We start from the raw sequence: 72,089 nt of genomic DNA on the forward strand, positions 1-72,089 counted from the left end.
ATTTTTTCTTTTTTTGATGAATTTATATGAGCTTCTTTCAAATGCAAAGCATATTTAAAAGAACAAACGTACATGTATGATTTCTAAATGGTAAGAAATACCAAATAATAATAAAACTAAATTCTTGTCATAACAGATGGGGATGGCTAAAAATAAATTGAACTAAACTTAAACGTCTATTGTTAAAACTTTTTAAATATTTTATAAATGATGTAAAGATAATAGACGATAAAGCAGAAATGAAAATGGACAGTAATAATTATGCAAGCATCATCAAAGTCAAAAGTTAGTTAATTTTTTGTGATTTATTTGAGTGATTTAATACACTTAAATTCATGTAGGTATTCTATAAGTAGGGAAATATAGAAACAGATGGACATGTAAGTGTCTACAAAATAATTACGGAAATTTTGGTATTGCGGGTTGCAATCATGATTATTAAGAGAATAAAACTAAAACTTTAAGTGTTATATTGCTATAACATTTGTTCGGTTTTATATAAGTGCAATAAATTTTGGAACACTTCATCGTCAAGTTTGATGAATAGAACCTTCAAAATCTACTAAGGAAATAAAAGTCTTAAATTTACATACATATATCCATTTTTTCTCGAAAAAATTAATATATTTTAATTTTTTTGTTTTTCATTTGCCAAATTGAGGAAACATGGAGAAGCATAATACAAATTTTGTGAAAACTAAAAGCATACTAGAAAAATCCTTACCGTTTATTAAAATAATTGATGTCACTATCAATCAGAATATTGTAGGACAGATCAACTGAATTAATTATTCACTAAGTAATAACGTCCTCCCTTTAAGGGAGGAATGGGTTTTGTGCAAGTTGAATGGGTTACATAAAGAAAACGTTTAAAATCGATTAATTCTAAACTTTAAAGAAAGTCTTTATTTAATAAGATAAATTTAATTTAAAGCAAAAACTCTTTTATATTTTTGTATACTTTAATAAATTTTAATTTGATCGTAGATTTGCAAAAACCAGAAATGAAAATAAAATTTTTATTCTTATATGTATACCATAGATAGGTATACCGAAATGTTTGTTGAACTTTGCAATATTGTTGTAACGAGATACCAAACAATGTTAAAAATTTAATGCCATTCGGCGGTTTAGAAAACAACCAAAAGAGCGACCGAAAAGAGAAATTAAGGATCAAAAAATTATAGCAAAAAAAAAAAAAAATGATGACATAAAATTATAAGAAAATTGAAATGACATGGGGGTTGTTAAAATGAAGAATGAAAGTAAAACCAAGAAAAAAAGAAAGTATAGAAAAGAATGAATATAAAAGTTTTCTTTGCTGGTTTTTGTGTTGCATAGAAAGAGACAGATAGAATACAAAACATAAAATTTCTTTTCGCCTTATCGGTTGTTTTTTTTTCTTTCATCCTTTCATTTCGATTGTTGTTCTTTCTTATGTATTTTTTTTCTACTGTGTTTTAATTTTAACTTTTTTTTTGTCTCTTTCTATATCTCTTGCTTTCTTGGTTTCTTTTTATATTTTATTTTTAGAAATGGTAACAATAATAAAAAAGAAATTTAACTTTCATTTCATTTTATTTTTTTTTCTCTATTTCTTTCACTTTTTTTTTTATTTGAATGCGAGTTCCTTTATTTTTTTTTTATTTTTTTTTGTATTGTGCGTCTTTTTTCATATCTCCCAGTCGGATTTTAAGGAAATTATTTGCGATTTCAAAAGTTATTGTATGACCTAGTTTTTAGTAGGTTACTTAACAAAAAAAATTAAAAGAACTAGGTAGAACGAGTATTTAAATAAAGAATAACAAAATATAAAAATAAATATTCAGCGCAATTTAAAGCAAAAGAACTACATTTTACTTTATTAAAGGAAATTTCACTAAAGTAGGTTTAAGCATTATCGTTGTTTTCAGTTATTATAAAAGATGAAATTTTGTGTTTAATTTAGAAAAAAATTATGGCACATTGGATAAACAACGAAACAGTGTGCGAAATGTTTTTATTTGTTTGACTTAATTGTGCTTTCAGATCGCAACGAAGCGTGTACTTGTTCAAAAATAAGTGTGTTAAAAAGTAGGGGGATAGGTACTGGATTACCCACATTTCTTCGAAATTTTGGTATCAAAACAATATTGTCTTGAATGAGGAATATGAAATTTTTAAATTCTATATATAATTTAATTTAAAAATTAGAGAATCAGGTGAAAAAAAAACTATGTCCATATTTCAATTTTCGATTTTTTTAACCCAAATGTTAAATTTATAACAATATTGTCTTGATAACATTATGTCTTCCAAAAACACCATAGTTATATACAAATACAGGAGTATTTTAAAATTGTTTCAACAACATAATTCAATATCACAAATTTAGAGCTAAAAGAATTGTCTAAATAGCATCTTAAATCTCAAAAACATTCTATGTCCGACTAGAGCACCCCTTCGTTTGCAAAAGTTACAAATTTTAACACCGTGCACAAATTTTTACCTTCTTTTGTAATTCGAAAACGGGGCGTGGAAAAGCTTGTAAACGAAAAGCTTTTCGAAATCCTCAACGTTTCATTTTATAAATTTGATCAAAAATTATTATATATGTATGTGTATCTGATAATTAATTCTCATCTTAAAAGTGCCATCAGAAAAACTTTAACACTTATTTTTTTTTTCAAAAACTTATTGTTCATGGAAAAATCTTAAATTAGTATTAAAATTCCGACTGGGAATATTTGTATTAGAGAATACAAAATATTTTAATGATAGTTTTATATAACGGTAGCTATTCTTTGCCTAAACGCCATGTGTTTGACATGTTATGTGATTTTCAAGTTATAGTTGCTTATTTTTATTTCTATTTTTTAATTTTTTGTATGCCTTTGTTTCATATTTTTATGCTTGATCCATCGGCTTTTTTTTTCCGTTCGGAGTCTCTTGTAGGTTTCATGCTTCAATTACTGTCTTTCACTTTTTTGTTTTTGTTTGTTGCCATTTGACGATAAATTTATATGCGTATGTAAAAATATAATTTCTTTTTTCTCATTTTATTTTTTTTTTGTTTTGTTTCTGTGTTTTGTATGTTTTTGCTACTTTTTTATTATATTGTTTGGTGTATATTTGGTTATGTAGGTTGGTTTGTGTCTAAGGAATTACGGATGAAAAAATTTATGATTCGGAAGTGTGGAACTTATGTGCGGTTCGTTATAAAAAGGAGCAATTTTTTTGTATTCTTAAAGGAAATGGAAAAAAATTATAAAAAGTAAAAAAAAAAGGCAAATAAAAACAATAATAAAGAAATTGTTCTGGTTAAATGTATGTGTATATAATGTGTTTCTGTAACTAAATATACACTCATATTTATGGTATAGAACAATTCGTATCTAATATTCAAAAATTTTAATGAAATAGGCGAAAAAAAGGAGGAAAAAACTATTTAAGCGGAATATTTTTATTGTTGTACTTGTTATAGAAAAACAGCTACATATTTCTTATTTTTCCTTTTTTATTTTTGTTATTGTTTTTGGTTTTGTAAATTTTTTTTAAGTGTACAAATGTTATCTAAATTTTTATTAAATTCGAAAAATATTGTGTGAAAGAAAACACATTTAATATGAATAAATAAAAATTTAACAATAAATTTGAAAAGAAATTTAGTATATAAATTTTTAGTCCTTTTTTATATGTACTGTTGATTATTAAAAATATAAAATAGTTGAAAATTTTGAAAGGCTTTGAACCATAATATTCACATAATTCTTGTTTAAACATTAATTTAGTAAAACATCTGCTTCTAAAAATATTGATGACTTCTTAAAAATATTTTTGTTTATTTGGTATAATAGAAAGTGTTATATGTATTTATAATGTAATAAATTTGTACGTACACTTATTTTATTTTACTAAAGCTAGTGTAAAAAGCTTAGACATCGTCATAAAACTCTTAAAATCGTTTTAATATTCTTAACACTAATAATTCGTAACCAAAAATTTGATTTTAGGAAATTGAAAATTCGTTCTATGACCACACACTTGTAGTAAAGGAACATACTTGCAATTGGATATGATGATTTCATGGTTGTGACTTTTTCCATTGAACAGCTTAGACTTTCACAATTTATTGGAATAATTTTGTAAAATGCTAACTAAAATTTCTTAAGGAGTAGTAACATGTTTGTAATTGCATTTTGAATGAAGTTTGATTTGGTAAACATTCCTTTTTAATACATAAAACTTGGTGACTCAAAAAAGAGACTTGCTATGATGATTTGCTAAAGTTTATGGTCAATGTTGCTTTAGACTCTAGTCAATTGCCACATCAGTAGATTTTGTTTAGTAATTTCTGTAGGTTTAATTAAATAATGTTTCCAATACAATTAAGTAATAACTTACAACTTATCTGCGTCCCATATTTCATAAAACTGTATTGTTTTTTAGAAAGAACGTGATAACATTAACTTACTTTAAAAATATAAATGAATTTTCCAAAAATGTCCTTACCTGAAACAAAAAACATAAAAATGTAATTATTAGTTTTGATAACTTTAAAAATATAAGTGATTTTATAAGACTGAGTAAATAATATAAAGGTTATATATAAAATAAGCAATCTACTACGTCTGAATTAAGTTCTATGTACTAAATGAAACGTTTGAATTAAGTTATAAAATTATTAAAAATAGCTAATTACTATAATATTTTTATTGTTTTTAGGTTCTTTTTAGTACGATTCCGGATTGCATAGATACATGGCCGAATTTTCTATAAAAGTTCCAATTTATTACATATTCTTTTCCTTGGGTGAATGAAGTTAAACATAAATTTCACAGAAATTTTTTCAATCAGAGATGTTCTCCTTCTTATAATAGCCTATTAAAAAGAAGCGGAAGCAATTAATAAGGAATATACTAAAGTAGTTGCTAAATACTTAATTCCTTACCAAATTAAACCAGTTGATTTTTTTTTTAAATCGAAAATTTAGAATTAAAATAAAGGGGTATTAGCTTTTCTTTAATAATACTGCAAATTTTTGCACTTGTTCAATTTTTTTTTAGCAATGCCGCAATACTTGCTTGCAAAACAGCTTGTAATGTATTTTAACAACAATATAAATTTTAAAATTTTTTCGTTCAAATCCAAATTAAAGTTGATCTTAAAAAAACAGAAAATTTTTCGAAAACTATTTGTTCTCTATTTTATTAAAAAATAAAATAGAAAAAATATCCAATCTGTTAACAATTGCTTTAATTAAAAATATTTTTTTTTTTTTTTCAGAATATTCCTGAAAAATTTCCGATAAAAAAACTTATTTTTTTTTTTTGATTTTAGTTAAGCTTCATTTCGAATTTTAAATTTACAAAAAAAAATTATTTTGTGGCATGCTTTTTCCATTAATATTATAGTGCATGTTAAAATGCACGTACCTACAGCCGCACATACATATATTATGTACACATATTAAGTTAATTTATTGAAAATATCTGAATTTTATATTATTCACATCTACATTTATAAACTTTTCCTTTTTTTTTAAACTTTTTTTAATTTTTTTTCTAAAAATTTACCCCATAAAAAGATAAACTATTAAAAATACTTAAATGCAGTTGAATACATAACTTTTGTAACACTCACATAGTTGTATACAAGAATATATTATGTGTATGGTGCTCTCGGTATCTATGTTGCTCCTATATGTACACATAAACCCACATAATTTACAGAATTTTCAAACTATCAGATAAGTTTTTTTCAAATCTAAAGATTCTCATAAAACACATTCGACATTATACGAGTTTATACGAAATGAAAAATTCTACAAGGATAAAAAAAGATAAAGTTAACTTATTAAAAAAAATTGAGGGAGAGAAAAAAAAATTGAGGATTCAACTAGATCATGATCGAAATGCGCATTAATATTCGACGAGTGAATTCGAAGACCTTATTAAAGTAAGGTGATGGTGGTAGCCTTGTAGGATGTGAGGACAACAGAAGGAGGAATCTTGCTCAGCATAAAATACTGCGTTGATGATGTGACATGCAAGGCAAAAACCACCAAACTTTCACAAGTTCTTACTTTTCTGCTAAGAATCAATTCTATTGTACATAATTGAACCAATTCGCACAACGGGTTCGGATAGCTGCCATACAATCGAAAGAGATTATTTTAAATAGTATTTCAAAAACTATTAAAAATGTTGATATGAAATTTCGTTCCGAAAATTTAAATGAAACAGCTGCGCTGGTTCGGATACTTGCCATATAACCCTTAAAGCTGATATTAAATAGTTGAAATAATAATAAATGTAACTGCTTAAATTTTTGGCAACGGTGTGTCTGATTCCGTGTTTCTGAGAAATAACTGCTTCGGTAAGTTGCCATACAACTTCAAAAGCTAACTTTAAATATTCGGGAAAATAATAAAATTAGATTCAATTACAGTTCTGACATATCCAGGAAGTTTTTATGGAATGATTTGACAGCTTTGACTTCATGCCATCTAACCATGAAAGTTGATTTTAAATATTTTAAAAACAAAGTTTTATACTCAGATTTTCAAAGTAAAAGGTGTAATTTATGTTTTTGCTTTTTTTTCAATAACGCTAACGCGTGTAAACATATTCAATTTTCAATACAATTTGCGATATTTGTTGAAATAGTAGATATTTTTTTTTATTTTTTGCCAATTCAAGTAGATCCAAATATTCTATTTTCAAAAATCTTTTAACATCACAAGAATAAATACTCGTAAATTTCATTCGAATATCATATAAGAAAAATTTATAGGATGAAAGCGAAAAATAAAAATAAAATGCATATTATGCGGCAACATTCACAAGAAATAAGGGACTTAAAAAAATAGGAAAAAAATGTATTTATTATTTTTATTTTCATACAGAGTCTATTATGATATTATGTACAAAAGAAAATTTCTTTTTCAAGAATAATAATATTATATTATACACTCTTACACACACATACATAAATATTCTTTGTCATCTAGTTTCCTTCCAATATGCTATAATATGAGAAAATTTTAATATTATGTGTGCCGTGCATGTGTTTATATGTTTATATATTTATGTATGTTATGTTTTAATACTGTCAATATAAAATAATATCCTTTTTTCATGAATATAAAATAATATTTGAAACATTTTTGAACGAAATAGAAAATAGAAAAGCATTTTTATTTTTATATGTAGGTGCAGCATTATGCTACATAGCCTTAGAAAATATAATAATATTAAAGTGCTTTTGTGTTTCTGGAATTGGTTTTTCGAAGTATATTTATTTAAAATGAAAAAATCCCGATATTCTTAATTCGAAAATCTTTATAATTTAAATCTCAAAGATGAATTCCGTTATTGTTATTTCAATAATTAAAATAATATTAACAATTATAAGTATAGCACTTAATATGTAAATACAATTTGATTTTTGATATTTTTATTTTGAACTACATATGTATACATACAGAACTTCTACAATTATAAATAATTTTGCGTTGAAATCAAATTTGTATTCGTGCTGTATAATATTTATATTAGTAATGAACTGGAGCATGCAATTTATGTGAAAATCGATATTATTTTTAAGTTATTAAAAATTTATAATGTTTTGTGAACATCTTTAATAATACATATATCGGACGAATTGCAAAATACTTGTTTTATCGAACAGAATTTTGCGTTACTTAAGAAAATATTATTCTTTGTTGCAAATTATACAGCCCATAAAAATACTATCTTGAGCACATCTGATTGTCAGGTCCAAAGCTCCAATCTGTAATGGATAAAGGAGGAATGATTTTAAAAAGCACATTACCAGAAAAATATTTTCATATAAGGTTTTAATTCACACATGATATTTGCGATTTGTAGACACAATGCAATGCACGAAAGGCTTGCAACTATGGGAAAAAGTATTTAGTTTAGAAAAAGAAACATTTGCTAAAATTGAGAATATTTATTCTTCTTAAAAATTTTTCCATTAAGCAATTTTCAAAAATTTTCCACCATACACAATGTAAATATTGATAATTTTTATGATGATCAGTTGATCCAGTCAAATGCTTGACTAGATCTACATACAAGTATAGTATACTAAGAATTGGGGGTAATTTTGAGTATCGAATCACCAAGTGATAGTGATATTTATCGTTGATAATAATTGGTTTATGTTTATAATAATATTGAACATTTTTCGATAATTATAACTACTTGATACTCAGAATAAGCCCCTTGAATTGATCTACAAGCAATTTAACAAGAATAAATAAATTATATAAGGTTAATAAATTTAGAGTTTAATGTAATATAAATTTTTTTTTGAAACTCGGTTGTAACTGTAATACATTGCGATCAATGCTCATAGTGGCCTACTGAATCGTTTTATGAGATTTAAAAAAAAATCGATTTATTCGGGGCACAAATTTACCAAATTAGGTTATTTTTTTTTATTATTCTGCAACAGTTTTTTCATTACGTCATTGCTGAATTTATAATATACCATACATATGAAAATATTTTGTAAAAAATCCTCGTATATTTTCTCTTCCATTACTTCCGTTTGCAAAAAAAAAAAATGTTGACTCTAATCATATTTTTATTTCAAAAGCTACAACATGAAATATTAAAAAACTTATTATTATTTGATCGGAAAATTTACAACTTTTCAATGTGTTTATTATTAAAACACATTGTGCCATATTCTAATTTAAACATGTATGTATGTATTAATATATGCAATACATTTCATGTACAGTAACACATTCTTATAAACATCATTATTATATTATTGTATTTTATTGTATTGGAGCACAAAAACTTTTAAAATTTTTCATCTTTTCAGGAATAATAAAATATCTTCACCTCATATTTTATACATATTGTATTTTGTTGAAAATTTTATTTTTTTTGAATAAAATTTTCAACAAAAAAATGGAAAGTTATTGCAAAAATCCAAAAAATTTTATATTAAAAATAATTTTAAGTGCAGATAAAACAATATTGAGGAATAAACTACATATATGGGTACATAATTTGTGTTTTATGTGAAATAAAAAACTTAAATAGGAAGTGATTTAAAGGATGAAACTTTTAAAAAATTATGTAATTATGCAGAGAATTACTTTAAAAATGATTTTGAGAGAAAAATTCGATGTGTATAGAAAATAAAACTTTACTCTTATATTAAAAATAAAACTATTAAAAAACGAAATTTTTGAAAAAGTATTTTATAAAAAATTTATGAATTTTCGGCAATAATTAGTTGTTTGTCGCTCATTTTTACAGTAATTTGATAGGATTTTGTAAAATTTCATGTGAATTTAGTCTATTTTTCATTATAATCATTTAGGAATTTTTGATTATTGTAAATAAATTCTGATATTCAATATGTTATAGAGATTAAGAATTTCTCGCATTATAGCAAGAGCATTGTTGTACAAAAAAATCGCTTTTGCAAGAGATAGGTTGCAAGTTAAATTGAAAGCAATGGCGACAGAATGTATGAATGAATAGTTTTTAAAAAAAACTATTTATGTATGTACAAAGAAGTTCAATTAAAGTCATTTTTTGCAGTGATATTTTAACAGGTTTTTTAAATTTTTGTTTCTGTAAAATTTTTTTACTTGCTCTATTTGATTATAAGAAAAATAGCTCGTATTTATAATTAAATATTATCCTTTTAATATGATACTCTTTTGACCTCCTAATTGATTTGCTGATCTGGGGTCTTACTATGTAATTCGATTTTCGTGAAACGATTTTCGTATTTGCAAAAAAGGAAAGGTACATGACCATACAAATTGATTGAAGCTCTCCATTTCTCCGAACACGAAAATCGTTTCACTAAAATCGAATGACATAATAAGGACCATGGTGTTGCGATCATGAATGTCATAATTACAGATGATTTGACTTCACTTCTTTGTTTTTTATGTTGTGAATCTCTAACACTTGTGTTAGCGTTTTTAAATCTGTTATTCTTAATATATTGTATTTATGGTATAAATTTTTTAATTGCTTTGTTCTTAATTTTTTGTAGCTCATAAAAAATTCTTGTATTTTTAGCGAATGCATTTCCAGTCACTCCAATACCATACGTAATTGCGCTGCAAAACCGGCTAAAATATACTGCTACAAAAATTTTTTTGAATATAGCGGTTCGTCTGGCTTTATTGACTAGAATCATTAGATCATTTCAAGACAGTTCAACTCAGTAACTATGGTTATTCCCAGGTACATACTTATATTTCTAAACTGAGACTATTCTCTTGCTATTATAACTTCATATTTTTGTTTTGTTGACATTCACTTCAATTATAAATTCATTATATGAAAATGGTTAGTTATTGATTTACAATTAAATTTTAAAATGCTCTTAAAAAGTTTTCCCGTTGATTAAAAATTGTTTGTAATCGAGAATCAATTTCGTTCAGCATTAAAAACTTTTTCCTGTCGCTTGTTATTATTTCTTCATTTTAATTTGTTAGTATTTTTTTGTTATTTTTTTTTATCTTCTCCCCGGTACTTTGTTGATTTTTTTCTTTCAAAATTCGATTCTTTTGTCATTGAATATCAATTTAAAATTATTAAAAAATAAATAACGAAAACAGAAAACAAAATTTATTTGTCGAACTTTTAAATTTTTCTTTTTTTTTTTACAACAATGTAGGTTTCTTATTCCTATTGGGAATTTAATTTTTTTTACAAAGATTTTTCGTTCTGATTCGAATAAAAGCGAATATATAGATAAAAGTTATTGCATAACCTTAAAGAATAAGAAAATACAAAATATCATAAAAACATGAAAAAAGGTAATAAATTTGAAATCTTTTTCACTCACTTTTATTAAAATTGCATTTCTTTGAAAATTTCCTTATAAAAAAAATAAATATTAAAATCAATTTGAAAAAATCGAAGAATTTTCATTCAATTTCCTTTTCTTTCCGATTTTATTTTTTTGTATTTTTATTTTTGTTATCTTTTTGGGAGAAAATTATTTTCTTTAAAAAGAAGTAAAAGAAAATTTTGCTGTAATACGACTTTGTTGGTATACTTTTAGGAAAATGAGATTAAACGAGAGAATGGAGAGAGACAATGGAATAAAGAGAGAGAGAGAGTTTAATATTTTTAATATTCTCTTTGCTTTCTAGAAAGTTAATTTATGTTTTTCGTATCCTTCTATCAGAGACCACTGCTTTCCTTGTATAATTACTATCGTCGAATTTTAAATAAAATACTTTCTCGTTCCTTTTCATATAAAATTAACTATTATCTGAAGAACAATGTCCGTGGATTTTGACAATACTTTGCCATAAAATTGGGCCTCTGAGGCGCATCACATTGATTGGGAAGAGCAGTGTACCTCCGCTGATCTGCAATGATTGTTGAATTGAAAAAAGAGGACTCGCATTCAACTTGTGGAAAAGTACGGACACCAATAATAATGGCAATTTTTGTTTAGTTATGAGTAGCAAATGTAGGCAATAGATCTACTGGGTATCACATGCAGTGATACGATGTGTTCGTCGCTTGTGCTGACCCAAACTTAATAAAACAAATTTTATACCGCAAATACAAAAAAAGGAAAAAAATATTGAAAGAATGTAGCAGTATTTTTAAAATTAGAGAAAAACCGGCATTTTATAAATTTAATTTTTAATTAAAAAACTCCAATTCATTTACTAAGAAGAAAATAATTTCAATGAAAAAAAAAAAAAATTCCTTTCGTCTATATGAAAAAAAATATTTCTTTTTTTTTTTGCTTTTTGTTTAAAATAAAATATTTTAAATCGAAATTTCAATTAAAAATTATGAATTTTACTTCAAATTGGAAAAAAAAGCATTCTTTCATTGGTATTTTAATTTTAAAATTTCAATTGCATTTAATTTTTTAATATTAATAGAAGAAAATATTTGAAGTTCAAAAAAAAATGAACTTAATAAAAAATTTTATATTGAAACCTTAATTAATGAACTTAGACAATAGCTCATTGATATCAAATCAACAGGAAAATTTTATAATTATTTCGATTTTTATTAATTTAAATAAATTTTTCATAAATGTATTATTATTTTATGGTTGCAAGTTAAATACTTTAGAATTGAAAGCACAATTGAATGACTTGTAAAACCCTACAGTTAAGAGAGTCCAAAACTACTATATGCAAGAAAAATCAAAAATTAAATTTAAACTTTAAACAAAATATACTAGAAAGACAGTTTTTTTGGCATAAATCTATAGTTAGAAACATCTTACAACCACAAAACTAAAATAAGAGGTGGGATTCTTAAAATGACATGATTTATATCACTTTATTGTAATAAATTTAAAAACGCTTGCAATAATTATTTAAATATTATGAAATTGATCTTTATTGTGACACCAAAAAACATAAACTCTCACTTCTATTTAAAAATTGAGATAATTTTTCTCATTAAAAAAGAAAAGTTTTCATAGTAATATTCTCAAAACGTGATTCTCCTTTAATCAAAAATAAACGCGTGACTTTCTCCTCTATTGAACGGATTAACTTTTTTTTTTTTTAATTTTCATATTAAATTGAGAAGATTTTTAATTTATTCAAAATATTTATTTCTCTTATTTGTTATTAATTTTAATATTCTATCCTAAATTATAGAAAAAGTTTAATTATAATTCTAATTAAATATTAAGAGTCGCTAAAAGGAAAAAAATGCCTATTTTTCCTCGAACTTATTAATAAATTGCTTAGTAAGATCATTTTTTTTACTTATAAATTCTTTACTTTTATAAGTTGTTGATTGAATATAATAATAATTTTCTAAGAATAAATTAATCCCAATTGTAAGCAATAAAATTACAATTTACGAATAATTTCTGTAAATTTATTAATTATTGAATAAAAATTAGATTTAAAGATAAAAATGAATTTTTTGTTTTTTTTGGGTGTAAATATCATTATTTATGTATGCACATGGATTATAATTAATATAATTTGGAATTAAGAATTTTCTCATTACATTAATTAAAATTTAAATTTAGTTTACAGTTGAATGATTTTTTCTTTGATATTCTTCTAAAAAAGCAGAAGTAAATAAAAGCAAGATTTGTGTTGTTCGGTTTTAAAAAATATTAAGAAAAATAAATAATCTAATAATTTTTTAACTTAACTTTTTTAAGTATTCAAAAAAAATTAAATTAATATTGTAGATTAAATTTTGAAAAATCATGGGGGTGATGAGGTTCTTCGGCATCTCCTGTCTTTATGTGATGATTATTCATCGGGTCCTGATTGTGGTCTTGCGTAGATGTGCTTATAGTTTTGGTTTCTAGTTCACTTTTTTTGTTATTTACTCTTTCGTTCAATACAAGTGTGTTTCCCGGTATTTTGAAAAAGTCGTTTGTCGTGCCTGTTAATAAGAAGAGGTCCCATTGTTCGATTAATAATTATGGCCCCATATTTTAAAATATTTAATTGTTTGAGAAGTTTTTGGTTTCTTTTATTCTTATTGTCAGCCTTTTTCTGTGCAAATCAATATGGTCTCTACGGTCCCTAATTTGGATTGGTTAGATCGACGTTATTTCTCTGATATGTATTAGTGTAAGGCTCTTGATAGGATTTCTTATAGGGTAATTAAATGTAATTCGGTATCCGTGAGTTTTGTCGTACTTGTCGATAGATGTCAGGTGTCTTTTCGAACGATTTTGCTGGCAATTTGATAGCCGAGTTTTGTGTATCTAAATTCTGATTGTTTTGGTTCTTTTGTACAATTTTGGTGTGCATGATAATAGATGCTTGTTCTAAGCGACTCGTTTGATAATAAAATAATTTTGTTTTCTTTCAAAACTTCTTCCTCAATTTTTCTGTACTAAAGTATTAGAATAGTGTAATTTAAAAATTAAAACTTAAATTCTTATTAATAAAAGAACATAAAATTTCTTCTCTTTAAAGCTTGTTTCCATAATTTTCCGTTAGTTTTTCATGTGTGTATTTTCCTTTTATAAATAATTTTAACCTTTTATATTCATGGTTATAAATTTACTCACTCTTATATAAACAATAAGAGTATAGAATCCTCTTGATTTCTTTTTATATTCTAATGTAGTAGTTTTGATCAGAAATTATTATTATTTTTGTGTTGTATATTAAACACATAATATTTTTAAAAAGCCAATTTTTATGTCCTTGATAATAAATATAACCTTGAAATCTTTTACAAAGCATAAAAATTTTATACGAGAAAATATAAAAAATTAGTAACACTATCTACTTATGCTATTAAAATATTTAATGTTGAGATTATAAATATACAAATATAACCTTAAAAATTTCGGAAATTTTTTAGAAAAAAAATAGTATAGTTTTGAAAGTTTTAAAGTTGTTTGGAAATTTTTAAACATTTGCAAAAATTTTATTAAAATTTGTAATAAATTTAATTAAAAAGTTGAAAATTTAAGTAATTACGAGTACAATTGCTTTGCTGATGAAATCATGATATCAATTAATTCGTTGTTGAATAAAATTACTTTGGAAGTAATTGAAGCACAATGTATTTAAGTTTTTAGACTGCAATATAATATTTATAAAATAATATGTAGGATAGGTTATATTAAAACCATAAAAACACACGATTCCGCCTATATTCGATAACGATATTCAAAAAATTAAAGATTTCAAAAACCTTAAAATTCTATAGAACGAATGCTTTTAAATGCAACGCAATCCAGTGTGAAAAGGACAAATGAATTTCCCAAAATTTCTAGAAAAAAATTTTTTGCTGTAGTACGAGTATTCATGTAAAAATTTAATCTTTAATTTGTTATGTTCTTCCATAAGAAAAACCAATACAGCTTATATACCTACGAAGTTCTCTTTTTTCAGCTTTAAAATTTTTTTCAATTATATAGTTCAAACGATAAAATTATAACCGCAATAATATTTTTCAAGCACTTAAAGAAAAAAATGGAAAATTTTAAGGATAATTTATCCTTAAAAATTTTTGTGTTATCTTTGTATATAATATAAGAGAACCTTGAAATGTTTTTAAATTTCTAAATATGTAAATTTGAAAGGTATGCATATTTTATTTTAAAATTTTTTGTACTTAATATAAATGCTCTGGGTTTTTCTTGTAGAATGAGTGAATCAAGAAATTTTTTTTCGAAAAGAAGTTGTAGACTGCGAAAATTGAGTTGGCCAATGTAACGCGACTGATATGGAAGAACTATCTTTCCAATATCTGAGTATTAAATAGTTCAGCTAAAAGCATTATGCCTAGGATGTTCTGATAAACTTGACTTTTTCGCTTTGGATCGACCTACAATTTTTTTGTGGATTATTTTTGATCATAATAAACCAAATCATCCGGATTTTGACCATCTAAACTACCAGAGAATTTGCAACTGCACACCGATGGGCGGTTTACTGAGAATCCTAACTCACTTTTTTGACTTCCTCCTGCAGATAAATGACACAAAGTTCAGTTCTTTGTTTGAAGTAAACGGCTTTTAAATAAGAGCTACTTTTTGGTTCAAATAATCCCCGGACGCACGTATTAGTTTCACGTACTTTCGTCTTGAAAAGTTTCAGATAAAGTCACATCAGCCCAACTTTCGAAAATTATCTTCTAATCATCATTTTTTGGAGTCTTTTATTCTGAGGAAATAATTTAAATAAAGAATATTAATTAAGAATAGCCGGGAAAAGACCAAAATTAGCTTAGTTACTTGGCCTTGCTTTATAATTGTATTATGGTGTTATATTACGCTTACTATACTAAAATATTACTGACAAACAAAAATATGAAAATTTTTTTTACTTCACACTTAACTTTAAAACATACTCTTATCATCATAGCCTTTATTTCAAATGTCGTGTGTAAGTATTGTCGTTAAATAAGTATTTTCCGTTTTAATGAATGCAAATTTGTTCAGTCTCAATATATTCCGCGTTGATTTAAGTGCAAGCTTTGTGATATATTAAAATTTTTTTTTTCTTGTTTTGTATATACCCTCATTATTCTCTTACGTTCTGTGGCAAGAAAATAATGTACTTACTTATAATTATAAATTTGATTACTTACATTTTTATTTGAGCATCTTTATGTAGATACTTTAAAAAAAAATAAAATGCATGTACTTGAGAATGAAAGAGAACATAAGATAAAAATATCAAATTGCTAACTAAATGGAACTGTCTCTACCTTAACTTATACATCACATATAACAGTGCAGAATCGATGTTAAAGTATTATGTTACAGGATATTGCAATTATTATATAAAATTAGTGTTGTTGAATTTTTTTTTAACGAAATGATTTTGAAACCCAAACTTTTTTCATTTTAATATTTAGATAAAAAAAAAATGTCACGAGCACTTTTTATCTTTTTCAATAAAAATGGAAGTTTCACTTGAATATTTTTTTGTTTTCTCTATTTTTTTTTTTTTGCTTTTTTATAACTAATTTGAGAGGTGTTAATTTTAAAGTTTTTATTATAAGTATAGGTACATCTAGAGTATGTAGTTTAGGTTTCCAAAGAAACATAAAGAGATTTTTGAAGGAATTTTTAAGAACTAACCAAAATTTAATGTAATGTACTCGTTATTTTAATGTAATTATAGTAAAAACTCTTAAGATTCATATATGTATACATACAAACACACTAAGTAATATAATTTTAATATAAAAAATGATTTTTGATATTAATTTCAGTGGTTCGCAACTAATTAATTGCATACGATGTGATCTGTAAAAACTTAAATGAGTTGTTAAGACTTCGAGAACTGTTTGGGAATTTGTAATTTGAGTTACACGGAATGTAACGAATGTGCCGTTTCCTGTTTCCGCAATATTATTTAATATGCTCCTAATATGAATTTAGAGGAAAATTTAAATTTTGTAGGAAACAATTATTGTCAAATTCTTGTGATATTAAATAATGGGTAAATTGTATTAGGAATTATTCAATATGAATATTTCACTAAATGACATTACTATAAAAATGTTTTAAGATTAACAGCTTTTAGATTTAAGCTATAAATTTAATGGGAAGATAATAGTCTTTTTAAATAGCATGTAACATAAATAATAAATACCATCGTAAAAATATTATAACACAAAACCTCACAACCCAAACAAATTAGACATAAATATATTATTGAATATGCTTATATTGTAATTATCTATATATGGAAGTCCTTCTTATCCTAATAATTATGAATTCTGCTATAATTTTTATTATAAAAAAAAATTTATAAATTTTTAAGATTTATGATGAATTTTATAGCAGATTCAAAATATCGTTTTCAAAATATTTTGTAGTATATCCTTAAAAAGTATAAAATTAATCATAAATTTACATAATAATCAGTTCTAAGCACTTTAATATTATAAACTTTTCACATTTCTATAAGGATTTTCATGTTGTACATTCCTTTTAAATGTTATTTAAGAAAAATGAGAAAATTCAAATTAAAAAAAGAGTAGCTTTACTGGAAAATGACGTTAAATCTAATTAAAAAATTAGTATTTTTTTTTTTAATGTGACAGGGATGTGAAGGAATTTTCTGTCAGGGAGAGAGGGATTCTTTTTTCTCTTTATTAACATTATAACTAGACTCATTTAAAATAATAACTTTCTAATTTCATGATTAAACAAAATTAAAAAAAAACATATTAATGAACCTTTTTCTTAAACAATTACAGATGCTGCTAACACCATGATCTGTATTAAAATGTGAATAATGTTTCCTTTGTTGCTGACGAAATCTTAATTGACTTATCTAAATTAGAATTTCTGAATCAATAGGAGTAAGCCAGAATTCAGGTATATTCAGGTATAATTTTTAGGAATATGCAAATGAAATGAGAAGGTCAGATGACATTTTCAAGGTGGTACTCATAAATGTAAAACTAAGAGAAATATAACCATATCATGTGAAATGTAGAAGATCACCAAATAAAGAAAGAGTTCGCGTCTTAACTACAGGGTTATCTAATATATTGAAAGAAAGGTTACAGGGCGAACTGGAACTATAAGGAATCTAGAACAGCGTTATCTGGCGCATACGTACAAGGGTGACTTATCTCAGATAGGTGAGAAAATAAAAAGAAAAAAAGAAAAACCTTAGATTTAATAGATCTTGAATAGATTTATAATAAAAAAATTAAAATTAATTGTAACTGAAACCCGATAAAGTAATTTTGCGATATTAAGCCATTGTAAATTATATTATTGTTAATTTTTCAAATATTTCAATCATAGCATTTTAAAAGTACATTTTTATTGTAAAACTTCCAACAATGACATTATTTTAAATTAACTTTAATAATAAAACGACATTCTGTAAAATTTGTAAATTTCAAAAGCTTAAATCTAATATTCTTATATGTATATAAGCATATTATGTAGGTACATAAAATAAAAGTATATAATCATAGAAAACAATTCAAAAATTTCAAAAATTTCCAGACAAAATGTTGGAAATTATTAATCGAAATGTTACATTGCTGTCTTAAAATTATGCAGTTTTAAAGAAAAACTTTTCTCTTTTTATAAAATTTATTACAACAGGAATATTATGTATTTTTAACTACACTTCATAATATTTTCATAGTTTGTATAAAATGAAAATAGAAAAATATTTTTTGAAAGAATGCATTTAGCACGGGAAAAGCATAAATTTTCATTTATCAAAATTTTAAAGTTTTCTGGTTTTTCTTAAGTTTTTTCCTTAAGTTGGCTTTCGATATCTTTTTTTTTTTGTTGAGTAAAGAAAATTTTCATAAGTTTTTTTTATTTTATACTTTAACAACTTTTTCGTAAAAAAAAAAGGGTTTTGATATGGTAAAATATGAAAAATAGTTAAATTGCATGCAATTTTGAACTAAAATAAATTATACATAACTTAATTATGTATGTATATCTGATGTACATTTGCATATCTATATGTATACAGTTACGATAATAATGATAAAATTTGAATGCAAAGAAAAGTTTGAATTTTCAAGTAAGTTTATTCCTATACTACGTTTTTTTTGCTTTTTTGTTTCGTTAAATTAAGCACAGGGAACATTCACTTATGTTACACATACATATAGAAAACGTAACTTGCTAATGCTTTAAGAAACAGGAATAATGCAAAATAATAAAATTAATATGGTGAAGTTACTAACAATAAGAAAAAGAAAATTTTTTTGAAGTTTATTTCAAGTGTCATCTCATACATCATGCTGAGTACGAATTTGCTTTTCACCTTATCCCCCTTTTTTTTCCTTGCTTTTTTATTCTTCTTCTAGAGAGGTCTTCCTATGTAAAATTATTTCAATTTCTCGGCAACATATAAAGAGGAAATCAAATTTCTGTTATCATTTCTGTACGAATTTCTTTGTTTTCTAACATATGGAACAAACATAATATTTCTAAATTTTTTCAAATTTTAGATTTTTGGTAATTGCATACAGGAATAAGTTCATATTGAATTATGACAATCATTTATGAAGAGCTTGGACGAATAAATGAAAAACAAGTAAAGTTTAATTACTGCTGTAATTAAACTTTATTTGGAAGCTCTACCCATGCTTAAGCGCTAACATATTATTAGTAGTTGACATTAAATCAGCTGCTTTCTAAAAATTTGCATTTCATAAGTAAAACAAACAATCTTGGCAAAATATCAATATACTGTCCGAAACTACTTCCAGCTTGGAGGATTTGTGCTAACGGTAGTTATTATAAATTTGATATTCAAAACAATATAAATATAAAATATTCAAAACAATATAAAAATTTTATATTTATTGTTAAATCTTAAAAATTATATTTTTAAAATTTTAGGTAACAGCTTACAACATATTGTTTGGATTAATTGAATTGTATGGACTTCAGTCAATTGCATTTCAAGGCAATCGAGAAAATTACGACATAACATAATGCAAACACATATGCGATGATATTCATATGGCTATATGTACATATACTTGGAAAGTTTCGGCAATATAAAACTACTGAAAATAAATCATTTTTATATATGTACGTTACATTATTATAAATTTACATACAATCATCTTTTGAAACATTATTTAAATTTTACGAGTTGCATATATTTTGGCGGCACTTACATAAAATATATCGCATCTTATATAATGGATACACCTCTACACAAACCAACGATAATACTATTATAGCTGAAGGATAATATTATGCATAAAATATGTATGATAATTGCATGCGACTACTATACTAAAATACATACATATGTATGCATGTACATAAAATACAAGTATGGAATATGCTGAGATGCATAGTACTTTAATGTTATATTGAAATAATTGCCCCTAATTGAATTTATTTTTGTGTAACGTAATTCATGTTGTTATACTAGATGGAGTAAGTGTATGATTACAGCACGCATATAATAATACAAACGTAAATATGTTACAGCAAAAGATGTATAAGCTACAAAATGTGCATATATTACACATGATCCTATTAAAAATGTATTTATATCCAAGTAAAAGTTTCTACATAACTTTGAATTATTATTCAAGATGAGAAAGAGTGGAAGTAAAATGGATATAAAAACAAAAAATTAAATAAAATCTTGAAATAAGTTAATTTGTGCATAACTTTCAACATGTAAGTGAATGTAGCATATAGAAAAATAAAATATATCTATTTATATACAGTTAAGCATTAAAATAAGTAACATTTAAGTTTTAAAAGTAGAGCTAATTATTAACTTTATTTAGTTTAGGTATATCAACTAAATTAATTTTAAAATGAAAGAATATGAGCTTTCATCAAACGTTTGTGTTCTCAAAGTTTCCAAAAACAAATTTATTATATTCCTTAAAATTGAATTGAAATAACTTAAAGTTAAATTATGGCAAAGATGATCCAATTTGTATGTTCCTTTCTTTATTTTCTCACTGAATTATTTTTCTAGAATGAATTATTTATGTATTATCTTTAATTTTAATGAATTCCGATTCTTATTTTTTTCGTTTCTTAAAACAAAACTCGAGATGTTTTCATATTATTTATTGGTATTTAAGAAGATGAAGTCAAGTTAATTTTTTTTCTTTCTTTGGAAACTTTTCCATTTTGGCTTAATTATAATAAGAAAAGAGGTACATGTATAGTAAATTAAAAACTATTTAATTAATCCAACATTTAATTTACTTTCAGCAAATTATTTTTTTTCCGAAAGTTGTAGAATAATATTATTTAAAATTTTTATTTGACTTAAGAAATTCCTACGAACATAATTACTTGGAAGATATTTAAATGAAAATAATGTACGCTTCATTTAAAATCAAAAATTTAAAATAACATAAAATTTTTATTCAAGATGTTGCTGCTTATTTAATTTCTAAGCATTTCACTTAGAGAAAATTTAATTTAGAAAGTATAATGATATTATTAACGTGCATTCGGATAGTAAATTTTAAAGTTGAATTTCTTTACACAACCCAACCCAATGATGTTACAAGGCTATCACATAGTCCAATGGACTACTTAGCAATCGATGGATATACTTGCTATCACGAATAGAGTTCCTTGATACTCTGTAAGCATTGTTCCATAGATCCTTATTAAAGATCCTTTTTAAATTTTTTGTATAAAGTTTTACGTACATATTTTTTAAATTTTAAATCATTATTTTTAACTCAAAAAAAAATCAAATCCTTTTTCCTCTTAAAGTATCTAAATTTTGTATAAAATTATATTTTTCGTAATTATATTATTACAATATGCAATACACACAAATAAACGTAGTATACCCGCGAGTATGGTTTCTGAATTATATTTACAAATTTATTGTATTTCGTATTTTATATTACGTATATAAAATACACCGCAAACCCTAAATGAATTGGATTTTTTTTTATTATTAAATCAGTGCCTTTAATTACTCCGAATTCTATATCATATTAAATTGTTGCATGAAATAATTTTTGTAATTAAATTAAGAAATAAAATGTGTAAAACAAAATAATTGTTTTACCCTTTTTCTTTACAACACACATGCAAACAGAAAATAATGAGCATATTTTTTATCCAGTTTTTTTTTTTTTGTATATTTTTATATTTAAATAATAAATGTTTTTTTAATTATTGTATAATTTTATTTAAATATACAAATGTATCTACATAACACTTTATATTTGTAACAGTACCATTCAAGGGTGTATTTATTTTTAAGACCTTTTAGAATTGAACAATGGTAGACAGTAGGTTCTTTAAGAAATGAACAAATTAAAGAATATTTTTATATACTCTTTTTGTAATTGTAAACCCTTTATAATATTAAAACTAAACTAAAGTCACACTTATAACGTATATATCCCGTACAATTAATTCTTATATTCTCATTTATATTTCATTTTTTTATTCAAATCTAACGTTCTCTTGTGTGGCAAGTAGTAGTATTTCAACAATAAACTCTAAAAAAATGATACTTAGTGGTAAAACTAAAATTAGTAAAAGAAACATGATTATATTTTTAAAAGGGTCTACTGTGAAAAAAAAATTAATTCAATTATTTAAAAAAAGGGATATATTTCTTGCTACATAATTTCCGTTCTTTTATTAATAAAATTATTATAAATTTTTAATTTAAGGAAATAATTTTCCCCTTATTTTATTAACTTACCGCATTTAAAATTAAAATGATATAAAATAATTTGAAAAATGCAGATGTGCTTGAAGTATGAAAATTTAATTAAATTGGTATACAAGATGCAATATTTATATTGCATCTATCTTAATACCATAAAATGGAGAAATTATAATTATATTAAAATAAATGATTACTTTAAATGGCTAATCGAATACCTAGAAATTGCTTGAAATATAATTCATAACAATTTGAAAATATAATTTATGTAATTATGTAAGCCGAAGCTTGATTGTAGTTATCGTCTAATAAATATTACGACTGCTTTTCGTTTAGAAAAGCTTTTAGTCTGTCTGTATACATGATGATCATTAATAAAAGAGAAAAGAACTATTTCCTTATTAAAAGAAAAAAAAATATAAAAATATTATATAAAAGTACATAGATGGAAATATTTAAATTATCACAATATCTTTTATTATACAATGTACATGCAAATTTGTCTTACATATCTATACTTGTAAGCTACTCTATGTTTTATTTATGTATGTATATTAAAAGTATATACGTTAAAATTTTAACATATTTTAATTTTTTTCACTAAGTTCATATAAAAAATATTATTATTATTCCCTTTAGTATGCATAGGACAATATTGTTATCAGGCAGCCTCTTTCAACCTCTCTGCTGTGTTCTTTTTTGTTTTTCATCTTTTATAACAAAACAAGCAGTAAAATATGAAAATAAAAAAAATATAATATATGTATATATAGATATAAATGTATATTATTAAAATCTTATTAATATTATCGTATAACATTACACAAAATATATACAAAATAAGATGGCGTGTACGTGGTTTACATACGATTATTTATGTTTATATTTTCATAAAGTAAAAAAAAATATGCCATAATGCATATTAATTTTATATCATAATTTTTTATGTTATTTTTTTTTACATAAATACATACGTAATAACATTTAGCCCTCACTCCGCTGTCAATACGCATTTTTCTTTATATTTTGCTTGTGTTTCACATTATTTTTTCTTATTATTTATTTATTGAAAATCATATTTTCTCTTTCACTTTGAAGTTTTACAATTTTCATTTGCATAAATTATAATATTTTCAATTTAATTTGTGTTTATATTTATAATAAAAAATAAAATAAAAGAAATATATATATATATATGTAAATATATAGCACAAACGGGAAAAAATGTGGTTTCCGAAATGGAGAAAGCAAGATATATAGAGTAAAGGTAACAATATTTTAACACTAAAAATATTGGCACACACCGACTCCTAGTGTTGCTACCAAATAAAATAACACAACAGTAATAGTAGCGTAGCCTTAAAGAAGATGATAACAAATACTAAATATTTCTCTTTGGAAATTAGTATATTCATAAAAGGGCTTGAGAAATAAAAGCACTATCCTTACTGGAAAGTTTCTAATTCTAGAAAATTTCAATTAAATAATAATTAAATTATTATTATTTTAAATAAAATATCTGCATGATGTATAAGATTTTAAAAAATCGTAATCACAAACCTCTTAAGTATTACGATCATTTTAAAGCTTCTGGTATTTATCATCAAAATTTGCTAAAAAGTACAATTCTTATTTGTCCACAATTTTCATAATTTAAAGCCTTGATAAAGTCTATCGCGATTTTCTATTTTTGACTTAACTTTATCTTTGAAAAATTAAATAAAGTTTTATTAGAATATTCATGAAAACAAGTCCGATCCTAAAATTCTTTTAAAATGCAATAAAATATTTACCTGTATGCATGTACCATAAATTATTGTTTAGGATCAAACTAAATCCATAATTTTTTTTCAAAAAGTACAGTAATTTTTTTTTCACTGTTAAGAGCCCCAAGAGTAAAAAAAATTAAAAAAGGCAAATTTCTTTTTTGAAAATCTACTACAAGGTCATAATTTTCAAAATTACGGTACTATGAATTTGTATAATCCACTGGATAGGAGAGTATAGGAGAAAATAGAAGCTTCATTTTTATTTATTTTTTTGACATCATCATAGCTATTGCAAAATATAAAATAAAAAAAATGTATGTATAACAGTTTTCTTCCCTTTTAAATTAATAAGGAACCGCACAGCATGTCCGCAGTTTTTACAAAAAAATTATTCCCCCCCTCCCCCCTCCCTTTCCAAATTTGCTTTATTTTCCAAAATCAAGGAAAATTTATAGGGAAAAATATATTTTTTCCTTATTTTCTTTTCTCTCTTATTTTTATTAGATTCGTCATGTTGTATAATAAACATACGGTACACATTAGTATTACCCACTTTACCGAATGCTTTAGGAATGAATAACAAATTTTTTGGCGCATTAAAAAAAAAGCCCTCATATCACAACAGAGTACCCATAGAGAATATTCAGTGTATGTGTATGTTTCTTGTTGTTTTTGAAAAAAATAAAATGTGAACTGTAAAAGAAAAATAAACAAAGCTATACCCAAATTTTTTTGCTGGTATATATTACGGTTCAGTAAGGGTCATTGAAATAAGTCAATTTTGATAAAAAAAATAAAATAAAAATGTTATAGAGATTTAGTTTTCTAGATAATTTTTATATTCAAACAAAAACTAAAATGGTGGAGGTTAATGGTTATAATTCTAACGAGATGGTCTGTCAAAATTATTGTATAAAAATTATGATTTACGCTTACAACGGAAATAGTTTGATAAGAAATACTAATATTAAAAATGTGAAAAGTTTACTTTCTAGAGAGGGAGAGAGTGATATTCATTAGAATGCAATTATTTACCCTTTCAAGATTTGCATGTCAAATTGCAATGCAATACATATTCAACTTCACTAATAGGTAGTGTTGTAATATTAAGATTTCTGAATTTCCCACAAAATATAATATTAAATAGAGATTTTCTAAAAAAAACAATTTAAGAATTCCAACAAATATTCCCACATTTACGATACATCAAGAACACCAGTTTGAAGAAAATGTTATGTGACATGGCAAACATAATATGGGAAAAATTCCTCAATAAAGAAAAATTTCAATTAAAAAAAAAACAAAATAGTGAAATATTTTTTTTATATATAAATTGTTATAATTTGAAAAATATTAATTTAATTATAGCAACATTTTAAGACAATGTTAGAATTTAATGTGTTATTAGAATTTGTTAACAATTTCAGTAACAGTGAGTTCCAGGAAAATTTGAGTTTCAGTAACAGTAAGTTTTAGTGTTTGGCAACATGTCCGAATGTCTAAAATCTTATGTTAATAATATTTTGTTAATACGTTCTTGTATCTGATATCACAAACTCCTTCTTTACAATGCTTTGAATCCTATAAATTTATTATCTTGAACGAAACAGTGGGATAAGGATTTGCATTTCAATTCGTTCTGTTGTACAGTTCTTAACGGATTACCCAAAGTTCATTACAAAAAATACATGCGTGATTTATAGTTTTTAATAATAAAGTATTACTAGAACTTTAAAATTTTTAATCAAAAATATAATATTTAACTTGATAATTTGTTGTCCTGTGGTGAAGATGTTCAACTACAATCTCCTTGACGAAAATAATTTTGAATTCACCGTATCCACTACATAGTAAAAAATTATTCAAGGCCTTTCATAATAATTTTGCTTTTTTTTTAGCTTTTATGCTATAGAAACTAAAAGTCATGCTTAGCCATACGATATTGTTGAAGGTAACAATCATAATACGACAAGAACACAAAAATATATATTAAATAAAAAAACATTTACTTTAGAAATTTATGAAAGCCAAAATCATTAGAAAAAAAAATTAAAAGAAAATCAGGACAAAAAGGATAATAAATTTTGCAATAATAATTTTTGAAAAGAACAAAACAAAAAAAAGTTTTTATATATTTTTCTTTTCTTTTTCTTTTTAGTTTGCTACTATGTCCACTAGAATTATGACGACGGCATAACGAATGAACAAACATTAAAAAAAAAAAGAAATACGGTCCTTACATGGATACAATAATACACTCATATTATACAAACACATATGTACACATCAACATACATACATGGATGTTATTAAGAACTTATGGGATTTTCTTCAAACATGCTGCGATAATTTGGGAACTATATATACCAATGAATATGTACAAAAAAAAGGATATTATTTTCTCTTATGGCAGTGATCAACAGTAATAAGGATACTTTAATATTTTAATGTTAAATTAAAGTCACAATAAAGCATTTTTCAGTCCATATTTATGTAAGTATATTTATGTATATAATATTTTTGTATTACGAAGATATTATTTTTGTATATGTGTATGCAATATTTATGCGTCTTATAATTTCTTAATTTTAAAAAATTCCAATTTAATTTCTAATTTCGTCTCAACGTTTGTTATTTTATTTTAGGTATACAAAATATTTGATTTTAGAAATTACAATATAGATTACCTGTATGTTGTGGCGTTAGGTTTTTTTGAAAAGCTTGTAAATATTTCTCGTATTGAAGCTGTTCAGAACATGCATATTTTATGCTTTGAATTGAAGTCACAGTTTTTCAGGACGATTTGTATTGATCAGCCTGTCGCTGTGTAATAATATGTATTCCTTGGAATCACGTTAGTGAAGGTTTTTGCTTAAGAATAAATTAAGAAACTTGAGATCGGAAGAACGCTTTGATGTTTATGACTCTAGATAAGATATGCCCCTGCATCAAAAATATTATTTAAAAGTTTGATTTCGATTCTCAATTCTAATTCGATACTGATATTAATAGAGCAATTCTTAATAGAAAATTGCATAGTAACTTGGATTCCGTTTAAGTTTTTTGCCTATTTTTGGTTTTGTTTTTAAAGTTAAATGTGCTAGAAATTCTTTACATTGACTAATAAAGTATACAATCAGCCTGGCCCTTTTTAAAAATACTTAAATAATAAATTCCGAATTAATTTTAAAAGAAATATTACAAAGTATCTACAACTGTTATTCAAAGTACGTTAGACTTTTTTATCTTATTCACATAATTTTTATTTTGTTAACAAAATACCCACATGTGTAATATGTTAAATCTGTTATATGTACTCTATGTATTATACACATATTATGAACATATAGGTTTTATACTACATTGTATACCAACAGTAATAAAATGACTTATTTCGTGTTAATAATATTTTTTATTCTGCTTTTTGTTTTTCTTCTCTTTTGTTCTAACAAATCCTTTTTAACATTATATACGAATAAAAATTGTTCTTCTTTATTCACAGTTGCTATGTTTCTTCTTATTTTTGATGGCGGAAGTTATTTTCTTCTGTTGTTTCTAATCCTAATCCAACAGAGATGTAAGACAAAAAAAGCATAAAATCATAAACAATATTACAATTTTTACTTCTGATCTGACATCATAAGTTAATAAACTGAAAGTTGTAACCAATGCTACATTTTGAAATACATACCATACAAAATACAAACAATGTTTTTGAGAGTCTGCCTAAAAATGGGTTTGTGGATTATGCCAAAAACTGTAAAATTTTTATATTATGCTCTCTACATTAGTCGTATTAGAGTGTTTTTGGCTCCGAGGTAGGAAAATAGGGTACATTCGCTTCACAATAATTTATTCAATTTTTTTTCTATTTTGTAGTTTGTTGAAATAGTAATCGCTTTCATATTACAGTTTTTAACATTGTTCTACAGCAAAGCCTTTTGTACTTTTAAAGAAAAAGCTTCAAAATTTTTATTTTTTGCAATAATTGCTTTACTATTTTTTAAAAAAATACAAAATGATTTTTCTTCAAATCAAGAAAATATCAAAGATCTTTGTATTTTTTGAGAGTATAATGATTAAAATAATTTCTTTATTTAAGAGTTATTTAAGAAATTTGAGAGTCGCTTGCTTTAGTAGTATTTTTTAATGTATTATAAGATTTCCTCCCTGTTGTAATTCAAGTAATAGAAAGTCAAATAAAGTTTGTGTATATTATGTATATGCAGTAAGTAAATACCTACGGTTTTGATATTTCTCATTTTGTAGTCTTACAAAAGCTATAGAAGACGATAGAATAGCAGGAGGGAAATAAGAGAGAAAACAAAACATATAGTAGATATATTCAGGTTACATCATGTGATGTAAGAATTTCTCTCTTTCTTTTGATATAATTTTCGAATTTTCTTTCTTAATGTTTATTAAATCAGGGGTGTGTTTGACATTTTCAAAATATTATTTTTCTATTATAATCATAATAAAATAACAATAAATACTGTTGTTATACAAATAAAAATTTATCTGCTTTTTGTTAAAGTTATAAAAAAAAGGGAATAAAATCAAAAATAAAAAAAATGTTTTATAAAAATATTGAATTTTTAGAGAAATTTTTACTACTACAACATAACCTTTTACAATGTACATACCTACATATTATGTATTAGAGCAAAAAAAGTGAAAATATTAAAAAATAAGTAACAATAATTTAAAGTAGTTACTCAAAATATTTTGTCTCTTTAAAATTAATAACTTCAATTTTAGCAATAGTGAGTGTTAATAGTGAAAATTTGAGCTTTATTTGTTGTTAAATTTTCGATTTATGGGTCGAAATCGTAATTTTGTTTTGCAGTGTTTAAAGTATTTATTTAAATTTCCAAGTCTCACTAAATTCTATATAGATATGGAATATATATAAATTAAAGATACTATTATTAGGGGTAGATTTTCTAGGTCGCCAGTGTTTGAGATTAGATTTTATTCATTTGCTATTCATGCCGCAAGAGCTTTTTTCTCACTTGTTGTTCTTTGTCAGGATTGCTTCGCTCTGGAATACTTTCTCCCTATTACATTTAGGTGTGAGGTCTATGCTCGGCGGCGTGACCAAATGTGCAAACAATACTTTTTTTTGAGACGAACTGACAGTGTGTTTTGTTGTTGTCTTATGCAATTTCTCATATTTTAATTTGTTTTTTCTTTTTCTTATTTTTGTAAATATTAAATTGTTATTAATCATTTCTCTTTATTATTTTTGATTATAGTTTTTTTAATTTAATTAGTTTTGAAAATTTATAATATAAATTTTAATTTTTTTTGTTTTTTGCAAAATTTCAATTAGCTTTATTCTATTGCTACGTATAATATTAACAAATTTAATGTCTGATTTATACCGTGAGGGTGGGATTAGTTTTAAATATATTAGTCTTGGATTTGATTTTGTAAAAATAGCTTAATTACATTCAATATAGTTATCGTGTTATTCGAATATGCCAACATTATGTTGCGTAACTAGTAATATGTAGTAAATTAATACATAAAATATTTTATAAATTTAATATTGTAAAATAAATTAATGTCAATCTTTTATTTTTAATGTAATTATTAAATTTATATGGAACTCATATAAAATTTTAATTATACAAAATACGAGTATTCAAAGGGAATAAAGGAAAGGAAATTGATCTTGGGAAAAATAAATAATAAATAATTTTTCAAGATAAAAATTTTTACATAACTTCTGTTTCTTTTATAATGATATTGGTTATGTGTATATTACTAAATCTTTTATGTTGTTATATATAGGTATAAAGCAATAATAATTGTTGTAATTCTTTTATAAATTAATTAATTAAAATTATATATGAAAAGTTATGATTTTATACAATTCTTAATATTCTTATGTAATGATTTTATTAATAATTTCATAATAATAATTATACTGTAATAAGTAATTAAGAAAAAAAATTTTTTTTATAAAATGAGAATACATAATATTCCAAAAATGAGTGTTATATGAAGAGAATTGAATTAATGTTATTATGTAATAGTATTAAGATAATTATTACATTAATATACAATAAGTGATTAATGCAAGTTTTAAAATCTATTCAACTGACTTAGATATTCAAATTCATTCAGGTGTATGAACTATATTTTATAGGTACTCTTATGCCAGAATATTATCTCTTAAACTCCCTGAATTCAAAATATGTAATAATAATTAATCTTTTTGTAGACAGTTTGTAAGCATATTTATATGAATTATAATAATGCAGCACTGTCGTGGCGTCTAGAGGAATACACATAGGAAAAATTCGTCAGGGTGAATTAAGCTGTAACGAACAAAATATTTTTAAAATTTATTGTGTTACAATAATAAAAATTTTTCAATACCACAATGACCTGCATAATTTTTTCTATTTAAATTCAAACCAAATATCAAAATAATATTGATTTTAAATGTACAATACCTTAAACTTAAAATTTACCGCAACACAAAATGTTTTTTGAAAAAAGTTTAATAATTTAGATCACATTTTCCATTTTTAATAGATTTGGATTTCATAAATAATAAATTCGAATTAATTTCCCCCTATCCCATGAGTAATATGAACAATTCAACTTGTCATTGTTGCTTCAGTGTAGCACGTATAGTAATAGAACAAATAAAAAGCACATCGTATTGTTACAGTGTAGGCACCATATTATACAAGCTAAATGTAACAAGGTCAAACGAATAAAGTCAATTTTTATTATAGGAAGTTTCGTTTTGTATTATATTTCTTTTTATTTCGAGCATCATTGAGTATATTTTTAGCTTTATATTTAATCATATAAAACTGATCGATATTATTGTGCTAATGAGAATATTAATTATTATTAAAATGTGAAAAATTATATTCTTTTTATCTCTAGACAGTAATTCCTAATTAATTACTGAAATGTATATTGGTTCTTTGTAATTTTTGTCTATTTATTGGCCTTTTAATATATTATTTAATTTTTAATAGGATTGTGTTTTTTGTTTGGGATTCTATTCAGAAATTTATTATTTAAACATGTTATGTACTAACTCAAATATTATAATAAAAAAGCTCGCAGGAATTTGAAATGTAGAGTAAAAATATTAACAATAATTGAAAAATTAAAGTTAAAATTAGAATATTTTTTTATAAAACCTACGATATTTTATCACTTGTATACTCGTAATTGAAATTTTGGTTGTTAAGTAAGGAAATCAATAAAATGTATGAAAATAGAACAAGAAATTGAAAAATGTACATATTACATGCTTCATTTTATTTTTAATAAAGAGACGTAAAGTACTTTATTAAATCTGGACATACAATTTCTAGTATAGGATGTATTTATAAACCATATCATTGTATCTCTTCAAACTCGGAAAAAATAGGTACACACTAAAATAAGATATTAAATTATTTTGTCATTTCCAATAACAACTATGCTTACAATAATTATATTCAAGCCAATCAATTCAATATCAACAGTATTCTATGATCTTCGGCCGAAAATGAAATATAATTTCTGTATTTGAATAGAAAATTTATAATGAAATAATCAAAAATTAGGCCGAATAAGTTTAAATTAATATTCCATTGCACTATATCAAAAATATTTTTATAATATTACAAAAAAAAAAATTGGAGGAACACTTAATTATCATTTGTATTATATATTTTGGAATCCTTAAGAGAGCAAGACATAAACAAAAAAAATTTCGAAAAGTTTTCATTTTTCTTAAATAAGCATATTATACAATTATTACCAATGGCAATTTTTTCGGGTCTTAAGTTTATGATTAAAATTATAATTTTTTAATTTAAAAATATTAACAATTTGTACTATGCCAACTTTATTTAAATGTCCTTGAATAAATGAATTTCATGTTTTTAAGGAAAAATAAAAATAAAAAAAAATTAAAAAATACCTTTAAGCTTTACCACTTTTTGGAAGAGCCGCAAAACAGTATTTGCATACAATATTATTCAAGTTTGTGACCTCTTTTAATTTAAAATTTGGAATAAGAATATGAAGTTGAACAATTAAAATTTTTTTCTTTAAATGCGGCAAAAAAAAGAACATTTTTTAAAATTTGCTAATTACGAAAATTCAAAAAAAAGCTATTTTGTATTTTAATTTTTTTTCCTTTTTATTTTTGCATAAAATTTTAACTTTTATAATATCGTGACTTTTATTTTAATGCTCTATTTAAAATTTTATTCATTCTTTTCCACTTTCCGCTTATATTCAACAAATACAATAGTATTTTAATGAAAACATACTCTTGTTATATTCAGGCTTGCCATTCTGAATAAATTATAAATTCTGTAATGAACCCTAAATAGTTAAGTAATTTTAACCTGGTCACAAACATTTTAAACCCATTCTTGGTCAAAGACGAGGGTTCTCTTCATAATGGAGTCAAATCCTTTAAATATAATTAGAGAAATTGATTCAGACTTTGAAATTTTCGATGAATTGGGTTATTCAGAATCAGATCTAAGTAATCTTTTTGAAAATTGTCGGCTTTGTTGAAACTCCTCGCTACAAGTATAGTAGTCGTGTGTTCTTGCATTTGCTTTGGTATTGTAAAGTGCAAAAGCAAATTTATCTTCTAACTTTAATAAATTTTAAATTTCCTTTCATTTGCTGTTTACCAAACTTTCACATTTTTAAAAATGTTAACAAAATTTAACAAAAATTTGAGAGTTACGTGTTAAGTATTAATTTGTGTTAAGTGCGAGAGTTGTTTAATTAAATTACTCTTTTGAATTGGTTGTTAGTGTTTTCGTACGTAGTGACTTCAATCTACTTCTCCTAGTACCTTCTTGAGAATAGTATTAGAATCAAAAAAAAAATCCTTCGATTTATTTAAAATATCTCCACTTTAGCTTTGTGTATTTAAACAACCGTAATAATTAAACAGTTTTAATATTCAATTTAATTTTAAAAATAAATCATACCCATCATACTGAAAGAGAATATACTGAAAAAATTTTACTCATTCGGTAGCCCCAAAAGAAAATCTGCCTACTCCTTAAAATAGAAATCAAGAATATACAATTTGGCTACAAAACATTTCATAACCTTTTATGTATCCTTATACATTTCTGCATGTTATTTTACTTTGTAGTTTAATTAAAAAAAAAAGAGTAAAAATAAAATGAAAAATCATGACACCGTTGAATGAAAGAGTAAAATGAGCACGATTTCTAACTGTTGCCATTAAGTTGACTGTATTCATACCATTACAATTATATTTTTTCTGCTTTCTTTTTCTTTTTAAAGAATCCTATTAGCATAAACTTTGAGATTGAGAATTTCTATTATATTTAATTTTTAGTAATAATTGTAAAAATTGTTTTCTTGCTTTTTACGCTAAATAACATCATTTGCTATAATTGAGTTTAAAGTGCTATGCTAAACTCAAAATTTGATCCAAAAGAAGTCAAGATATAGGAATAATTACACACTATGATTCTTATTATTAAAAAATAAGAACATTGACTTCTCTAACAAAATTATTCTGAAATCACAATAATCGGCGAATATTTTTTGAGCTTAATATTGTAAGTTAAACGCAGAGTACTAAATTATTCCAGAAATTCTCTAATATAACTTCATCGTTAGAAAACTGCGTACGGAAATATTCGTAATTAAATTTAGAATTCGTTTGAGGGCAATTTTGTTTGCTGAAATTTTTTATAATTAACTCTGATTCTTAAATAATATTAAGATTTTCTCATATTGAACAACTCTATAAGCAAAACGAAAATTTTGTAATATTTTTTTAATCCACACACTATTTCCATACAGGTACGAATGATTGTTTGTAAATAGGTAAAAAAATGTTTACATGTAAAGAATATTACGTGCTTGAGACATTTAAATTAGCTTTTTAAGAAATGCGGAATAGGGAAAAACCCAATGAGTGGCAAAAAATTAAACAAAAGTAATCGCGAGTCACAGTGAAAATGATTTTTTTTTTTCTTAAAAATTGAGCGAAACAACGAGGAAAAACAAATAAAATTAAAAATTTTTAAAAGTAGAAAATTTTGAAAAGAAAATTATTCACATCTCATCGTTTGCAAAAGAAAATAACAAATTTTTTAATCATTTGCATGCTTTTTTTTTCTTATGTTCTTTACAAGATGACAAAGTTTAAAACAAATCAAATGAAAAATTGAATACACCCACGTATACACAAATAAAGGCCATTTATCTAAATAAAGTTATAAGTGAGAGAAGTAAAAAAGGCGATGTAATATGAACAGATGTTAATTTTATCGTATTTGGTAATCTAAGCATTGCTCGTAAAATGTGTTAAAAAAAAATAAAAAATTACCAGAAAACTACGCTAGAATCATTTATATGAAAAATTGCATAAATTTGGGGGTTGATACTTTATTATGCTACTTGATATATTTATAAAGGCGGCACATTTTTGTCTTATTTTGCTTTACATGCTTATTTCAAACATATTACAAAATATTAAATTAATTTATAAATTTTAAATTATTTTAGGCAAAAACTGTGTCAAATCAAATAGAAGTTTAGGGAGACCTTTTTCTTGATGTACTTTATTAGTGTGAAATCATAAACTTGTTACACAGTTTAACCTATAATTAGGTCTACGAAACGGATCTACAAGAAAATCAGGAGAACGAGATCTAACATTAGAATTAACGATGATTTTATTAAAAATATCGGGAGAGATCAAATCAGATTTCATAAGTTGAAAAATGAATATCAAGTTCGCGACATCACGTCCTTTTCATAAAGTAGTTAAGTCAATTAATTTGACCCTGCTTTCATAAGGGGAAGGAAAAACAGAATCTTCTCAGGAAAGGTGGTGAAGCGCAAATCTTAAAAACATTTTTTTTGAATCAACTCCATCCTTTAGTTTAAATATTGTAACAATATGACGTCAACCTGTGCGTCATATACTAGATGGGGACGAAACGGAGACAAATGCAGGGGTTTCAAAATGTAGGGGTTATTATAATCCTTAGACATGTTATGATATATAAAACTTGATATTAAGTGTTAAGTAAAATTTAATATTTTAAATTATAGTGTGAAATTTGAAGCTATTGTTGAAAAGTATATTATGTATACAAGTACTTTGATATATTAAAACTCGCATATGACTTGATCATTAATATAGAAATTTCATATCTTTCTTTATATTATTACATTTTTGCACTTTTTAAAAAATGTGGTTAAGGTTTTCTAAGAATTCAGATGTTTCCATTTCAAAATCATATTAAAAGAAGTGAAAAACAATAAAAAAATTTTCTATATTTGTAATGGTATTGGTAAAATATTTTTACTCTCGTGTACCCTTAAAGAGTGATAAATAATAGGTAAAATAATAATGGGACTCTTTTACAATAAGTGCACTCCTTCACACACACTTGAATGTGGTAAATGAAAAATTAAAGAAAAAAAAAAAGAAAATAAAAAGAAAAGCTTTTTTTTATTTTTTAGATTTTCTTTTTCGTTTTGCTTCTCATTTTTATTCAAGGCTAAATCTAAGAATTTAAAATCCCACTTGAGGGATTAAATTCGCGTCATTTGCGTACATAATTTTAACATATGTACATATATAATTCTTATTTTTCCTTCTGTATAATGTACATATAAATACAGTGATCATCAACTCTGTAAACACAAATTGTATTATAAAACATTAGAATAAATACATACACATATACACAAAATATAGTATCAAAGATAAGTTGTATAATATAATAAAACATGACAAGGACAAAAAAAAATTATATACAACAAAAATGAAAAAGAAAATAACGGAAAATATATAAGATAAGGGCAAATATAATATATAATAAGTGATGATAAAACATCCACGGGAATTGATCTAAATTTACACAGTGGTCACAAAATTTGTGTACAACTATTATTAAATGGCTGACAAAACAAGCCCCGCTCGATCGTCCGCGAAACCTCCTAACTTTTAGAAGAAATCAGACGTCAGCAACTGGACGTTTACTACGGGCCAAATATACATTTTTGAGTATATAAAGAGAAATAATCAATCGATTTCATTGAAATTTAATATTCAAATTTTTCGTATTAAAATAATGCACATAAATTTTTTGGAAAGATCAGGGCTTGAAAATTGATCAGCGGGCCGATTTTACATTTTAAGTAAGATTTTATATTTTGTAAGCTATTTTATAAGTCCTAAAAATTGAAAAGAAGTATTTAACAGATATTTTTATAATATTCTGTAACACTTTCACTTAACTAAACAATATACATTGCGGTCGGTTATGTGCTGATCACATCAGATTTTTTTTATATGCTTGGGTCGGAGGTTATCGGGTCTTCGCTGTCAAAACTGGTTTCTGTCAGGGATAATGTAAAGAATTTTATGTTGATGGAATTGTTTAATGTTCGCTATCATTCCATTGATTAAGGAAGAAATGAGTCTTAGATCTAAACTTTTGAGTAATTTAAATTTGTAATAATGCTTTTTCTTGTTCGTTTTTATTTATTCATTTTTTTCCTTCTTGTCGTTTTTTCTATTATTGTTCTTACTTTTTCAATGTTTCGTGGTCGGTATCTTGATGGTCTTAAAATTTTTCCTCATTTTATTGTATTTGCCCTTCTACTCTTTCCTTTATTTAATTAAAATTTTTCGTTGACTGATTTGCAGCTATATCATGTTTATTGCGCCTTTTGATGATTTTTTTACTGTTTGATTTAAGCAACAGTTAGATCAAACATTAGATAGCTAATATGAATGATATAAAAAGCACTTGCAGCTATTATTAATCGACCTTGTTCATAACTTCTTAACTAACACACAATTTAAAAGATTCAACCAATTTTTAAAACCTATATACAGCTAACCATAGAGTTATACCATTACCACTTTCTACGCAAAAATTGCTATACTTTTATTGACTTCTCTTTTTTGCAAGCCCAAAGAATATTCGACTATCTTTTCTATTGTTATTTCATTCTATTACTTTAAATCTGTATTAAAATTTCAATTCTGTTTATTGTTTGATTAATTTTTGGATGACCCTGTAAGTACTGTCAAAAAGAAAAAAAAATTTTTATATTTATACAAATTAACGTGTCATTTAAACTTTTGAGTTTAACTAGGTTGATAACTTTGATTCTATCGCATTAAATTTCATCTCACTCAATGCTACGTGTATGATTTTATTTTACTTTACTCGAATAATTCTTTATAAAAGATTTTAGCTACAATGTTTGTATGTGGAGATATTATAAGATAATACCTTCAAAGAAAGTTATTTGATTTATATATCTCATATGTCATTATTCTGTTATACTTTTAAAATTTGATAATATTAAAAACTGATTCACATTGCCATATGGGTAGGTAAATTGAAAATTTATTAAAAATTGGAAATGTTTAAAAGTTACTGCGAAATGTCAAATTATTGTAGAAGGCTAGTAATTATTATAGACTTAATAAAGTTGGTGACGTTGGTTGAAAATATTAATAATGTTTAACTTTTTTCAGGATTGGCACTTAAATCTTAAGAAATGGTTAATCGTAATATCATTCTGCCAGTTAATTGTCTTGGCTAAAACAAACAACTGTTGATCGTAGGAAACAACTGTTTGTGAAAAATATTTTTTTGTTATTTTATTAATTTAATTACGTAATTTTAATAATTTAAATAATTTTCTCAAAATACTGAAAAGTTTTGAATATTCAACAGATTTAAAATGTCCCTCTTCTATTAAAAACTTTTATACATCTATACCTATCTGTTATAATACATCTACCTATAACATTGTAGTAATCAAAAAACTTATAAAATTAGAGCACAATATTCTTAATTCAAATCCAAATAAAAATAATATTAAAAAACAAAATGTAAAGAGTAAGAAAACTTTTAAACGGGAAATTCATTTAAATTCATTTTTACTTGATACACATATTAAACTGATCATTATCACAGGGACGTACCGGATGTTAAAAAAACACAAGAAAAATGTGAAGTGTAAAATGAAAATGCTTTTTCACTTATTTTTCATTTCCCATTCTCATTTTCTTATTTAAGAGTAAAAAAAATGAATAATGAGGCATTAAATTTATACAAAATGTTCGCGGCTGTTTGTATACAAGAAAACATAGTAAAAAAAAACAAAATAAATAAATAAAACAAACAAACAAGAGAACAATTTAAAAGAAAATTTGTTTTTCTTTTCAAGCCTATTTGAAGTATTTTTTAAACGTGTACCGATTGTGTCACTCCATTTTTTACTATACAAAGAAGTGCTGCTTGAATTTTACAAAAAATTGTTCGAGAATTTAAGCCCTATCCTCGAGAGTTCGAGAATGGGGCTTATTCAGAGTATCAAAGCATTAAGTGATAAAATAATTATCGTAGAAGATTCGACATTATTATTGTAAACGCAAACCAATTCATACAAATGATTCGTATGTATAATAATTTTTTCGAAACTTTACGGCAAATCGGTAAATATCACCGTCATTTATTGACTCGATTCTTAGAATAAGCCAGAATAAAAATAAGCTTTTTATAGAAATTATACTTTATGCGCAAAAGTTCATACCTTAATGCGTCTGTAGCTAAAGTGGTTCATCTAAAAAGCAATATGTCACTGTTTCATTGTTCATTTTTTGCAGAATAATCTGTTTTTTTTTTCAGGAAGCACTTGATGTTGTTAAATTGATTTGAAAGAAATTAATTTTTTGACCGTCAACATGAGGTGAATGCTGATTTCGACGCTTCAGCCACGATTGGAACAACAGTATTAAAAGCGCAATTGCTTATATTCGTGGAAATATTCAAAAACAGAGTTGAAAAATTGCTCCTTTAAATGTTCTTTAACTTGCAACGGTGAAATCAACTACTTAAATGTGAATTACCAGATTTACTGTTTTTCCTGCAAATTTACAAAGCAAATTTTTAGAAAATCAGCCCATCATTGGTGGGATCAACTGTTTAAATATGTTTCTAATTTTCTTTTTTTTTGTTTTTCCTTCATTGCGTGTATGTATGTTCTAATACAATAATATGAGATTTGAGATACTATCATTGGAGATTAATTTGTATAATATTTTTGTATTACGAATACATAGTATATAATACCTACATACCGGATAAATACAAGTCCACGTGTGCCTATTAACTATATGTTTCCACAAACAAGCATATACAAATCCAATATAATTGTATATAATATGTAGATTTGCATGTATTCTCAATTTATTTTCAGTTTAGTTGCTCCTAAGTGAATATAAAGTTGTAGAAAGAATTGAAGATTTTAAACATTTTGAATAAATTAGTTGAAAATTTTCATATAAATTATTTTTTCTCCTATATATGTACATAGATTGAAAATACCTATAGTCATATTTGAATAATATAATAGAAGTTAGAAAATTTAAATAATTTCTATTTTTGATAAATTTTTAATAATAGAAATAGAAAATATAGAAAGTATAAGATAGCTTGTATCTTAGCAAATTTTTAAATTTATTAAAAAAATTACTTAAATGGGATACGAAGAATTACTCTAAATATAAATTATCATGTAAATTTTGTTAAAAACAAAAAAAAAAAACAAAACTAATTTTCATATTAAACAAAATAGAATATTTAAAACAGAATTTTGTGGGGGTAAACACCCAATTACAAACATAGATATATTAAATTTTTGTACATTTACGCGTAGGTTCATTTTATTTTGGAATCGACATCTTATTTCCTCTGGCAACAGCGCGCAATTCATAAACAAAATTATACACAATATTGTTTTTTAACAGTATAAAATGTTAGAGATATATAAGAAAGATTTCTAGAGATTAAATAATTTAATTAAAACTTCAAAGTAAATAAGTATTTACCTATGTATATATATGTTTTATAATTTATGTATATATATAGCATATTGCATAGAAAATAATATCTTAAGGAATATTATTCAAGGTTAAAATTATGTAAAACCCTATATAGAACTAAAATTGTAATTTAATTAGAAATTTTAAGAAATTCAATTATAAAATTAAAATAATATGCAAAAACAAAATAAGAGAAAACGTTTATCTAAAATTTCCAAAAAAAATATTAATTTTTCAATTCTAACTAAAAATTAATTTATTTTGTATAAATTTTTATTTTAGACATGTTCTCTATGGAACAAGGGCGTGTTTACGGAAATAGCAACATGGTAATAAGCATTGAGAATGGAAAACGGTTAAAGAATTCATGGTTTCAAACATCTAAAAAAACGCTTAAAGAAGCGATCATTTTCAATTTGGATTAAAATATAAATTTATTAAAAGACAACAGATTTGATGCATCTCGGATCGAAGTACAAGTTTTTTAAACGAGGATTGTTTAAGATGAGACTGCAGCCTGAATCTAATAATATTAACAGTTAAAGTAACAGTCTTGCTGAAAAGAATTTCTTCTAAGTTATAATAAATTTTTGTTCGCAGGAGAAGTTTATTTAATAATAAACTTTTTATCGCAACGTAATCTACTAAATAAACATTTTGCCGTTATGAGATGGCTAAGAATTCACTGTATTTCTAAGAAATAGTTCCGTTCAATATTCGATTGTAATTGAAAAGATACGATAAATAATTCAGAAATACCGTGCACATTTGTCGTGCAAAAATGGACTGAAGTGAAAAGAAGTATATTTATATGTTGAATTTATTTAGCAAAGGACGCGGATAGTCGAGTATATTTACTTAAACATAGATCTGAAAGTGCCTGAATGTATTTCGGCTAAGATGGTGCAGGTATTTGAATTTTTCAATAGTGTCTATTATAATGTGTATCCGGAGGCGGAAATCAGAAAACATGTTACAAATTTGAACAAGAAATATCAAATAGGTATTGATTTTCTATATATAAGTTGTATATAAATTTTGAGCATCAAACTCAAAATTTTACAAAATTAATTGAGGAACAGAGACCATTAAAACGAGCCAGAGAGGTCGACTGGTAATTTTTAGATTAGTGTACTAACAGTGAACTACCATTAATATAAAAAGAAATGATAAGAGAAAAATGTTACATGTTTGTCGTAATTCTCATTATTTCTCTAATTATAAAAACTTTCATACAAATAACTTTTAATTAAAATATTAATTAGTTCTGATATAATGTTAATTTGAATTTGTGACTATAAATTTTCCGTCTGAAAATATGAAAGCACATTTAATTTAAAAATCTTCAATCTAAAAACAATGAAAAAAACCACGTACGTTATTCTGTTCTGAAAAAGGCAATAATTTTATAGACCTTCATTCTGTATGTTCTATTAAGTTTCCAAATGTGCAGCAATAAATTTGAGGCTAAAATTAATATTTTTATTGTAAATCATACAACTGCTTCATCTTCTCTTAATAGCTCTTCGATTAGAATTTTACCAAAAATTTAAAAAAACCAGTGTGTGACATATGAAACTGGTTTTACTTTAACTTTTATTTGAAAAATCTCTAAAAATTTTTTTATTAAAATTATTTTATAATTAAAATTATTAAAATAAAAGGCTTTAAAGTTTAAAGTTCTATCAATAAATGAAAAAAACATTTGTATGTATGTACATTTTATGAACAAGAATTGAAATCAAATTTTTTCACTTAAAATTATTCAGGAACTATAAATCACTTTGAAAATAACACCTAATGTTTATAACCTAGATAATTTTCAATATTTCTTGGTAAAGTTTTCAATTTTGAAATCGTTAACCAAAAAAAAATCTATATTTAAAAAACTTTGTCTTGTTCAAAATGTTTAAAATATAGAGTTTAGTTTGATTGACTGATTTGTATGCAAATTTCCATTTATCAGAAAAAAAAATCGCGTGAAATTTTGCTAAATTATCAAATTAACAAATATTTATGAAATCTCCAATTTTGAAATTAGTGAAAAAGTTTATTAAATATTTAAAAGACACTTTTTCTAGCATTATATTAAGTAAGCTTTAAGCAAGAGTAATAACAGTTTCCATAAAGCTGTATGTATTTATTTAAATTTTCATGTGAATATCCTTTAATTTTTTGTGAATTGCTCACTAGATTTAGGCACAATTCCAAAACAGGGCATATTTCATGGTCTCTAATGAACATACCAAGAATTTTATAATTTCATATCACATTCGGTTATATTCCAAAAGTGAACTCTTTTTCTATTGCATTTAACCATTATGTTGAACTGATTTGGATTCATAGCTTAATATTTTATGTACAATGTGACAACATTATAAAACTAAATTCATTAAAAATTTTCGAAAATATCAAAATATCAATAAGAATATCAAAAGTTTTAAGTTCCCTGTTTGTGGTTTTTATATACGTATGTATGTATATGTTCACTTATAAAACTATAACTAAATTTGGTAGGACTCCCTATTAACAACAAACAAAAAAAAAATTAGAAAAACAAGCTCAGAAAAAAATCAAACCTAAATATGACAAACTTTATTTTTCCTTTATTTTCCCTCTTTTTAATTTTTTTAATCAATGCCTCGGTAAATTTTCAAAAATTTTATCTAATTTTAATATCATTGATATATCAAAATTTTTCCATTGTTACACTTAACAAAATCTTCTCTATATTTCGGTATATATCTGTATACCGAAATTACTCTATTGTTTGTTGAGTTGTTTTTGTTTAGGAGATGAAGAACCAACCTAAATTACCATTATTAGTTTTATATTAAAAAATCTATATATATATGCATAAACACTATTCTAATACCAATCTACATAGATATAGAAAAACATTTTCAATAGAAATAATTAAAAGTTAGGAAAGTGTATATGTACAAGAAAATCTCATTATAATTTTAAAATATGAGGTTCCTTTCAATTAAAGTTTTTTTTTTTTTAAAAACACAAAAAAATTGAAAATTTTATTTGTATAAATCTTCTATATCTATATTACGTATGTAGGTATGTATACAAGGGTATTAAAAAGAGTATAAAATTTTGTGAAATTCAAATAAATTAGTTTTTTAAATTAAATAATTGTGTAAAATTTGAATTTATTATGTTTGTTAAAAGTTTGTTTTAAAGAGCTAAGTTGGTTTTGAAAATGAGATCCGAATTCAATTCTGTTAACAACATTTTTTAGATAGAAATGGTGAAGTTTTTCAGACAATATTAGTTTTAAATTTTAATGTTTAACTTTAATTTTTAAATAGCTAGAGATTTTCTGATCCTTAGGATTTTTTTTTTTAATTTTCCCCTAATGCCATATACATATCTATCAGACCATCAAGCTCAGAGAGCAAATCAAAAATAAATTCCAAATTTATATGGAGTTTAAATGGAAGGTTTGTCGGAATTTATTTGTGTGAAGGAAATTGGTCAATATTTTTGGATCTACTGATGCTACATATTTTTTTGAAATTTAAAATTAAAAAAAAAAAACAATCGGTTTCACAAAAAATATTTCAATCGGCATACTTCGAAAATCTAAAACATTATGAATTGTCTTTGTATTTTTTTCCGATTCAAAATTTCGGAAAATATTTTCGGCCTGATAGATATATATGGCATTATTTTCGCTAATATTATGCAACAATTTTTTTTTAAATTATTGATAAAATTGAAGGAAATTAATTTGTTTTCTCGGAATTATTTGAAAGAAATTTATAATTTAAAACAAGGTAATTTGTAAGCGAAAAGGAGAATTTTGTTAAAATACAATTTTAAAAGCTGTGACAATTTTTATACGGCCTTTTTTCATATTTATTTTCAAAAGCGAATAAGGAAGCTAGGTATTTATGAAAATAATATATTAAGTTTAGTTTTCATTTCACTTAAAATTATTATAGCAATCTGCAATATCAATTTTAAAATGCGATTGTATGATATAAAATCCTACTTTTATGCAAAAATTTCAATACAATTTCTTACAGTCTTAAAGAAGAAAATATTGGAATTTTATAAATTGCAGTGAAAACTTTAAACAAATTACTTAATAATTTAATAATTAAATTCAAGTAAATAAATAAATTTAATAACACAATATTAATAGTTTACAATAAGATTATGGGAAAACCATAATTGTTAACAAAATATTTTTAAAGTAAACATGCTAGTTATTTTAGCCCAAACAAAAATGAGCGCTAAATATGAAATTTTATCTAATTTTAAAGTTAAAAGTTTCATGATACCTAGATTAATAATTATCTGATAGATATAAAATCTTAGATATAATATTATTTTTATATAAATTGCGTTTGTTTTCATATATTATGGATTTTCATATATGTATTATACCGAAATGTCCTCTTGATACATGAAAGAAGAACGACTATCCATAATGCAATCCAAATGTATGTTGAATGTTTTTTATGTAAAAAAAATGTTTTTGAATAAGTTTTTTTTTTTTGCATTATCATAAAAATCAAAACGAGAAAAGAAAATTTACGTTAACGGGTTTTGTTTTTCTCATGCTTTCTCTCCGTTTGTTTTTCATCCTCATATTATTTCCTTTTTTCTATTCAAATTTCATATATACTTACATAAAAGGACTTAATGCATGCAATGAAAAGTGTTTGTTAAATTAAATTTTGATATCACTATAAGTATAGAATGTAGAAATGTTCTTAAACCGATACACTCAACGTGAATAATATGAAATAAATGTAAATTATTCCACATGCTCACATATATTTCACTTGTATCGTGTATATTCTATTATTTATGTTGACAAGTTTTAGATTTTTCGTGACTGATATCGCATTGTTTATATTCTATCTAAGATCTTTTTTGTTTAGAAAAATTTAAACAAATACATAAATAACCCTTACTAAGCTAGAATTGGAATAAAGTCAAATGATGTTACATATTGAAATATGTTGGTTCCCAACAATGAGATAAAAGAGGGGGGATGGAGGACAAAAGTATAGAAAATTAATAATAATATTTCTAATAAGTAAGTGTATGCTAATTTATTACTATATGATTTTCAGATACTTCTTCATGATATATTTACGCTACTTATAAGCGCACTTGCGTATACTTAAATAATATATAGTCATGGGTTTTCATACACAAATTGCCACTCTGTTGAAATGCACTCGATAATATAACAGGTTAAAAAAACTATTAAGAAACTAAGTTTTCGAATTAATTTTGTATTGTATTCCAAAAAAAACTTAAATTCAATTTAAATTTGTTTAAAACTACAAGAAATGGTTAATTTGTTTTTCCTGTTTACTCATTATTCATCACCTATATGCTCATAAATGATAGAAATGCATGTAGTTTTATGTTTTCAATCTCAGAAATTTCAAAGCCCTAGCAATAGTGTTACAGAATCGATGTTGTTTGAAGGTTGTGGTAATAAGATCTTAATTTAATTTTTAATTTCATTAAGAAATTTCTTTTGCTAAGAAATTTTCATGATACACAATATTAGCATTTGTACTTTCAAAACTTTAATAAAGTAAACCCATAGCTTTCATGCTGAAAACTTTATTTTAAATAAAACGCTTCTTGTTGTTAAGGTCAAAAATGATAAGATCCTTTGAATTCAATTATTATTACTCTTTTTTTTAACTTTTGTAATACACCCTTATTTTAAAAGCACACAAGATAATGTGAAATCGTTTTGAAAGAAAATGAGACAAAATTTTTTTTTTTGGCTTTTGCCATGTTCTTTCATATATTATGTGTGTACTTGCACTTAAAATCTCTTGACAATGAAAACGATTTTATATTTGGATCGTTTCATATATAAATTATCATTAATGTTTTTGAATTGATTCTACGATCTAAATATCTTATCTGTATCACTATTCTGTGCCTATATAATTATTTCTCTATAATGCTCTGTATGCTTAAGTGAACTTAAAACCGTACAATCATGCAGTACACACAATCTCATTTTATGGTTAAAGCAGCCCATATAAAATGTATATGCATAAAAGTGATATGCTGATATGCAACTTGTCGACTTTTATTTTCATTTTTTATTTTCTTTCTTTTTTCCTCTCCCTCTTTTTCATTTTTCCCACTTTTAGAGCTTTTTAATGAGAACACTTTATACACGTCTATTCAATGTTTGCATGTTTTAAAAATGCATATAACACTGTATATTAAAAATGTTATATTACGTTATAATGTAGGTAACCAAAAGGAGGACTAGATAGATAAAAAACAAAAAAATGTTGAAGAGTGTATCTATAGTGTATGATGATCTCTTGTCAAGGTAATTATGTGAAATGCTTTTTTTTTATTTTATACATTACTTATGTAGAGCACTTCACAATAAATCGATACTCGAATTGTGTTGTATAAAACGTAAAAAAAAAATAAAAAGAGTTGTGACATTTTGAAGGTTTCTTGATTGTGTAACTGAATGGAAATGACAAGGATATTTCATATTTTCTTTTTGTTTTCAATGTTACATAATTTTAACTTTACAAACATTTTAATTTTCGAGAACAATAACAGTAATAATAACAGTGTGTGCGTCTGTTTGGTTAAAAATAGAAATAAAATAACTTTTTTGTTCTATTTTTAAAATTTAATACAAAAACCATCATTTCAATGTTTCAGAAAATTGTTTTTAATGTAAATTCGCCTTGGTTATTGTGAAATGAAATTTCAAAAGGACATCATCAAAATAAAGATTGAAAATAAAATGCAAGTATAATAAATATTTTGAAGTGCCTTGCATCAAAAATGTTTATCGTTATACATTTTGCTTTGTTTCAAGAAGTTGAAAAATGAAAATTTAACCGAAAGAGTCTCCAATCAGATAAGCTATCCATGGTACGTGCAAAAGTAACGTCAGCATTTTTGAGAAGTTGAATCTCAAGCATCTTCATACGCCGATGATTTGATTTTAATTCACGCGAAATAAAACTTGAATGAAATGGACCAAACACTTGTTAAGAATTGGGTGTAGTCCTAGAATTAATGATCAATTCCAACATGTTGAAAGCTATGGCACATGGCATCAATACATATACCTTATACTATGGAAACAAACAATAATTGAGAGTTGGAAACTATAAATATTTAGTGATGAAGAGTTGATCTGGAATATGCAATCGAATGAAATTATGGTGAAAAGAAGGGGGTCGCCGATATATTTAGGAAGAGGTTCTCGAAACTTTAAAATGTCGTAATATTGTTACATTGATTATTATATTTTCCTTTTATATTACACTCTGTTCGAGATTTAAGCTTTTTCTAAGAAATTGAATAAATTAATAAACAAATTAAATACTTGTAAACATGTGATCTTATCTGTATTGAGTTTGATTTAAAATTTTTTCAAAGTTTGCGTCAATTTTTGGTTTTTAAAATTTTTTTTAGGTTTTCGACCTTTTAAATTCTTGGGGCCTAGTTTAGTGAATCAAAACTATATTGAAAATATAATATACATACATATGTATATGTAAATTTGTCACTCAAAACTGAATTATAAATTATTTGAAGAGTAAGGATAATTAGGGTCATTTTTAGGTAGAAAAAATATTTAAACTGTAAGTGCTACTGACAAGAGAGTTCAATAAAAAATTTTATATAGTAATAATCAATCATTTCAATTGACCTCATTAAAATGTAAAACTGTCATTATAATTTATGAGTTCAAAATTCTTTTTAAAAAATATGCAAATAAATAAAATAATTCTTTTGCAATTTTATAAATTTTTATTTAATTTATTTTCATTGATAATTTTGATTTTAATTATACTATTATATATATATTATAACAAAACTATTGATGATAATTATGATATAATTAAACCTTTCATGTGTTAATTAAAAAAAAAATTTTTCTCGATAATTTGTTCTGTAATATATAAATGCTTCAATATACATAAATACCATATGTATTCTTGCATTATTGCAATAATTAAAATTTTTTTTTATGTTAATTAAAAATCAAAGTGACGAAAATAATTAGTTGATAATTATTCAATACGCTAATGATTTTTACATACATTACACATCATTCATATTTATGCTCTAAAAGGGTATAAATAAAATTTAAAAAATGTAAGCTTCAATAAATGTTTAAAAAGTTAAATTTATTTTTTTAAGTATATTTTAAGTTTAAAAAAAAACAACACTATTAAATGTTGTCAATATTGTTACTCAGAAGTATTCTTTTCAATGAGAGGTTCCTAAAAAAATTTAGCATGTGCCGTGACTATAAAAGAGAGTCCATATTGTATTCTCGTCGAATCAGCAAGTATAATTGTAACTTTTATGATTTTTTATTAAAGAAAGTTTCATAAAATTTTTTCCAAAAACATTCTGCCAAAAAGCATAAAATACTAATAAACCATCCAAATATAATTATATGAGATAGAATAACAAGCCTTCCTAATGATAATTTTCCTGATACTCGAATATTTTCGATATTAGATCGAATTGTTTGAAAAATTTTTGCCTTTTTAAAATTATAATATTCTGCTACATACCATAAATCTAAAAGTCCACCTTCAAATGCTAATAAATAAAAATTATTGAATTTTATTATATATGGACCATCTGTACTCATTGGAAATCCAATATGATCATAATTTACAATAATTTTAGCAAATCTCATTAATTTGTGTGGTGATGTTTCTTGTTGTTTTAATAAAAGTTTCCCTTTTAGTTCTTCCGTAAAATATGCTTGTGTTATATTTAACTTACTTTTCTCAAATTCAAGTTCTTTATATGATTTAATTTGTAGTACATCTAACCATTTTGGATTTTCTGTTATATTTATAAGTGAATTTCTTATATTTCCAGTAATAGCAATTTTCAGTCCAGATTCTTTAATATCATGAAATGTATTGATTTCATTTTTATATATTGTCTTTTGAAATAATACCGTTATACTTGACCAATATTTTGATGTTGTTATAAAACCTAATAAAATAACAAATAAATGTATAAAATTAATTTGCCAACATTTAAAACTATCATTTTTCCAAAATGGTATATAGAAAAAATAACATAATATTTGCATAGAAATTCGTCCAATATCCCATTTTTGATATTTTAAATAATTACATATTGAAAAAATGAAAATTGTATAAAAATATCCAAAAAATAACAGTATCCAAAAATCACGTTTTATTGGTCTCAAATAATATTCATGAGGTCGTATAATATTGCCGCACGGTACTAATATACGTGTTCGTGATGGAGTTATAGATCGTGTCAATTGAGCGTTTTTGTTAAGTACATATGATTTTGATGCAGGTTTTATAAGAAAATCAATTTCATTTCCATTTAATTTATTATATTTTGAAGGAGTTGTCAAATTTTGAAATATTAAAAGTTCTAGTGTTGCATTAATTGATTTTACAAAATGTGAAAATAATTTATAAGTGAATCCTATATACTCAGTTTTATTATTATTTTCAAAAGTATAAAACCATGGTATATCAGGTTCAAAAATTATTCGAACTTTGCGACCATACATATTTTTAATATGTTGAATAAATTTGTAATTAATTATTTCTAAATTTAAATTTATTATATTTATATTGGGATTCAAATAAAATGTTGTAATATTAATAATATCATTATAATTTTCATTTAATTTTAATGTCATTATATTCCAAAATTGCATTTTATGACACCATTCAAATATTTCTTTAATAATATAAAAACTATTTATTGAATTTTCAAATAAAAATATTAATTTTGTATTAAAACGCATTTTATTAAAATAACTAGTTAGGAATTTTTTAATATTATAATTAAAATTTAATTGGTATTCAATAAGTATAAGTAAATTTTTATTAAAATTTTTAATAAATTGAAAATTTTTATTTCTTAAAACATTTTCGAAATCATTATTATATTGTAATACAGGAATGTTGGAAATTATATTGGTATTAAAATTATTTATTGATTTTTCATTATAAATTATAACATTTTCAATTTTATAATTTATTATAAGTTTTTCAATAAAATCATTTAATTTAATTTTAAAAGTTTTAACAGGAATATTTTTTATATAAATTATTAAAATAATTAAAATTTTCACTTTTTTTAATATCATATTTATTGTTTTTATTTAAAAACCTTATTGAAGGGAATGACTTTGCTCGAATTTTTTTTGTGATGGTACCTACTTAGAATTCAATGAACAACATTGACCAAACTGAAAAAAAATTATGAAATAATTTTATTTTAAAGAATTGCAATTAAATTTGTATTTTATTATTTTAAGGTATGCGTGTTAAATTGTTAAATTGCTTGAGAAAACACAATATCAGATTTTTTTCCCAATTATATTAAAATTAATTCCACCTGTAAACGATATTTTTAACTTTTGTAGGGTAAATTAAAAACATATTAAATTTCCAGGGTACTCAGTGGAAAAATTAAACATCAAGAGTTAAATTTGCTAACAAGAAATTTATAAATTAATGATTATTCAACCATAATGTTATGCCAACTTTATGGTAATATTTTGTAATTAATAGTTAATTTAACTAGAATTATCGAATGTAATAGCTACATATTATTAAAAGCTAGTTTAAAAATTTAATTAATGGGCGGGGCGGGAACATTGTCATGAAATTTATTGTATTAAATTTTATAAGGCTGTGGAAAAAAAAGGATTTGAACAGAATAAATTTAAATAATAAAAATGAAATCAGATTAATAATACATTTCATATTTCAAAGTATTAACTCAAAAGTAATTGTCGAAGCGCAAATTAAGAAGTTTTGAGAATTTTAACTTTTATGTTCTAAAAACAAACTGCACTAAATATACGAATTTTATAATATTTAAAAATTCATATTTTTAAATTAAAAATTTTTTACACGAAAATTTTTTAAGTTCGAATAATTTGTCTTGTAATTGTTTAGTTCGAACTTGTGTTGATTTAAAAAACGACTAAGGTAACTAACGAAAATGACCGCTTGATACTTGGAATTTTTGTTCAAATTATAAACGCATCTTTTGAAAATGGAAGAACGGACAATTTAATATTATTGTTTACGTTAGGTATAATTGTTTTTAAAATAATACAAATTTTATAATTTAATAAACATTTTTAAAAATGAATATTTAATTAAATTTTGTTTTTCTTTTATTTTTAAAAACATTTCATTGTAAATGAATGATTAAAATACCCAACGAAATTAGTTGTAATCGTGAGAATTTTAACATACGGTCCACCAGTACACTTTTACATATATTTTTTAATTGTTTTTGGTTTTTGAAAAATTTATAAAATTTTAATTATTAATTAACTAGTATATAGACAACTATTAAAACTAGTTATGAAAAAAAATTGTATGTAATGTGTAATTAATGTTTATAAAAATTAAATGAAAATCTATCAGAAAGCTTCGGGAAATTCTACCAAGTACCCTGACTTGAAAATTGCAGTTATATTTGATTAATACACAATGCAGGTAGTTGAATTCTAATTGCTGAATTGAGTGAATGAAATGCTGTAATGAATGAAAAAGAAGCTTATATAATCTTTGATGTTTTCTGAAATTTTTGAAATCTTTGGTTGAAAAATTAAAAATTAATGAATTCAAACACTTACTATATATTCTACACTCTATAAATTTAAAGTTCATAAAAAGATTTTTAATTTAAATAAAAAACTTAGGTTATTTTGTTTTAAATATAATTTTAGACTTTTCGCACCTCTGGTTGATGATTTTCTCCGCACTAGAAATATAAAATAAAAAAGAAAAGAAAAAATAAAATTAAAAAAATAAACCAAATATTAAAAAAAAAAAACAAAAACTTAAAATAATTATTGTTAAATTATAACGAAATATTGAATTGAATAGAAATTAATCAAATTCAACATGAAATGAGAGATTAAAATTAATAATCATGGAATCAAAATCAAATGAAAGCATAATTTTGTCAAAAGGTGAATGGACACTGTCACGCATACAATTTCAAGGTAGCAAGAAGGGAGCTTCAAATAAATTTTTAATCTGTTCAACTAATGCGATGTATTAATCTGAATCTGCCAATTAGCAATTTATTAAAATTGTGAGTATTTTTATATATGTAAAATGTATATGCGAGTACAAGAACGTTTAAGTCTTTTTAATAATGAAGGTATTATATCAAAAACTTATTTTCATAATAAAAAAACTTTTCTATAATTAATTTTATTTAATGTAAATCATATTTTATTTAAGAAAAGTTTCCAGTTTATCAAATTCGTTCGTTCATTTGAACAAATACAATTATTTAATTTTAATTCTGTTGAGAGGAGCTCACGTTTGAGAGATAACATTAAAGTTATTAATAACAATAATTTTGATGTTTTCCTCAAACATAAATTATTTTTCAAATAAGAGCTTACATTTTGTCAAATTCGATCGCTCATTTGTTCAACAAAACAAATTATTTATTTACTCATTTCCATTCAAAAATATTGCTGAGAAAACACAAAAACAAATATTCCTTAAGATTTTTATATAAATTTGTCTTTATTCAAAGAAATGAATACTATTTATATTATAATTGAAAACAAACAAAATCGGAATTAACTGTAAAATTAATGCTTGAACATGAAATATCACTAGTACATACATTAAATTGTCAAATTTTTTATTTATAATAATTAAAATAATTATTAATAATAATTAATTTCTTACCATTTTCCTCTTCGATATTTCTTGTAATCAGTGACGTAACAATTAATTTATTGTGATGATATCCGAATGAAAAAATTATTGATAAAAAAATCCAATTGAGGTACAACATATTTTACTATCTTTATTATTTTTCTTACTTAACTTTTACAAGTTTTTATTATTATAATTAATTTTAAATTATTTTATTTTTGTTTTTAATTTCAGATTCTCCTTTGCAAGGACATTTATATTATTGTATGTTATTATGTAATTATGAATGCGATGTTTTTTTTTAATTATATAAATTTTATAAATAAATTTTGTTACTTCTTTTTATTAAATTTTTAAATTATTATTGTTCTCTATACAATTTATAAATGTTTATGTATGATTATAACTTTTTACATTATTTTCTATATTTTTTTAAAAATTTTTTTCTCTTACATTATTAAATAATATGTACAAATTAACATAATTAATATTATTTTTATTTTTATATATGTATATTTTAATAAAATTATATTATAAAATATTATGAATTTTTTTTGTATCACTTCTCTGGCATATTATTATTATTAAATAATAAATAATAATAAAAATTGTAATTTTTTTTTGAGAAGATTTTTTGATTTAAAGAAATATTTTCGTTTGTAATATAATATTTTTTTATCATAATTATAATAGTAAATATTTTTATCATATAAATAACTATTATTACTATTTTTTTTATTAATTAATTAATTAATTACTGTAACTATGATATAAACATTTAAAAATTATATTAGACGTTTATTAAGTGTGGTTGTGTGTGTGGATAGATAATATGGTAGACTATATTACATTGTCGTAAGTATATTTGTATAATTGGATCATATCAAAGTAGTAAATAAATTAATTATGAGTACAATATTTTGAGATATTATTTTAATATAATTATTATAATGGAATAATTATTATAATAAAATTTGAAATCGAATTATTTTTGATTTTTCTAATTGATTTGAGTTTATATGCAATCGATTTTCTATATTTTAGGATTTAGAAAGATATTGGGGAATATAGAAAATTTGATAAAATAAAAATTATAAAAAATTTGATTTTAAAATTGTTTAATTTTTATTAGTTTATTCATACATAGTGTGTAAAATGATTTGTTGAAATTAATTATAATTCTTTTTGATATCGTTACTATTATTTTATTAAATATAATATTTATGTAAATCTATCTCTTTTATTTTAAAATATTTGCTTAATATTAACTTATTTTTATTAAAAATGTTATATTTTAATTAATTATAAATTTCAATTGGATTATTTAATCTCTTCGGAATTCTTGTTCTCAAACTTGTTAAACATCTAAAAATATAATATAAAAAATAAAAAAAATATTAGTAAAAATAGATTTTGAATTATATAATATATATTTAAGAATTTTAAGAAATTAGATAAAATTTATTTAATAATGAATTTTTTTCTTATTTTTAGAAAAATCTTGGTTTCGGTGAGCTTTTTCTACAAAAGGGCATACAAAGTGAATTCCGTCTCAACCTAATAAATATCATCCACGCTTTCAAGGACGATAGAAACATTTTTTTCAAAGAAACAATTAGTGAAGGTCAAGTACTAATAATGATGATCTACAGTCATAGTTTAAAAAAAAAAGTTTATTACGAATTTAAAGCAGCCATAATTACATGATGAAATAAATTAAAAGGTCATTATAATACCAAATAGTAGAAATATTAAATAATTTTAAAATGGTTGTGATTTCTTCCATTTATGAGTACAATGCAAGTAATCACGTTGATAGCAAGCCACTTGTTTTAGCAACATACAAAAATTTGATCTATGTAAAAATTTTATTATACTAATTTAAATTTAGACACATTTATATATTCATAATGTATGAAATTAATCTATAAAATAATATTTTGTCATTCAAGTGCATTAAGTGACAAGCTAAAATGATTATATGCAGAGTCATGAGATAATATTCTTTGTGTATGTTACAAGTTCCATTTAATTAAATTGAATAATTTAACTGAATTCTTTTTTTTTTTTTTGTTCGCACTGATTATTCACTTTATTTAATATTTTACATAGTGTAGTGCAATGTATACAGCTTTATAGGTATACATACATTCTTACAGAGAATTACAAAACTTAAAAAGAGTCACTTATGTTGACACGGATCTTGACACCATAAACTTAAAAATTTATTTGATAAAACCTGACCTTTTCTTGTAAAACTATGTAAGGCTCTCATGAATATTCAAAAATTGAAAAGGAAAATCGAAAAAAAAAAAATTTTGTGTTTTTTTTCCTCCCTATCTCTGTTTTCTTTTCAAGTTTATCTGCCTTCGTTTTTTATATAGTAGAAATTTTCCACTTTCAAAACTGTGTTGGCGTAGTTCACTACTATACCAAGGTATATAATATATGTAGTTGAAATTACCTTTATTTGAATGTTGACCTTAACACCATAAAAATAATATTCAATAAAAATTTAAATAAAATTTTATGTACCATGAAAACTAAATATCTACATATATGATAATGTTATTTATAGACACAAAGATTGTATTGTAATGTTAATTTAGGGATGTTTAAATGAGAGGTGAAAAGAACATTACTATACATAATTTAAATAATTTGAATTCAAATAATTTTACTTCATTTTGTTGAAATCCGATTACATGTGATAATGTAGGAAGTTAGGTTAAAAGTATAAGAATGATCTGTAATCTATATTAACTTAAGATCGCCTAGTCTAAGTTGGCTTTTAATCAATCAAATAATAGTTTAATAATATTATATAATAACTATTTAAGAAATCCATTTTTGAAATGAGATGTTCACATGACTTTTGATATTCGTGTGAAAAATAAAATATCTTATAAAAATATTATGCATAGAATTTAATTTAAATGAAATTTAATATGCCAGTAGCTTGTAGACTGAAATTAAATTATGTCAGCAATTGAAAAATTGAAACGTTTGATGGCAGAATTTTAAATATAATTAATGTATTTTAATTAAGTATGAAATAAGTATGGCAATTAAAACAAGAAAAAACCAACATAATAATAATGTAAAATAAGTCAATTTAAGCAGAAATTTTTTATCTGTAGCTATGATTAAATAAGTCAAAATTGAAGCTATAATCAGTGCAAAATAGATAAAAATTTTTTTGATAAATACTACCTATTTTGAAAGAACAAATATAAATTGAAGAGGCGAGAAAAGTAAAATATGTATTTAAAAAATAAATAATTTATTTCACACAGCAATCTATTTTAGAAGGCACTCACCATATTAGTGATCAATCTAAAATTTTTGCAAAAATTATTAGTTAATAGGCTCATTAGAGCAAAAATGGTTTAAAGAATCAATTCATGTTTTCAAATATTATAAGCCGTTGTATGCTCATTTGTGCCAAATTGTATTATCTTAAAAATCTCGTAGCTCACTACATTTATTTTTAGTTGATACCCTCGTGAAGGAATCATCTGCGGTATATAAATGCGGTAAACATGTATATAAATTTTTTTGATTTAAATAAATTTCTTCCGGCCTTCCCGTCCGATATCGTCCCGTCAAACTCACAAAAAATGTTTGTTTCCTGCAAGTGACGGTTGCTTTTGTAATTGGACCATTTCGCTTTAATTGTAATTTATGTGTCCAGAAATTTTTTATATATTAATTTAGATGTAGTTCAGATAGCTACCATAAAACCCTGAAAGATAATTTCAATTATGTGAAAAAACTATTTTTTAATCATCTCATATTATAACTTGTAGGGTATAAATTCAGTTGGTTAAGGTCTACTGAAGCGTTTTTATTTGTTTTCCATACTTTAATTCCTGTCTGTTATTTTATTCAATTTTTAATTCTCAGTTGAATTTCCATTTTCTTTGTGTACTCTAGAAAAGTTAACTTTTTGTTTTGTTTTTTTCCATCCTTCCAAATTTCTATCTTTCATTTAAAATATAAGAGGAAATACGCTTTCAGGTACTTATGAAGTTTTGCCATTGATTTTTTTCACTTTTATATGTTAATCTAAATCAGAATTTGTTATTTTTATAAATTGAAGGGATTTGTTTTAAAAATATTATTAAATATTTTTTCTGTTTTTGTTTGTCTTGTAGATTTAAACATTTTTACGATTATTTTTCAATCAACATTATGTTATCGTAAATTGTTAACTACTAACGAATGGAATAAGAAAAGTTATTAATTTCAGTAAAATTGAAAAGTTATTAATTTCAGTATATACGAAAATTTTTATTTGTAAAAGGCTGAGTTTTAACATTGTCATTGAGTCTTCTTAATTGAGCAAGAGCTGAGTTTTGACCCAGTGAGTGCATTGTAACTGAAACACTAATTGTAAATTTTCGAATTTCGTGGTCGTAAAAAGTTTTTCAAAAATATGCAGTAAAGATATGTTAATCTTATTTTATGCTCAGAAAATATTTTTGATCCAGATTTGAAATTATTGTATTTATTCAAAATTATTCAATATTTGATAAACCAAATCACAAGTCAATTAAGCTTGTAAATTTTTTTGTAATTTACTCTAATTGTGTTAGTACAATATTATCAACTATTTAACTGGTTGATTTTCATTTCCATACTTTAATTTTTTTTTGTTTGCTCATTACAAATAAAGATTTTTTGCATTATATAATAAAACTACATAGCAATGTACAACTGTAACATTAACAACTAAGTATTTTATGTAGTAAAAGTCATTACATTTTATGCTTTACAAATAATAAAATTCTGTTTTTTCCTTGTTTTGTAAATAAAAATAAGAAAATACCTTAGTAACAATGCTTTATTATTTTTATCCTTTCGGGGATATTTACGCACTTTAACTGTTGTTACGCAAATAAAATAAAAAATCTAACAAAAATAAAATAACAGAGATAACAGAAAACAAAAAAAATTTATTTCCCTGTTTTTTTATTTTTTTTTTATTTGTTACTCCTTTATAAAAATTCATGTACGTATAAGAGAGCAGCAATGTTACAGTTGATGATGGTGCTGTGTTGATGAAATATATGATTTAAAAGTGTTTGTATACGTGTATGACTTGTTACATGTATAATAATATTATAGGAAGGATATAAATCAAGACAATGACATGTTATATTCACCGTTATATTATTTTTATATAGAAATTTTTCTTTTTTTAAATATTTTATTTTATATTTGTATTTTTGGTATTATAAAGGAATCCGCTGTAAAATTTGCGACACAACATTTAAAGAATACATGATTTTACATAATGTTAATGTATATTACATTAAATGTATTTATAAACAGCACGTGTACATGTACACCCTGATGTCCTTAAATCTTATATGTATGTTCCTTATAATAATATACTTTTTATACATTTTTTATTAAACAAAAAAAAAACATGAGTTTCATTATGAAATACTATCACATACGATTCTGAATCACAAATATTATCAACATAAATTTTTTTTTTTATGTAATATGAACAAATTTATCACAAGCCGTAAAAGGATAGTAATTAAATTTATGGTTAATAAAATTAAAATATGCTTGTTGATGTAAATGAACAAATGACACACATATTAGGTATATTGCAAGCATAAATTTATTATCCTAAAAACAAAGGAGAGGGGGAGGGGGCGTTTAGAGATAAAATACAATTTATTAAATTCAACATGCGTAATAGCAGGCCCATAGCTCTTATATTATTCGTTAAGTATGAAATCAAAAATATTTTATGTAAATTTAATACTGACATTGTTTTAAGCTGATGCTGAAACAACAAAGAAACTGAAAGCGTGCGAATTATATTTGAGAACATTTTAGTCTTATTCTATCATTTTGGCTTGCATTGTTTTTTTTTATAAGTGAATAGTAAAACATTAAAGTTAAAAATTATTAATAAATTTGCAATAGGCTTTTTTTTTCTCTCCTCTCATCATTAAGGTAACAGCAGTGAAAAAAATATTGTTAAATATATTCTTTAGTCCTCAGTATTAACAGTCTCTTTAAAAAATTGTGATATGCATGATTTACTAAATTTAAATAAAATTTTGCTAATATTTTTACTTGAAAATTTTTAATTCAAATTCCTAATTTATTTTACTTTTAGGACCAGTACAGTGTGGCAAAATATATGGAATTAGCGTCTTTGATGGCTAGATCTCTCAATGCATATATTACTATCGCAAATGTATTTCTGTCAAAAGTCTACTATCACTGTTGCAATTAAATGATATATTAGCAATTAAAGGAGAAGAATAACCGATTATTAAACAGAAATTAAAATTACAGAGAAAAATGTTTTTAAAAATTGTAAAATTGTATATCAAAAGTTATAAAGCTGTTAACAACAATTACTTTAACCCTTAAATACTGTTAGCAATCCTGCGGATCGTATTAAATATTTAAATTTATTTAATACGATCAGTAGGATTGCTAACAAAAAAAAAAATCGTAAAAAAATATTTAAAATTACTTCAATTTTTTTTTTCGTAATTTGTGGTGGTCTCGGACCCAAAGCCATTTGTCAATATGCAAGTTTTTTTAAGGTCTGAATTTAAGAGTTAAAATAAATTTTAAAATAAATTATATATAAAATTTTCATATAACACTCACTGTCCTGATTATTAGTAGTAGTACTTATATCAACCAGGGCAGTGTAATACTATTTAAAAACATATATTACTTCATATTGTAAAACCATATCATAAAATTACTATCTAAATTTAATGTTTAAAAATGTTTTTTTTTTTTTTATAAATCAAAAAAGTCAAATTTTTTTCTTTTTATTTATTTTAATTTTAAAAAATAACTTTCGAGATCAACACACTTTTATGGTATTCATAATAATTATACAGAACATTATTTTAAATTTTTCTTAAAAAAAATACACCTAAAGAATATTCAATTTACGAACATTTTTTTTTTTAAATATTCATGTAATATTTTATTTGTGTGTACAATTAAATAATTTTGGTATATGTATATTAAAATATACTTAGTATGTGTACATATATTTTAAAATTTATATTTTAAATTAATCGAATTACATTATTTTGTTGAGTATTTACGTTCAATTCCGAAAAGAAAAACTCAAAAGTCTAAAATATTGTACACAATAGCTGCGCATATGTACAAATTTCAACAAAAATTTATTATTTTATTTTAATAATATTAGTGTTTATTAAATTTGAAATCTCAAATTATACATTCTCTTACTGCTTACTTTAGACCATAATACAATACACATCCATACATAATTTGTGTATATGACTATTGTGTATGGATAATGAAAAATGCAATATTTATGGAGGTCAGGCTACATTTTATATAAATTTATTGAATACTATATTATATAAGTATGTATATATAAATATTTTATGCACCTACACCTATATTATAATAATGCATAAATTATTACATACATACATATGTACATTTACTGTGTAAATGAAAATAAATGTTAATATTTTATATTAAAAATTGTTATATGTCACCCATATCAATGCAATGCAAACCATTTTAATTGGTTTTTTAGATTTTAACAGAAAAGTTAAAAACAGGAAAAAATAAAAATAAAATAATTTTTTTTTTCTGTATTGCAAAATTATTCTCTAGTGCATAACTTTTTGGTTAATAAAAAATAAATTTTTGTTAAAATATATAAAATGTATGCATTTGAGTATTTATTAGCTTTGGTAAATTTAAAATGTTACATAAAATATTATTTCTGGTAAATAAAATTATTATATAAAATAAAATTTTCACCAAAAAGAAAAATTAAAAAACAAAAGAAAAAAAATTTATTACCTTTACTTTTGCACAAATATTTTAGTAACTATACTCGTATTTATAGGTACAGTAAACATAATAACATATTGTGTATAATAATATTGTATAACAGTATACAACTAGTATTACAATATTGAGTATACATTTGGGTATTATAATGACATTAAACATGCAAAAAAATTTTTCAATATATTATGTAGAGCTTTTTGTTAAAATATAAATTAGATGTAAATATATTGAGACTTTAATGTAAATAAAAGTAATGTATGTATATTTGATTAAAGGTAATTGTAAGTATGATTATGTAATAACATGGAACTTAAATTTCAGGTCTAATTGCATGAAATTTTGTACCTATATATGTTTGTATATCAGGAAATTAATAGATTTCATTAATTTTTAGATGATGAGTTCCGTTGACAAAAAAAGGTTAGGAAATCCAATTGAAAATTCTGATATAAAAGTGGATTAAAATATGAAGTGACTTAAAAAATGGAGTAACATAATCCGGAAAATACAAAGCTTTGACAAAGAATAATGAATGCATGGTAAAATTCGTGACAAATTACTGGTATTGTTTTGCGTATTATAAATTTGAAAATTGTAGTTTATATTGAAAATATTATAATTAAAATAAAATATAAAATAATGTATAAAAAGATCTTCGTTAATTTAAAAATAAATAATCAACAATACTTTAATTTCAAATCTCGCACAACTTCAAAATTCAAATTTTGTCAAATCACTGAATCTTATTAGAATATCAAGTTTTGTCAAATCAATTCTTATTAGAATTTGATGCACCTTTTTTGGCTCCACTTACGAAAGTCAAAAGGTAAATCTCCAATATATATAGATTTGGAAGTTTCCACCTCATTTACAATCAATAAATTTTAGTAGAAATAAAAAGATCTTAAAATTTCTACTTATAATATAATAAAGTTATTCATTAACCTTTCTATTTTTAAAATTTGAACTCGGTAAAACAAGAATATTTATTATCATTATACATATACATACTTATTTTCTTATACTATGTGGAAAAATATTTTTAAATGACCGGTTTAATTTTGAATGTCCCCGACCAGCCTCTAATACGTATGATGGTATAAATTTTATATCTCAATCAACCATCTGATGAAAAAAATTTTTTTGTTTATGAAAAAAAAAAAAATTTTTTTTAAAAAGATTGAATAGCTCTTCATTGGTGATTAGAACTTTTTGGTGGCGATAAATGAGAAAAATGCAAAAACAAAAAGAAAAAAAGATTTTTTATGAGTTTTGAATACCAAAATAAAAAAAAAATCTTTAATGCCTTTTTTCTTACTTTTTTTTGTATTTTGTTTCAAGGACATAAAAATGTTTTTTTATTTGATTTCATTTGTTTTCCAAATTTGTGTTTGTTTTCTTGTTCTTTTTTTTACATTAATGTTTTAATTAAATTTTTCGTTTTTCATAATATAAAATGAAATTCCTTTTTTTTTCTTTTTGATCGGGATGTGGACAGAATAACTTGACTTTATTTTATTATCATTATTATTATAAAATAAAAAAAAAAGTGATCATCAGAAATGAATTAATAATAATTTTTTTATGGGATCTAATTTTTATATTACAAATTTTTCTTTCTGTTTTAATACCAAAATAAATAATTACAATTTTGCAAAGATCCAAATTGTTTAAAATATTTTTTTGGTAGGTGCTCCGTACAAGGGCCATCTAAATATATTTATATATACTAAGTCTCCATACATACACAAATAAATATACATATTTAGTTTATTAGATTTTGAAGAGGCATCCAGATAGCCAGATTTGACTTTTTAGAACTCATTGTAGTGGAAAATGTATGTATGTTTAAAAATGGTAAAAAGGCGAAATTTATTTTTTTATATAAAATTTAATTTTGTACGGGTATGAGAGACGTATTTAACATAATTTTTTTGTATTGTATTTTTCAAGAGATGAGGTAACACAAATATTCATTAAATTAACCCTTTTATTTTAATATAAATCTCCTCCTTCTTCTTTCTCTCCCTATCTTTTCTTTTTTTTTTTTTAATAACCTTCACCTACAGTTTTTCTTATTTGCTTTCATTATTGCTGTTTGGTTTGATTTTGAAATTTATCGTTGTGCTCTATCTACTGCTCCTGCCTTTTATGTTTATCTTTCCAGCTCTTACTTGGTTTCTCTTTTCTCTTATTCATCGTCGTCGTAATATAGCAAATAAAAATTTTCGGTGATTTTTAATTAAATGTTATATGAGAATTGAGGAGTGAGACTAATTTTTTTCTTTTTTTTTTTTAGGTTAATTATGGAGGCTCTAAATTTAATACTGAATTATGCTCAACAAAAAGTACAATAACAAAAAGAACAACGGAGGGGAATACAAAATTTTGAAAACCAAAAAAAAAAAAGGAAAAATCAAAAACATTTTTTTTGTTAAAGGGGCAATTAATTTATCATCAAATTAAGAGAAACAGGACATAAAGGATAATAATAAAAATTTATTTTTCCTTTTCATAAAAAAAAAAATCACTTAAAAAAAAATTCTTTTTTATCTCATTTAATTTTTTTTTCGTTTTGTTCTTGTAATCTTTATTGCAATATATTAAAATTTATAAAATAACAATTTTCTGGGAAAATATTAAATTTTTATATTTAAAAAAAAAATAATTTTTAAGGGTATTTCATTTAATAAATTATAATAAAAAGTATTTGCAAATGAATGTGAGTATTAAAATATTATAGTATGTACGAATGTATGTATTTATATATTGTTTATGAGTAAGTAAATACTTATAGGAATTCAATATTGTGTTTTAAAAATTGCAATTTTTCTTTTTACACAAAAACCATTTAAAAGGGCAGCACAATAAATCTTAAGTTATAATTAAAATATTAATACTAATAAAAATCCAATTTTTAATAATATTCTTTTTTAATAAAAATATATGAAACAAAAATTAAAAAAAAAATATTTAGGTCAGCTTAATATTATTTCTGTATAATCTATAAAGTGGAAAAGAGCTTGAGGAAGTGAATGTTTTTTTCATGAATAGTTTTTGGGACGACAAGATTTTATACTATACTAGGCTGTAATAACTTTAGAAATGAAATTTAAAACTTCGGTAGTTAATCCAACTAATATTCTCAATATTTCTTCGCCAAAAACTTCATAAGTAATTTGCAACGATTTTAAATTAATATATGATATTTTTGTATAATTTATTCCTTATATGCATGTTTTAAAATAAATGCATATTTATGTTTTTAAAACCTGTATATAGTATTAGGTCTTACGATCGCAAATGAAATTTAAAAGTAAATTATTTAGTTTTTACTAATGGGAGATACAGTAAATTTAATCGGGCTATAAGAAACGCGTGAATAATGCAAAATATTATTCCGATTTTATTTTATTCTTCTTTGTAATTCATTTTCACTTCCTCCTCCTCCTCCTCCTCCTTAAGTTTTTTTATAATTATATTCTGTATGCAATTAAATCTAACATTAAAAAATACATGGATAAATATTGTTAAAATTCTATTCCTAATTTTTTATTAAATAAAATTTATTTGTAAACATTTTCAATAATATCTAAGTGAATTTTAATATTCTAATATAACTTTTTCAATTTCTATTATATTATGTTATGTATTTTTATATTAATTTTAAATATTTGTTTCGTGTCAAATTCAATTGATCCTCTTAATAGTGAGTATAAGTATTAATATAGTATTAATATTATTAAAATATGTTTTAGCATCTTTTTTTTATAAAATCTGTTAAATTTTAATATCTGCAATATTTTAAATTAACACTATATTGTATTTTTACTAAGATTTGTTTATGTATGAACTAAATTTTTAAAAATGCTTCATTCAAGTATACGTAATAATATAAATAAATTTTATATATGTAGAAAAAGTAAGCATCTAAAAATTTAATAAATTTTCATATTAAATATTTTAAAAAGAAGGACAATTCGAAATTAATCTTATGCATATAGTGTTACTGAAAATTTAAATGGAATTTGAAGATTTTTTAATATAAACATGTGATATTTAAATATGCAATACTATTTGAAAATATGTAAAAAAAGTTCAAGAGCTTATTAAAATTTCTAAATTAAAAGCAATTTATAAAATTGTATTAGAAAATTACTAACTACTGGAACGTAGTTTACATATTAAAAGTCATTAAAGTATTGAAATTTATATTATGGATTTCAAAAGAGTAAATTAAAAAAAAAAATAATTATCTTATGTATATTTTGTGCAAATCATTTTACGATGTAGATAATTTTCTCTATAACTTTACTATGTACACCAAATATAAAATGAATTTTTGATGAATTCTTAAAATGATTTTTTGATGAATTCTTAAAATGAATTTTTAAAACGAATAAAAACTAAACTTTTTACGTCATTATATTCCAAGTTTTCAGGCCATACTAAACCAGATCCAATACTAGAACTTTCCCACTTACATATACATACTTCTACCTACTTACTTTAATTAGAATTGGTTAAAATGAACAATAAAAGAAATTAATCATTTCTCTTATATTCTGCTTTCAATAATCATTTGCCTACAAATTTTCTGACAAATACAGAAATTTTATTTCATAATTTAAATACAAAAATTATTTACATATTATTATTCTAAAATTTATTCAAATATTTTAATTTTTTTTTGTTTAAATGCCTACAGATATGCATTTCTCTTAAATCATGTACGTAGATAATTATAAAAACACAAAATTTAAAATACAAAAAGAAAAAGATATTTTTAAACCCTAAATTTATAAATTTTGCATAATATTTTTTAACTTTACACAAAATAAAAAAAATATAACAATATGAAGAGAAAATGATGTATAAATAAAAATCCTTTTAGATAAAATAAAAAATAAATAAATAAATGAAAATAAAAAATAAACAGTTTGTTTTATCCAAAATAAATATTATAAAAAAACAATTATATGAATAAACTTTGTGCATGTTTTTGATATCGAGTGTGTATGAAAGTAAAGTCGAAATTTTACGAGTTTAAGCACAAAATTTCTCAATACGATTCGTATGTTTGTACCGTTTACTTAACATGTTTCGGGAGAAAAAGAAAGTTCAAAAAATTTATTAAATTGGAATTAGTCAGAAAAAGCTCGAAATGGCCTATATAAAACCGAATAGGTCTTTTTCAGTTAAAAATCTGGTGAATATGTTGTAATTACGCGAAATATGTACCTTTAAACAGGTTCAAGATGAGTTTTAAAGCTCTTGTTTAGACATTTTATTGGAATTGGAATATACAAACAAAATTATGACTATAAAATCGAAGGAAATTGAATCATTATATTGAAATTTAGTTATACAAATCAAAAACTTTATCACAGAATAATGGAGTGGACAATTCGGGTAACCATACGACTGGTAAAGAGGATGCTCAATATATGTAATTTATTATCACATAGAAACGCCACAAGTGAGTAAATACTAGGTCGATAAGAAACATCTAGTGTGGTTAGTTTTTTTTATAATATTTATTTATTCAAACACTATAATTTTTATATGTATATAATTTATAATTTCATAAATTTATTATTTTTTTAGACTTAATAACTTTAATAATTGCAAACTTAACAAATTGTCAACGACGTTTTGGGATGTTGCCATACCATGTTAAAAAGAATGTTTTGCATTTTACATTTGAAGTAAACTTTTGCCAAATTATAGTGAGCTATTTTGTGTTATAAAGTATATTCCATCTGTCGAACTGTGTTGCCACACCTGCATACTTTTAATATTTTTTTCAAATGTAAGTATAAGTAAATTCTGTGTTTAAAATCTATATTAAGTTCACATATTTAAAGTGCAATATATTAATCCCGAATAACAATGCAATTCTCAATAATAAAAAATTTTTGTTATTCATCAAAATTTTTGACATTCTTTTTATAGAATGCTCTCGCGTACATAAAATTTATGTTATTGCAAAAGCAAAAGGAAAAAAAATTAATTCAACGTTATTCCGCTTTATGAATGCGGTAATGTTTTCATACCCATACACAATGAAAAGAATAATTTTAAGATTCAAATATTCCGCTTGTTAAGATTACTGTTTTTTTTTTCTATATATTTTTTTTTCCGCCTTACTTTTCTCATTCAATTCAACGAATAAACCATAGGGAACTGAATTATATTTTGTGAGTTTTATTTTTATTGTTATTATTATTTTTTTTTTTTTGAAATTTTATATAAAATTTTTTTTAGAAGAAAAAAAAATCCATAAAATCATTTTTCATATCCCTTCTTTTTTATTTTTCATATAAAAAACAGCAACAACATCATACAAATGTACGTACTACATGCATACTGTTAGGCGCTAGAAAATGTAACTGAGTAGAAAAATAAATATTTCATTGTTAGATAAATTGAATGCAGTAACATAAAAATAAAGATACAAAAAAAATAAATAAATAAATAAAATACATACAGGATAAATAAGTTGGAAAAATTCATACATACATACATACATTTGTACGTTAAATAATATTTTTTCAACCGTTAACATGATTACAAACATTTTTCATTTATTAAAGATGTTAATTTAACTGAGATTATAATTTATATGGAAAAAAAACAACGCCATAATATATGCAATTTTTTGTTGGAATTCACGGAAAAATTTTGATTTTAAGTAAAACGAAATTTCTTTTTTTGGAAAACCAAATACCCATTTGGGTACATTGATTATAAAGTTACGTTTTAAGAATGTTTTTATAATGCGATTACTGAGAAATGATTACATAAACAAAATTAGGAATTAATATTTTATATTGCGTATACCTGTACCGTAGTTCTTCAGGGTTATAACGGTAAAAATATTATTGGAAAATTTTTTTTTTTAGAGTTAGATAAAATTACTGTAATTTAATTTTTAAACGCCATTTTTTTATGTAATATTATAACGCATAATGATATGCGTTATCCTATCAAAGTGCGTATGCGGTTAAAAGTGATTGAATGTGCTGAGCATTTCCTGAATAATTCTGATACAATTTAAAAAATTCTCTTTTTTTCCACTGAGTTTGTAAATTCCAAAGCTAAGTTGAGTAAGATTCAATGCTCAGATAAATAATTAGGCTTCCGCGCAGCTAAGATTTTCCTTGACTTTCTTTTCAAAAGAAATTTTACAAATTCTGTTGATTTTTACAAAATTTTATAAAATAAACTTTAATCGTATAATATTTTACATTTCCTACTTATATTAAAGCCTTAACACATACAGTATGTACAAATTTATATGAAGAAATACAAAATCGGAATTGATAATTTTTTATACTCTTTTTACGTGTATTGAATTTCCTGTGATTTCAACTAAATTTTCAAAATTCTGTTTTGACAAAGTTTCTGTAATATTTTACATTTTTTATTTGAATATAGTTTGAATATTGTATATAAAGTTATGGAAGAAAAACAAAGAAAAACTAAGAAAAAACAAAACTTGAATATTTTGCAAAATATGAATAAATTTTTTTTTTGCCGCGGCAATCCTTGTTATATATTCGAAGATATTCAAGGATATTAAAAGTCTACAAAAATTTCTTTATTGATTTAAAAGAATATATATATGTATGATGAAGAAAATAAAATATTTTTAATATATAGGTGACATACATTTCATTTCTGATGCATTAAATTTATTGTAGAAAAATGACATTGCTCTAGCTAGCTGTGCCTGCCATTTTATCAAATTTATATAAAATATAATTCTAGAAACGTGATTAGAATATTTTCATGAAATGAACATCTGTATATTTGATTGAATTTATTATACACATATGTATAAATATACCCTACATATAAACTTTCAATTTACATGCTTTTAATTTACCTATATATTGTGCATTTGTTGTAAAATAAAAATAAAAAAAATGAATTTCAAATTTACATATTGCCTTTAAAAAGATGACATGACGGAAAAATATTGAAGTGGTTCAAGTTATTTAATATTAAATTGCTAATTCGAGATTAAATGATATTTAATATTCAATGTGATGCAAAATTGGTAAATTGTATAGTGGTGTAGTTTTTGAATATATTCGGAATTAGAAGTACAGTATTCTTAAGTACAGTATTCATAATTATAATTAATATATATGGAGCCGAAGATGTGAATTAAGGAAGTGGAATGATTTCTGAAATAATCATATTTTCAGTCATAGCATAGATTATTAATTTTAGCATATATTAAAATTTGATTTTAGCCTGAATGTTGTAAAAACTAGCAAGAATTTATTCGTTTTGACTCAACTTAATCATTTACATGCATGCTTAGATAGAACCAATTCATTAAATTCGTGCTTTGCCATACATATACAAGGGGCGGACATCTCTTATAAGTTAAGTTCAATGTAATTTTCAAAACTTTAAGAACCACATATATATTGAGCTCAATTATAAAAATTAATTAGGTAAGCATTTAAAAATTTTAATTACAAAATTAAATACACTTAATTCAGAGATCCTTCAACATGCTATCTAGGTTGCTTCAGAAAATTAAATTTTATTTAATTAAAATTTTATTTTCATTAATTAAAAAATCACTAGAATATTGTAGTTTTTCTAATATTATTTTCTATCTAATGTAGATTAAGTATAGTTGATATGAAAAAAAATAAAAAAAAAATAGAAAAAAAGGCTTAAAGCACATTGTGACTGACATTGTGTACACCCACACCCTCTGGTATTTGATAGTAAAGTTGCGTATACTAACAATTTTTATTGATGATCAACACTCAACTAAATTTCAAGTTGACATTCTACATCCTTTTGAAATTTTTATTATTTCCCAGAGGTACCTATATAACTACCTATATTTAGTATAAAATTATATTTTTTTTTTCTTTTTTACATTTGATGAAATCAAACAAAATTTAAAATTTTACTTTTTTTCATTTATAAAATATTTTTATATAATATAATAATAACGTATGTGCACACCTCTGATTTAACACGTCAGTACACTAATACACGAATACAGCTATGAAAAAGTTGAATACATTTTTATTCTAAACTCTATATTGTATGCTGCACTAATCCGGATTATTGTATATGCAATTAACTATTTAAAAACTAACATGTTCTAATTCTACAGCTATGGTGCAGCCACATACATACATACTCGTATATAAAAAAAAGTTTTCAACAAAAAATTTCACTAAAACTTACTCAATTGTTTTTAGTTTTTTACTCTCCGTTTTATTTTCATGTACATAAAATATAGTTTTTTGTATTTTTAATTAAAAATAACGGTGAAGTTTTAAGCATCAATAAAAAAAAAGGAGCAGGAAAACTTCAAATGTCGCGTTTAATACAAAAAAAAGTGGTTGACCTAATTATTATTATTTTCTCGATTTATTTAAAAAAATTATATCAAATTTAATGTTATTCACCTGTCATTATAGAGAAGAGCATTTTCTGCTCAATTACCATTACCCACCTCATTAAAGAGAATAGTACTCCCTACTCAATTGCCATTACCCACCCCATTCGTTATTACGACAAATAATGAAAGAAGAAAAATTGAAAGAAAGTAAATGAAACTTGAGAGGAAAGTAAGTTAATTTAATCTAAATGCTTACATTTTTTATTTCATATAGTACAGAATTTATTTTGAATTACATGAGACTTCACTTAAGTAATGGTCCAGTTATCAAAATTTTTTCCGTAAGAGCATAATTATTCTAATTTATAATTATAAGCAAGTAAGCAAAATTTTTCATAAGCAAAATTTTTCATGAACAAATCGGGAACATTACGCAATTAAAACACTACATTTTTTCCTCTTTTGCCTTTGTAATGGCAAAAGAGGAAGAACAGAAATGGTAAAAATTTTAATTTCCCTGAAATAAAAATGGTATTTGTTTGGATTTTCAAAATTGACCGCAATTTATTGAATGCGGCATTTTTTTATTTCCTTCCTATCTTTTTTTTTACGAAAACTTTTTTATAATTTTTTTTTACACGTTGCTTTCTTTTTCTATTGAAATTTTTTTTTGTCACATACACAAATTTTGTAGAAAAAAAAAAAACAATTTTTATTTTTTTTTGTTTCTATTTTCGCAGTTCAGCAATAATAGAATCGTATTGCAATAGAATTTGCAATAATCGGGTAATTCCACATTACATTATTTGCAACAATTAGGTATTTTTAAAATACTTAGAGCGATGTCTAGTGGAAAAGATACGGGTGGTGAAAGTAGTGTGGGCATAAGCATTAGCAAAATTCTAAACTACTCAGAAAGACAGAAAAAGAAAAACGATTTCCACGATAAACTGACAGCGACACTAATTGGAATTCAGTATCTGCGGTACCACCATCCTCTAGGTCAAGAAAAAAGCCAGCGTAAAACATGGATATCTGACGAGACTTGGAACCTTATCAAAAGATGGTGAAATGCTAACCGATCTGGAATCTCACCTAACACCTAGAAGATCTGAATTACGCGGATGATATCTCCCTTCTCTCCCATAAGATCAGTTACATGCAGAGCTAATTAAAACACTATCCAAAGTGATTGAGTTTCGAATATTGTCTTCCTGTATAAAATAGGTTCTGTTGTACGGCAGCGAAATATAGCTAACACCAAAATCGGTCAGCCAGAAGCGGCAAGTGTTCGTCCAAAGATACCTTAGAATAATATGCTAGATATTCTGGCCAACATATATAAAGACCTCTAGGTAATAACAGGCGAGCAACTTATTAGTAGACAAATAAGAAAAAGAAAGTGGAGATAAATTGGGCACACTCTAAGATAATCCGCCAATAATATGGCTAGAATTAGCTTGTAGTGGAACCAACAAGTTTCAAGAAGACGTAGTGATAGCACTTTTGAAAACTATACTAAATTTTGCTGAAATTTTTCTAAAAAAAAAACTTTACATTCGTTACACTAAATAATTCTTTAAAATGTCAGACAATATTCATAAAGAACGTGGAATATTTTACATTTTCATAAATAAATTATCAAAAATTTTGCGTTGAATCTACGAACAGAGAACGATATTTCATCTTTTTGTTTGATCTGTCACGGAATTCCCAACCTGTTCAATAATTTTCAGATATTTATTTTTTCTTGTTTTTGTTTTTTTTTTTAAATAGCAAATTTTGCTTTCAAATCTTATTTAATATTTTTGTTTCGCTTCTCTTTATTTTTTTTTTCTGGGTCACATATTCTTCTGTCATCATGAAATAAATGTGTCTGGGTTTAATTTAGCAT

The 72,089-nt window shown here is 23.8% G+C and overlaps 1 long non-coding RNA gene across 1 annotated transcript; it reads right to left on the reverse strand.

Moving 5' to 3' along the window:
* Window positions 1–4,241: 4,241 nt before the first annotated feature.
* Window positions 4,242–53,388, reverse strand: LOC129612729 (uncharacterized). The gene is made up of 3 exons (XR_008697272.1): window positions 53,005–53,388; window positions 52,031–52,054; window positions 4,242–4,491 (listed from the first exon to the last, which is right to left on the reverse strand). It is a non-coding gene; the product is annotated as an uncharacterized LOC129612729 (long non-coding RNA).
* Window positions 53,389–72,089: the final 18,701 nt, after the last annotated feature.

The sequence above is a fragment of the Condylostylus longicornis genome, unplaced genomic scaffold (assembly GCF_029603195.1).
Source record: "Condylostylus longicornis isolate FDR11 unplaced genomic scaffold, ASM2960319v2 ptg000076l, whole genome shotgun sequence".
Classification (NCBI taxonomy): Eukaryota; Metazoa; Arthropoda; class Insecta; order Diptera; family Dolichopodidae; genus Condylostylus; species Condylostylus longicornis.